The sequence below is a fragment of the Tasmannia lanceolata genome, unplaced genomic scaffold, assembly GCF_043159265.1.
Source record: "Tasmannia lanceolata isolate RefF3 unplaced genomic scaffold, GAP_Taslan_0.1 ptg000038l, whole genome shotgun sequence".
In the NCBI taxonomy this organism is placed as follows: Eukaryota; Viridiplantae; Streptophyta; class Magnoliopsida; order Canellales; family Winteraceae; genus Tasmannia; species Tasmannia lanceolata.
The window spans coordinates 1,115,802-1,187,890 of record NW_027518715.1 but is presented as its reverse complement, the minus strand read 5'-3'; the positions used below and the strand labels follow the sequence as shown (position 1 = coordinate 1,187,890).

Genomic DNA, 72,089 nt, shown 5'->3' with positions numbered 1-72,089 from the left:
TTTCGTTCCCTGATGATAGACTCGAGAGAAAAACGACCACTCCCTGGCGACGCGAGACCGAGATAATTTGTCCTCCCTAGGCAAGGAGGAAAGGCGAAGGGGGGGAAGCCCGAGGAAGGACCCGGGCCCCTCCTAGCCTTCTTCCGACGACCCACGAGATCCTCCCCCGGATCGGAGGACAAGTCAGGGTCACTCGACGACTCCTGGAGGAAACGGGCCTTCCCCCTAAATCGTGAAGAAGAACCAGACATGTTGCTAAAGAAGATACGAAAAGAACCCCTACTGAAAAGGAGAGAAGAAGAACGACGAAGAGCCACAAAAAGGCACCAGGATAATTCCCTTCTCTTAAAACTCGGGAAAGAAATCCTGGTGCCTCGAGACAACGCTACCTCCCTAACGACACTGCCGCTTCCCGAGGACAGCCGCCGGATAAAAAGGCACGTCTCCTCGTACCCCGGAGCCCTCGTAAATATCCTCATCATGACTTCGCTCGAGCAAAACATTACTCCCTTGGCCCATTCAATTGACCAAAGGAGTAAGGGGGAGTTATGATGGGGCACAAATACAGCTACGCTCCCAGATATCGCCACGTGTCATCCATGCACGAACAGAGCCCAACCATCATGACGAATGGCGTTGGAAAATGGCAAAGACCACACATTCATGACACGTGTCGCCCTCTCGCCACCCAGGCCTCATCATCACAAATTATGGAAGGAAACGGCCACGCGCGCCGGCAAAACAGAGGGACGGCCCAATCCTGTAAAGGAAGGTTTTCCCTCCATAATGATGAAAAGAGCCGCACACCTCCCTTTAAAAGGAGAGGGAGGTTAGCCCAAAAGGAAGGAAAAAAGAAAAACCGATTCCCCACTCCGCAACACCGAAAAAAGAGGCGAGGCAACAACAGAGGAGGCTAGGAGCTCGATCCTATTCCCCCTGCTAGTCCCCTCCGACCCACTCACTCACACATCTAGAAAAGAGCCCGCGCGCTGCCCCTGGTAACCCTGATCGAAACTCCCTTCCCCCTCTCACTGTTATTTTTTTATCTGTTTGTCATAAATTGTCTTTGTTGCGGGGGACTGTGACGTCTCATGCGCCGTGGGCTCATGCCGGGGTCCTAGGCCGAGGCACGAGTTTTTCCTCTGGCGCAGTCGAGGTCGGACCCCTCTGCTTGGCTTCCTGCTTCCGGGCCCCTCCCCCTTTATTTTTTGGTGAGGGGTCAGAAGTGATTTGTGATCGCGAAGTTTGGGCCTGCCGTTTCCCATCGCCTTCAATGGAGATTAGGTTGTATGGGTGCATGGGTGACGCGTGGCGAGAGCAGCGCCGTTTTTTACGTCCCATCATGCCTCCGTCCGTTGGGCGGATCGAGGTAGCAGGTTTGCTTGCCTGGTCAAAGAATATCGGGATGAAGGCATTTATGAGGGCCTTGGAATGCGAGAAGGCGCGCTGCTTTGCCCGGTGGTTCCTTCCCGAGGAACCGTGGTGCCATTTGGCAAGTTGCTTCGTTTTCCTACCCACTCGCTTCATAAGGTTTATAAGGAGCGAGTCCTTCTGTCTTGTGTGCAGATTGCCTTTTCGTTTCTTTTCCCTTCTTTTGCTTTCTCTTGGTCTATTTTCGGGCCCGTCGTAGATGTCGTCGTCTTTCCAGGGTCTCTCTATTAGTGGTGGGGGAGAGTTTCTATCAAGGGGAGTCCTCCCAGCAGTCCCGAGAGTAATCCCAACGGGTTGGGGGCCCGGCCAACGATTCCTGAGAGGAACCCGCCTCCCGGGTTTTCCCCGCGTTCTCCCCTTCCTCCGTTTTACGAGAGGGAGTCCCATGAAGCTTTTGTCCATCGCCACCGGTCGTTCTTCTCCCATGTCCATCGTAGGGAAATGGCGGTTTGCAGCCGGATGATTGACATGGATCGGGAGATTGCGGCCTTGCGGGCGGAGAATGATTTGTTGAGGAATCGGGTGCGCTGGCTAAATGACCAGGCCCGATTTGCTGAGAATCGCCGCTGGGGGAGCTCTTCGGAGGAGGAGCAGAGTGATAAGGAGCTCTCCGATGCGGAGAACTCTTTTAGCGGCCAGTCGCTCTGAGCTGGAGGTGGTGGGAAGAGCAGGGTTTTGGAGGGGGTCTCTTTTTGTCGGGGTCTTGGGGGCCCGGGCCTGCGTGCCTTTTCGTTTTTACTCCCCCCTTTTGTAGGCCTGCGGGCCAGAAGGAAGTAGTTTATGAATGGCCCCTTTTTTTTTCTTTGGTTCATGGCTTGTATCTTGTGTTTGCTTTCCTTTGGCTGTGCTTGACATATTTTTTGTTTGGTGGTATTGCCGTATGCTGTATTTTCCATCTTGTGGATTTGTATGTCGGGCCCTTGCGACGGGTTCCGAGCCTTTCCTCATGCACTTGGGTTTTTCCATCTAGTGGATTTGTATGCCGGACCCTTGCGACAGGTTCTAAGCCTTTCCTCATGCACTTGGGTTTTTCCATCTAGTGGATTTGTATGCCGGACCCTTGCGACGGGTTCCGAGCCTTTCCTCATGCACTTGGGTTTTTCCATCTAGTGGATTTGTATGCCGGACCCTTGCGACGGATAGATGGCTTGCTAGGGAAGCCATTCAGCGGTGGGGGTAGTGACGTCCTTTCAACCAGGGGAGAGTGGCATTTCAGTTTTGACGGTTCCCTCGAACTTCCCAATCGGCGCCACGTGTCCGCGTCCCATCGGATTAGACAGGGAGGGGGACTAATCGACGCGTGTCGAAACCCTAACTCCTTTAAAGACCTCTTTTGGGGGATTTCATTCTTGCTTTTTCTTTGTTTCTCTTGGGTGAGGCGGGCTCCCTTCTCCGCTGGTTCCTCTAGGCGTTGTTCTTCACCAACTCCTCTGGCCTTTTGTCCTTTCCTGCGTATCTGCCTCGGTGAGTTTCGTGTATTTTACTTCGTCCGTCGTTTTGGTCATTTTTCAATGTCTTCCGAGTCAGTAGAAGTAGTGGAGAGGGTTTCGCCAAGGAAAAGGAGGCGGTTGGTAAAGGGTGGGGAGGGTGGCTCCCGAGATGAGCAGCAGCCTAGGGAGTTGGAGGATAGCTCCGGGGCTTCTGGGTCGTCATTGGGGGCCGCTCCCCTTGAATCTCCCTTTCGTGCTTCTTCCGCTCGTGAGGCGGAGATTAGGGACATTCGGTCTGGTTCCGTCATTCGCCCTAGTCCGGTGGCTGGTTATAAGAGCACTTTGGGAGAGGGAGCGGCGGAGAAGATTAGAAGGGAGTTTCACATTCCCGATGAATACGGGATTAGGGTTCCTTCTTCTAGGGAGGGGGTGTGCGAGGGTGCCACGGAGGAAGAGGTGGCCTTTTATGTCGAGGCTTTTCGGGCGGGGGTCAGGTTCCCGCTCTTGGGTATCATAGTGGAGGCCCTCGAGTTCTACCGGGTGGCTCCCTCCCAGCTGGCGCCTAATAGTTGGAGTACTCTTTTGGCCTTTGTGGCCAAGGCGGGCCTTCACAAGGTTCGGCCTACCCTTCCTTTGCTTCGGAGTTGCGTGGCCCTCAGCCCATTAGTGAAGGGAGAAAACGGCTGGTTGTACCTGACCCAGCGTCCCCAGGTGAAGATCGCGGCGAACTTGCCTTCCTCCATCAAGAAGTGGAAGGAGGAGTTCGTATTCATCATCCCTCCGTCGAACGCGGATTGGGGCTTTCCCCGCTCTTGGAGGCGTTCTGTCGAGTGGCGGAGGAAAGCCCTTCCTGACGAGTCTGACTGTTGCAGGTTTGATTTGGATAAGGTTGTTTCTGGGGAGCCCTTCGACGTTTCGGAGTTTAAGTGGGAGAGAGGCCTGAGGAGGCTTGGTTTGGCGGGCACTGTAGAGCGGGAGGCCCGCTGTACGGGGGAGAGTTCTGCCAGCCGTTGTGGTGAGCCTTTTTCCCCTGGTTGGTCTCCCCCCCCCCCTTGCTTCCCTCCCTTCTTTTTCTTTTTTTGTTTTTTTTTCTTTTTTTTGACTCGCCATTTGCTTCCTTTTGAGTTATTGTTATGCTTATGTTTTGGGCAGTGGGCATGTCTTCTCCTGGCGGCGTTGATAGGGGAAAGCGGGTCGCGGTGGCGGAGACCGAGGGTCCGGTTGCCCGTAAGAGGATTCTTTCAGACTTTATGGCCGCGGCCAGGGTCGAACGGACGCAAACAAGGCTTCCCTCATCCGCGCTGTCGAGTTCCTCTGGCCGGTCAGCCGGGGCGAAGCGTGTGGTCAGGCCCCCTCCCAGGAAGTCGGAGCCCCCTGCCAAGAGGGTGGCTTCTTTTGGTGCTGGTAAGGAAAAAACCGGCCGGGGGGCCTGTCCTTCCTCATCGTTCGTGGAGGATATGCCGAGTCGGCTGGAAGGGTCGATTATGACCAAGGTGCTTCTGGAGCGGATGGAGCTTTCTCCGGAATTTTATCGGTCGAGGGGGGAACCTTTTAAGCCCGAGTGGAAGGTCGGTGTAGAGGACAACATCCTTGCGAATCCCCGGGTTGGGGTGGAGTTCGGGTTGATGGCTAGCCTTCCTGGTGACGAGGCTGAGTTGGAGAGCTTTGACCGTAGGGTCGTGGGGGCTCGGTACCTTCATTCGCTGTCCTGCGTAAGTACTGGATGGTAGACCCTTTTGTTTTTGCTTTCGTTCCCTCCCCTTTTTGTTGTTTTTGCGGCAACTTTTCTGACGTTTTATGCTTGTGGTGGAGGCTCTTGTAGGCCCAAGTTTTTGGCAGGAAGATGCTGCAGTATATGATTGAGGATGAGTCCGAGATTGGCGCTTTTGAGGACCGAGTCCGTAAGTTGAGTGGGGACCGAGAGAGGGGCCAGGCCAAAAAGGCGGCGCTGGAGGACACTGTTGCCCAACTCAAGGCGGAACTCGGGGTTTCCGAGGACGTGAGGAATCGCACGGCGAATCAATTAGTTGTGGCCCAAGAGACCTTCGGTGCAGAGCTGGCAAAGGCGCGGGAGGAGTGGCGCGACTCCGAGGAGTTTTTCAGGGCCGCTGCCGCCTTCAGCGTTGATATTGAGATAGACGCCTTTGCTGAATGCCGGCGGCGTGTCCGCGAGGTCAATCCTTCCTTCCCCCTTGACATGCTGATGCATGAGGCTGAGGGAGGTGCTCCGGAGGGTCATCCGACGGTACCGGCGGAAGTGCCGGGGTCGGCTGAGGAGGGGGTTGCTGCCCTGGCAGATCCCGTAGTGGCCGAGACTTCCGAGGGGACTCAGTAATGTTCGGATGCCTCGGGAAGTTTGCTCTCTCCCCCTTTTTTTGGCGTTATTGACGCGTTTGGTCTGTAATAACATTTGAACTATTTTTCTTTCCTTTATACATGTTGTGCCGTGAGCTCTTCGAGCTTTCGGTATTGCTCTTTGGGCTATTTGAGTTGTGGCCTTTGCTGGTGAGGGTACTCCTAGTGCCCCCCGTAGGGTGTCTTTTTTATGGAAGGACTAACTTCCCCTCGAGTGATCAGTTCGGGGTTAATGGGTCCCGCCTGCCCTTAGAGGGGAGGTCTTTTTTTTCATGGGGAGCGTTTTAGGGTATTCTCAGGGGGATCGGCACCGATGCTACCTCTGTCTCACTCCCTGTTTTTCATGGGGAGCGTTTTTAGGGTATCTTTGGGGGGCGGCCCCGGTGATACCTCTGTCTCACTCCCTGTCTTCTTTCGGGTCCCTTATTTATTACGGGCCGGAAAGTGGAGATGCGTATGGGTCGGGTAGAAACGCTATTCCATTGATTTGCTTAAGGAGGAAAATACATCTTTGCTTCTAGAAACACAAAAAGGAAACAAAAACACTTGTCATAGTTTTAAAGGAAAACACAGAACTTACCCTATCTTTTTACTGGTAAAACTCTCGGAGGTTGTCCATGCTCCAACTTCGAGGGACTGGGGTCCCGTTGAGGCGTTCTAGTTGGTAGGCCCCGGGGCAGAGTGCTCGAACGACCCTGTACGGTCCTTCCCATTTAGGTGCGAGTTTTCCGGTGTTGCGGGGGTCGGATACCTCCGCACGCCGTAGTACAAGGTCTCCGGGTTTTACCGAGCGCTTTTTTACCCGGGCGTTGTAGTACCGTGCCACCTTTTGCTGGTAGGAGGCGGTTCGGAGGAGGACTTGCTCTCTTTTTTCGAGCACGAGATCGAGGGTGTTCCGGAGGAGCTCGGAATTTCCCTGTTCGTCATAATTCGCGGTGCGGAAGCTGGGGAGGCCAATTTCTAGCGGAATGACCGCTTCGGCCCCGAAGGTTAAGCTGAAAGGGAATTCTCCAGTCGCGGTCCTCGGCGTCGTTCGATAGGCCCAGAGGACACTAGGCAGCGCTTCCACTCAGTTTTTCCCAGCTTCTCCCAATCGCTTCTTGAGGCTCTGAAGCAAGATCTTATTAGTTACCTCTACCTGCCCGTTGGCCTGTGGGTGTGCTACGGAGGCGAAACGGTGTTCGATGGTTAGGTTATCGCAGAATCTGCTGAACTCGGCACTTGCAAACTGGGGACCGTTGTCTGTAACAAGTGTCTTTGGAATGCCGAAGCGGCAAACCACGTCGTGATAGAAGAACTTCTCCGTTGCTTTCGAATTAGGTTTTGCCACGGCCTTGACCTCGACCCATTTGGTGAAGTAGTCGATGGCGACGTACAGCATTGTATGCCCCCCGGTGTATGGTGTGGCCGGTTGGCGGGGGGTGGTCGCGTACCTTTGGCATGAGCTGCATTTTTTGATGAACTCCTTGGTGTCCCTGAGGGTCGTAGGCCAGAAGTAGCCGTACCTCACGATTTTCTGAGCCAGAGTCCTGCCGCCTCTGTGGTCTCCGCAGATCCCTTCATGTACTTCTCGTAGTGCGTAGTCTGACTCGGAGGGCACCAGGCATCGGAGATACGGCCACGTGTATGACCGTTTGTAGAGCCTGGGCCCGTGGACGACGTAGTGGGCGGCTCTTGCGGTTAGGCGTCGGGCTTCCAGCTTATCTGTGGGCAATATACCGTCTTTTAGGTATCTCATGATGGGGTCCATCCAGTTTGGTCCAGGTGGAATCTCCAAAACTTGCACCTCGTCGATGCTGGGGTGGGGCAGTATTTCTGTGAGCACGGTGCCAAAGTCATGGGTCTCTTCGGCGGCCATTTTTTATAATGCATCCGCTCGATTGTTCATGTCTCCGGTACCTGGAGGATCTCTACCTCTCCCATTCCCTGCAGTTTTTCTTTTACCTTCTGAAGGTATCTCTTCATTCTGTGGCCTTTGGCTTCGTATATTCCGTTCACTTGGTTGACGACGAGTTGGGAGTCGCTATGGACTTTTAACTTTCCCGCGCCGAACTCTGCGGCTAGACTCAGTCCTGCCAGTAAGGCTTCGTATTCAGCCTCGTTGTTGGAGGCTTTGAAATCTAACCTGAGGGCGTATTCCAGTGTAAATCCTTCTGGGCCGTGGAGGACCACTCCCACCCCGTGCCCTTTTTGGCCCGCTGAGCCGTCAATGTGCAGGGTCCAACGAATCTCGTTGCTTTGTTCTGCTGAGTCCGGCGCCACGTTACTCCGAGCCGTCTGTTCGGTGGGGCTCTCGCCGCTTTCCATTGTCGCTGGTTCTGCGGCCAGGGCCGTGGATTCTACTATAAAGTCAGCGAGGGCTTGGTATTTGATAGCTGGCCTCGGGCGGACTTGTATGTCGAACTCTCCCAACTCGACGGCCCAACTTACCATCCTACCCGAGGTCTCTGGTTTTTGGAGAATCTTCCTCAGGGGTTGGTCGGTCAGAATGACAATGGGGTGGGCCTGGAGGTAGGGGCAGAGCTTTCGGGCGGCGCTGACGACTGCGAGGGCGAACTTCTCTATGTTTAGGTACCAGATTTCTGCACCGTGGAGAGTCTTGCTCACGTAGTACACCGGGTGTTCCTTCTTGTCGCTTTGCTTGGCCAACACCGCACTCACCGCCGTGGGGCTGACGGCCAGGTATAAAAATAGCTCTTCCCCCGGCTCGGGTTTGGCGAGTATGGTGGTGTCTGAAGGTATTGCTTCAGGGAGTTGAAGGCCTCTTGGCAGGCCGGGGTCCATTCGAATTCCCGTATGTTTTTTAACTGTTTGAAGAAGGGTTGGCACTTTTCTGCCGATTTGGGCATGAATCGACCGAGGGCCGTGATTCGACCCGCGTGCATCTGTACTTCTACCGCTGTTGTCAGGGGTTCCATGTCTAGGATGGCCTGGATCTTCTCGGGGTTGGCCTCGGTCCCTCTCTGGCTGACCATGAACCCCAAGAACTTTCCGGAAGTTACCCCGAAGGCGCATTTTGCGGGGTTTAGCTTCATTCGGGCTCGTCGTAGGGTGTTGAAAGCTTCCTGAAGGTCGGAGATGTGCTTGGAGGCTTTGAGACTTTTTACCAGCATATCGTCGACATACACCTCTACGTTCCTGCCGATTTGTGCCTGGAATAGCTTATTTACGAGCCGCTGGTAGGTGGCGCCCGCATTTTTTAAACCGAAAGGCATAACAGTGTAACAGTAGATGCCCTGATCGGTGATAAATGTTGTTTTCGAGATGTCTGGCTCGTGCATTTTGACTTGATTGTAGCCTGAGAACGCATCCAAGAAGGTGAGAAGTTCGTGCCCGGATGTGGCGTCGATGAGTTGGTCTATGCGCGGGAGGGGGTAGGGGTCCTTTGGGCAGGCCCGGTTTAGGTCTATGAAGTCTATACAAGCCCGCCATCCTCCGCTAGCTTTCTTGACCATGACGACGTTTGACAGCCACTCAGGATATCGGATTTCTCTGATGAACCCGGCTTGTAGTAGTTTTCCCACTTCGGCCTTTATGTGAGTTTGACACTCTATCGCAAAGTTCCTTTTTTTCTACCGGACGGGTTTAAGGGCTGGGTTCACGTTTAACTTGTGAACGGCCAGTTCCTTGGGTATCCCGGGCATGTCCTTAGCGGACCATGCGAACATGTCTTTGTTCGTTCTGAGGAAGTTGATCATCTGGTCTCGCAGGGGGCCTTTTAGTAGGGAACTGATCCGGACTTGTCTCTCCGGCTGATCTTGGGCTATGGGGATGGAGTCTAGCTCCTCGGCGGGCTCTCCTCTGATTGTGTGGACCCGCTGCCGGGGGTCTTCGCTATCGATCGTGAAATTTTCGGCCGGGGCATTGGTTCCTCTCAGGCTTGCTGCGTAGCACTGGCACGCTACCATTTGCTGTCCCCGGACCTCCCCTACTCCGGTTGGGGTGGGGAATTTCATTTTGAGGTGGGGGTGGAGACTACTGCTCCCAAATCTCTGAGAGCGGGTCGCCCAATAATGGCGCTGTAAGTAAAAGGTATATCCACAACCAAGAAGGTGGTCAGGATGGTTTTTTGGAGGGGGTACATCCCAAAGGTCACGGGTAAGTCGCTCTTGCCGTCGACCCGTACGGACGCACCGGAGAACCCGTAGATGGAATACTCCGCGGGTCCCAATCTTTCCCTGCCCAGTTTCATTTCTTCGAAAGTGCCGAGGTGCAGCACGTTGACGGAGCTTCCTGTGTCAACTAGGATTTTTCCTATGTCGAAGTTGGCGACGACTAGCCTAATGACCAGTGCGTCATCATGCGGGGCTTGTAGCCCGTCGAGGTCGTCGTTGGAGAAAGTGATGATCTGGTCCTCACGGGGAGGATCTGTTCAGGCCTTTTTGGAAGGCATGTCCATGGAGAATACTCGTTCCGCATATGCCCGCCGACCGGCGGTTGTTGGCCCTCGCGCTGCCGGCCCGCCCGTGATGATATTGATTTTTCCGATAATGGTGGGCGGCTGTTCGCGGGCCTTCGGCTCCTCGAGGGGCTCCTCTTTCCGGGGGCGCTGGTGGCGGTGCGCGTTGTGTCTGCTGCGGGATCGGCGTCTGCTTCGTGAGCGATGCCTGCTAGGGGATCGGTGTCGGCTTGTGGATCGGCGATGGTTGTTGGACCGGCGTCTATTAGGTGACCGATGCCTACCTCTGGGCTAGTCGGTTGGGTGCTGGACCTAGCGCGAGCTTTTGTCAGGGCTCCAGAGATATTGATTTAGGTGCCCTTCTTCGGCTAGCTTTTCCAGCTGGAGGCGGAGGTGGAAGCAATGGTCAGTTTCGTGGCCGTGGTCCCCGTGGAATTCACAGAATTTTCTGACGGACCTCTTCTTTGGGTCTGTGGCCATTCTCTTGGGGGGGTCAGGAGACCCTGATCTCTGATGGCTAGTAGAACGTGGGAGAGGGGAAACTTTAGTGGGGCGCTTCCCAGTCTCTTGAAGACGGGGACGAGGTTCCGGCCCGCCTGCCTCTCGTCGGCGCGTGGCCTTATGGCCCTTCGGCCGTCGTTTTCTCTCTCATCGGGGCCGGGCTGATTCTGATCTCGGGCGCAGGCTTCTTCTGCTCGTACGAACTTATCAGCCTTGGACTCAAGTTCCTGCAGGTCCCGTGGCGGCTTGAGGTTGAGATGCAGCTTGAGATTTGGGTCGGTGGTGGCGTGCTTTAGCGTGGCGACCGCTATTTGGACGTCCATGTTAGAAAGCTGGGCCAATTCGGCATTGAATTTTAACATGAAGTCTCTTAGGGTCTCGTTTCTTCCCTGCCGGAGGGCTAGGAGGGCGTCTGCTGGATCATGGCGGAGGCGGTTATTGGCGAACCTTGCGCTGAACTTCCTTCCGAACTCGTGGAAGGATGCGATGGAGTCGGGCTCCAATCTCATGTACCAGTCGTTAGCGGTTTTTCTTAGTAGGGAGGCGAAGGCTCTGCACATGAATTCGTCCGTCGCGCCCCAGAGCATCATTACCCTTTTGAAGGTTTGGAGGAACTTGAGGGGGTCCGTGCTTCCATTGTACAGACCGAAGCGGGAGAGGTCTATGCCTGTTTCTGCGGGGGTTTTCAAGACCTCCGAGGTGAATGGGGATGCGGTTTCTCTTTCCCATTCTTCGAGGATGCCATGGGTGTAGGGCTTCTTTATTTCTAGTTTCACCTCTCGAATCTGCCTCTGCAGGTCAGCTATCGGATCCACGTTGAACGGTTGCGCTGAGGTTGCTACCTCTTCTACCCGAGCCAGGGGCGGTTCCTGGAGACGGGCTGCCTGGACAGGTGGGGCGCGGCTTAGCGTAGCCTGCTTCCCGCTGTCTCGCTGGTGTCCCCTGGCTGTGGGGGGCAAAGGGCTGTTTGTTGATGGGGACGGCGTCCGGCGAGTCGGTGCTCGCTTTCGCCGGGGATGACTCTCCCCTGACTGTTCCTCGTTGCCTTCGTCATAGGCTTCTGTCTGGTCCTGTGTTGTCAGGGGCCTCTCCGGGGCCGAAGGAGGCAAGTGTTGGAGTAGTTCTTGTAGACACCCCATTTTGCTTTGCTTTAATCAACAAAGAGGTTAGTGTTCTTGTTATCAGTCTTTTTCAGTGTTTTCCATTTCGGTGTCCATCCCCTATGTTTTCTCGATCTTTTCAGTTATTTCTGTCATGTTTTGCGTCGTCCTGATAATTGTTGAGAGGGGTTGTTCGCAAGAATTAAAGCCGAGAGAGTTTGGACCCGTTTGGGGGGATTGAGCATTTGTTTAGATTTGGATCAAACAAGGGGGTCCGCATATTGTTTTAGTGAAAAATGAGTTTTGAACCTACTTCGATCCAGTGCATAAAGATGCCCATCAAGGGAATAGTCGAGATCTCAGATAAGTCATTTTAGTAACCCTTTTTTTTTTTTGGCAGTTATCAAGTTGAGCTATTCGGGTGACTCTTGAAAACGATTCAAGGAGCGCAGCGAATGTATATTGAGGCCTGTTATTTGAGCGGTTCAGATCACTCAATGGAAATGATTTTGGCGACCCATTCTCGTTGTGGCCCATCAATTGAATAGCTAGGATCATCTTATAGAAGAGGTTAAGGTGAGGTCAATTAATTCATCGAGGCCCAATATTTGAGTAGTTGAGATTGTCGGATGGACCCATCAAATGGACCGTTTAGATCATGCTAGTGGAAACGCATAGTGAGGAAGGATTATTTATTTATAAAAATAAAAAATAAAAAAATAAAAAGAAAGCATGCTTCTCGTATGGGAAACATTCCCAGGCAATTTTCAAAGAAAATATACATAAAAGAAAAAAAGAGTTGAAATAGCAATTGTATTTAAAACTAAAAAAGGAAAGAGAAATTTTGGGAAATATGCTATCTTTCTCATAGGAAGAATATATTGAGCTGTGGATGAATACTGGGATTCTCGGATGAATTCGAAAACTTTCTGTTGTCAAGGGTTGGATAATAAGAAAGTAACTTATTATTCAAAAGGGGAGTTTTTGGCCGAAAGGAGGCGGCTCGAGATCTCTGTTTTTCGCTCCCCCATCACTCTCTCGGGATCTTCTCCATCTTCCCCACACGGTATCTCCCAAACCCTCCATCGCTCTCCTCTCATCTCCAGATTCCATCCCAATCACTCGGTCTCTCACTCTAACTCTTCTCCCTCATCTCCATCACTTCTCATCCCCTCTGCGCTTTCCAAACGATAGCTCTGTAAACAAAGAAAAAATATATATAAATCAGAGTATCGTGATTTTGATAAATACCCAGCCGATTCCCTATCTTTGGAGGTTCTGTTCTCGCTCTGTATTTCTCTCCATTGCACTCTCCCCATCTCTCGGTCTTCATTGCCCTCTCCCCATCACTCTTTTTCTGGATCTCCCTCAAGCTCTCTCCCTGGTTCTCTCGTTTTCTAAAAAAAAGAAAGAAAAAAAACGTGAAAACAGAGCATGGTGTGCTCTCTCTCTCTCTCTCTCTCTCTCTCTCTCTCTCTCTCTCTCTCTCTCTCTCTCTCTCTCTCCATAGCCCCCTATCTCTCTCTTACTCTCACACTCTATATTTCTCTCATTCAATCTCTCTCACACCACAGCCTTGCTCCATCTCACCTCCATCTGTCGTCTCTCTCGTTCTCTCTCTCGTTCCCTCTGTTGTCTCTTTATCTCTCTCGAACCTCTCTGTTCGCTCTCTCTGTCTGTCGTTCTCACTCCCACTCTATCTCTCTCGTTCACTCTCACACCCTTTGTCTCCTTCACTCTCTCGATCCTTCTCCCTATATCTCTCTATCCCCATTAACAGCGAGAGAAGCAAGAAAAAAAGAGAAAAAAGAGAAAGAAAGAAGGCGAGCGGATTGTCCGTCGGCGTGATTTTCAGAGTTTTCGGCATTTGGATGCGGCAAGGATCTCGACTACAGGTACGTACACGATTCTCAGATTTTTCCAAGATTGTTTGGTATTTTTTATGTATTTTGCATGATTTTTAAGTATTTAATTGAATTTAATTCAATATTATATGTGTGAGCTAAAAATCATGATCTGCATGAGTGTTTCAAATCCGTTTCGCACCGAAATTTAATACAATGTTCTACTTAAATAGACTAAAAGAACTGTCGGATCGGATCGGACATTGAATCAAAGGGTTTTGAAAATTTGAGTGAAGAGTGGTATTTTATTTAAAATAATGGCTGAGTAATTACAAAATTCGAAAAAATAGCCATCTCAGGATGATCTATTTTTTGGAATTTTAAATTTTTCTTGTGTTCATCACATCAAAACAAGGTTAGGGGACGTTTTCCAGAGTCATAATTTTCTCGAAAATCGTGTTTTAAAAATAGAAAACTTTTCAAAAATATCTTTTTGACGAAGAAAAATAAAATATATACTAAACGAATTCCAAAGTTAATGAAATTTCGTTTGAAAATAATATGATACTGATACATTCTACCATGAATTTTTGAGAATTTATAGAATTTTTTTGGTATATTATTTTATGCTTTCTTTGAAAATTATCAGATTTTGGGGGAATTTTTACTGACATCAGATCACAACCTAAGAAGCCTCCTCTATCCAAAGAAGTCAATGAAGCCAAGCTACCTCTAGAAATCTCTGAAACTCCATTTCTCTGGCAGCAAAGTAATGCTCCTTTAGGACCTCCTATTGCCAATAGGATACTTCGGGAATTTACTCCCCTACCAGCTACCCCCACCACCATCATAAAATTACTTCTTCAAGCCAAGAAAATATTTCTACTTGCACCTCGTCCACCTCCTAACCCTCTACCCAGAACCTAGAACAACAGAGAATACTGTGAGTACCATCAAGGTAAGGGACACCAAACTGATAGATGTCTCGCTCTGAAACATGCTATCTAGGACCTTCTAGACAAAAAACAGTTCATCCTCCCATCTGGGCCAAATGTCAGCACCAATCCTCTTCCAAACCATAATCCTTCATCTCCCACTACCAGTGCTATTTTCACCGAATCTCCACAAATTGACTTATCATCCCTAATTTGCACTATCGAACCCTATCTGTGGGGAACCGAAAATAATAATTACATACGAGAAATCAGGGAAGAGGAATCATACCCTCTTGCCATTTGTGCAAACTTCGACGAAGAGCCTTATGTCTTGGACCTAGTTTAAGCTGGAATAGATGAAACTCTGTTCTTTCTGTCATTAAAAAATCTCAAAGTCAGTAATCTTGAGACCTCAGAAGTAGGACATCTTACCAGGGGTGGTAGGAGTTATAAACCCCCAGAGCTCAAAACGGACAACCAGATCGACACTGTCAAACGAAAAGTCGTTAGCACAGAGGTTGATCAGGAGGATCTGAACATCATCAGGCATCTCAGTAAGACTCAGGCAGATATCTCATTATGGGGACTATTGATGGTTTCCCTTAAGCACAGAGAGGCCCTCCTCAAAAGCTTGCAAACTTCTCAAGTGTCGAAGGACACTACACCTGAGCAGCTCACTAATCTAGTTGCAGCAGTCTACAGCTCTCTCATTTTCAGATCAAGATCTGACCTTTGAAGGAAAGAACCATTCCAAGCCTCTCCTTGTTACTGTGAACATCTGTCCACTTAGCACGGCCACAGCTATTGGTTTCGGTCCCAGTGACTTCACCCCATCTGACCAAGGTATCATGGCCTATGATAACTCCCGACAAGATGTAGTAGGAACTCTGTCTACTGCCATCTTCATGGCCGGTGAAACCTTTGATGTTGAATCCCAAGTACTTGACATCAAGTCATCCTTCAATTTGTTGTTAGGATGACCTTGGCTTCACACAGTAGGAGCTGTCTCCTCTTCTCTGCATCAGAAACTCAAGTTCATGAAAGGTAGCAGAGCCATTACAGTCCGAGGTGACAAAGACTTAGAAGTTGGTGCTACCTTATCCGATCCCCATGGAAAGTCAGCTGAAGGTAGTGTCTACGTCAATGGATTCCACCTCGATGTCACCCACATCAGCTGGGAACAGGCTAAGAAAGAATTGGTCCCACTCCCTCACGATATCAATCATGTTGTGTCCACTATGCTCAAAATTAACGGATACATCCCCGGAATGGGATTAGGACAATGTCAGCAAGGAGTAGTCCAGTTCGATGATCTGCAGTTTCCTTCCAACATCGGCACGACTGTTTTGGGTTATCACAACACATATCAGGAGGAACAAGATATGTACCGTAGTCTAGCCCGAAGAAGGTCATACAGAAAAGCTGGTGAGCTCATGCCAATGTCAGATATCATGTTAACCCTGAATGGTCAGTTTTGTCGGCCTCCTTTCCATAAGTCAAACGGAAAAGACAGTGCGGAAAGTAAAACCAAGTCAGAGGGATTTACGTCACAAGAACTCTACCGTGCGGAACAAGGCTTGTGACATCTCAACCTCGTACCTTACTTGTGCAGAAAGCAGTAAATTGCAGAAAGTAAAAGAAAGATAGAGGGATTTATATTATAGATTCTGGGGGCAATTTGAGCGCGGCCAGTCTTTATGATGTCACCACCTCGTTCCTTACTTTGTAAGAGAAATTACATTGAATAAAACGTAATCTTTACCAGTGGAAAATTAGGCAACGTAACTGCGCTTGTTTGGAAGAGGAGGCTTCGGTTTTATAGAGATTTCGGCAGCGTAACGGCGCTATATAGCCAAAAAGCCTCCGAGTTTGTCGAGATTTCGGCAGAACAAAGGCGCTGCTATTGAAAAGCAACACGTAGTTCTGCGAAGTTCGGCAGAACAACGGCGCAAAAAGAAGGTGTCGCTCCAAACCTTCAAAATTTCGGTGGAGTGTCGATGCCCAGTGTGAGCTACCTAGTGTGTCTCTACTTTCTCTCTTCTAAAAAGCAAGCTAACTAGGGTTTTTCTGAATTTCTGCAAGGGTTCGGTGCAGGAAAATACACTGAAGAGAGGGTGTATACACCCCAAAACAAAGGGGGGGAGAGAGGAGAGAAGAGTTATTCAAAACCCTTACCCTAGGGGAGGGGTAAAAAAATATATGGTCGACACCAAATTCGTCTCAGACGAATTTGGAATTCGTCAGCACCCCCATAAAGTGGGGTGATGTCATCCCCGGCCTGCGCGGTAATTCGTCTCTTCTCTGTTTTGTTTTGTAGTGGTTTCGTCTTTTATCGGTAACTTCGATCGTCCATATCTCTTTCGATTGGAGTCCGATTTGCACGCGTCAGGTCCGTTGGATTCTTTATTTTTGGGGCTTTCCAATGAATGAGATATCGGGTGCTTTTGGGAAACAGAGTGTCCCTTAGGTGCCAAAAGAGAGCGGGTGCTGTGTAAAAACAAGCATTTTGGTTGCCGAAAAAGGCAGGTGCTATAAAAACAAGCTTTCTGGTTGTTTCTCCAGGATAACAAGGTTTCTGAAAATCATTCCCTTTTGTAAATACCCTAAAGAGAGATTAAGAAAAATACAACTGGTGCTCTGAGACTCGTCATAAGGTTCTTTCTCTTCACACCTATCATTAATACTGCCTTGACAAAATTGGGTGTCTACATAGGGGCAGACCAAAAACAACTTGGGTAGAAACAGTGACGAAAGACTTGATAGCTAGGAATATAACAGAGAACATGACCTTGGATAGGATAGAATGGAAGAAAATGATCCCGTAGAAGAACCCAACTAGAGCTGGGATTAGAACTGGGTAGATTCCTTTCACCTTCTTCATGAATATTTTCTAAAGGATTCATTTTAGCTGACCCCAACTAGTTTGGGACAAAGGCTTTGTTGAGTTGAGTTGAGTTGAGTTGAGTTGAGAGAGAGTCATGTGGATGTTATGGAATCCTATTGGGTTCTTTTGTAAAGAAGATTTGTAAAGACTTTTGGAATCATGCAACAAGTTTTCAAAAATGTCCCGACACGATCTAAGGCTCAAAACTTGAGGTTTGATGCAATTGAATATGAACTATGGGATAGCAATCTTCAATCACATGAGGAAGGTAATCAGCCCAACCGAAGATTTTCTGCCCTATGTGAATATATGGTTTGATTGCAGGTTTGTCAGTTTCAAATATGGAACTCAATTGTTATGGTTTGGATGGTATCTTCTCTTATGTGACCTCATGAGGATGTTCTATGATGATTATCATGATGTAATCTCTCTCTTAAAGAAATGAATTATTTAAAATTACATTTGAATGATCCCCACTTGAACATGGAAGTAATTGGCCCAATGGAAAATCATTGTCCCATTTGATTGGGTGAAATGAGAAGGTTGGAAATTGAATGACCAGGCTTGGGATTCTTTTTTGCCCAACGGTGATAAAATCCCTAGTGCTAAGTTGTTGAATTTTTGCATGTCTCATGTTAAGAGCCTACTGTGTGGGTCATGGCTCGGCCCAACGAAAGGGCCATGATGACACGAAGGGTGTCTTGAAGTATCACATTAAGGAATTGCTTTTGATATTGATAAATCTCACAAACTAGTAATAGTTAGATTAATTTGATGAATGCTAAATGAACTCGATTGTGGATCAAGGTGTTGTATTTAGTGAGCGAGATGATAACAATGTTCTAATTATAGCTATTTCACCTGGAGCTATTACTGGATATTTATCGTGTATTGAGCATTTGACTGGGACAAACTATGAAAAATGGAAAGAACACTTGAATATTGCCCTTGTGTATTGAGCTTTTGATCGACGGACCACCTAAGGATCGGCTACAAGTACACCCGAGGCTAAGGCACTACGTGCCAAGTGGGAGCAATCAAATCGTATGTGTCTTATGATAATGAAAAGTACCATAAGTACGTCCATTAGGGGTGCAATTCCTGACACTAAAGACAAAAAAAGGAATTGACCGCCAAAGAATACTTGGCAACAATTGAGGAGTAATTCAAGGGGACTTCCAAGGCACTTGCAAGCACCCTTATGATGCGGATGTTGACCCTCAGGTATGACGGACAGAGCAGTGTGCGTAAGCACATAATGAAAATGAGTGACATGGCCTCTCAGCTTAAAAGGATGGAAATGAAAATTTCTGAAGGATTCTTCATTATGACTTATGTTCCTGCGCAATTTGGACCTTTCAAAATTAATTATAATATGCAGAAAGAGAAGTGGACCATGGGCAAATTAATCGCCATGTGTGTCCAAGAAGAGGAAAGGTTGAAAGCAGAAAGGCCAGATAGTGCTCACTACATCACATTTGGTCCCACAAGGACAAATTTTAAGAAGAAAGGCAAGAAGGGTGGAAATAAAGGCAAGAAAGGCAAACCTGTAAATAGCACTACCCCTCAGCGCAAATCGGGTATCAAATGCCATTTTTGAAGGAAAAAATGACACAAAGATTGAATGTACCAAGTACAAGGCATGGCTAAGGTAATAATTTAGTTTTTAAATATTTTGAATCCAATTTAATTGACGCACCTAAAGACATGTAGTGGGTTGATATTGGAGCATCTATTCATATTACAAATTCTATGCAGGACTACATGCAAAGTCCGAAATTGAGCAAATGACAACAGATCATTAAAGTAAGGAAAATAATAGAGATTGAAGCGGAAGCCATAGGGACATTTCGTCTCATTTTGGATACGGGCTTCTACTTATATTTAGTAGATACTCTTTATGTTCTGTGTATCACTAGAAACTTAATTTCAGTTGCAAGACTTGATTCTTATGGTTTTGAATTTAAGTTTAGTAGTGGACAATTTAGTCTAGTCCGTAGACCCCATATGGTTGGTTCTGGTATTTTGATGGAGAATCTATATAAGATTAAATTAGATTCCTCCCATGCTCAAAATCTATTTTCTCTGCATATGAATGATAAAATTGGAAATGTTTGTAATAAACAAAGTCGAATGGACAACAACTCCTCACTTCTATGGCATAAACGGTTGGTCATATATCAAAAGATAATATGAAACGACTTGTGAAGGAAGGAGTTCTTGAACCACTTGACTTTTTCGATTTTGGTGTATGTACGGATTGCATAAAAGGAAAATACACTAAAACTAGTAAGAAAGGGGCCACTAGGAGTACTAGTCTACTAGAGATCATTCATACTGATATCTATGGACCTTTTCCAACTCCGACAGTTGGTGGGCAAAGATACTTTATTACCTTTATTGATGATTTTTCTCGCTATGGCTATGTATATCTTATCAATGAAAAATCAGGCGCCCTGGATATGTTTAAGATTTATAAAACCGAAGTTGAAAATCAACTTGATTTAAAAATAAAAGTTGTGAAGTGCGATAGAGGCGGAGAATACTATGGTAAATACTCTGAAACGGGCCGTAATCCAGGGGCTTTTGTTATGTATCTACAAGAGAACGGTATCGTTGCTCATTACACAATGCCAAGAACACCTGAGCAGAATGGCGTGGCTGAGAGGTGAAACCGTACTCTTATGGATATGGTAAGAAGCATGTTGTGTAATTCTTCTTTGCCTCAGTTTCTTTGGGGAGAAGCCTTAAAGACTATGCACATATTAAATCGGGTTCCTACAAAGGCAATTCAAAAAACTCCTTATGAACTATGGGTTGGTAGGAAACCGAGTTTAGGATACTTGCACATATGGGGATGCTTGGCCGAGGCTAAAATTGACAATTCCCTAATAAGAAAATTGGACCCTAAAACTATTACTTGCTATGTCATTGGTTATCCTGATAGGTCTAAGGATTTTAGATTTTACTGTCCTAGTTATAGTACCCGTATTATAGAGACTAGACACGCCAAGTTTTTGGAAGACGGCGACTCCAATGGTAGTATTGTGCCTTTTTTTTTTTTTTTTTTTTTTGATCGGTAAAGAGGGGTTAGGCAAGACCCCGACCAGAATTCATTAAAGAACTAAAGAAAATACAAGGAGCTATGGAGGCTAAAAAGCCTAGTACAGAAGGACCAAGGACCAAACAAGGAAAAATCAGTAGTACAGAGCATAAATATAGAGGCCCAAGAAGGCACTAACAAGATCCAAGAGATGAGGAAACGAGCCAGAGGAACGAAGGCAATCAAAGTCTTCCAGGTGATAAACATAAAGAATCCTTATAATCTCGGGTAGGAGGTCCCTGAAGCATCGAGGGAGGTAATGTCTTTAAGATCTTGGGGGATGAGATGGATGGGAATGTCATCACCTTCACAGCAGCAGTAAGGTTTGGAGAGAAAATCCGCCCCCGCATTTGCTTCCCTCCAGTTATGGGAGATATGCCATTCCTTAAAGGTGGAGAGGATTTGTCTGATATTGTGAATGATTGGGATAGCCTTCCAGGGGGTTTGCCAAAGATGAAGAATGACATTTACAGATATCAGCGAGTCAGATTCGATCCACAAATTGTGGCAGCCCTTGGCAGCAGCCAACTTGATACCATAATAAATTGCCTTCATTTCAAGAAGGTGAATGTCCTCAACATCAGCTCTGATAGAGTACAGAGCTAGAGTATCCCCATGCCAGTTTCGGATAATCCCACCAAGCCCAGCTTTGTCATTGACCAGGGCGGCATCAGAGTTAAGTTTGGACCAATTAGCTTTAGGACATTCCAAGAACAGAACTGGGCAATCTGATCCTTTTGGATACAAGCAAGGCCAAAACTTTCAACAGTTTTTATATTTCTTGGGTTCCTTATGTCATTTAGGTGGAGATGAAGCATTCTACCTCGAATAGCACTAAGGATGGTCTGGAGGATGAGTTGTTTATGTCTTGGAGGTTTGCCATGAATTCTGTTATTCCTTTCGCACCAGATCATATAGATGGCAGTACAGAAACCCACCTTAATGAGGGTTGAAGCCTGACCATCACCCTTGAAATTGCAGCGGATCCATTCCTCTTCTTTCAAAAGAGTCTTGTGAGGTCTTCGTCTATATCCACATTTCCAGGTGATAGTACGCCAGATCCACGAAGAGAAAGAACAATTAAAGAACATGTGATCGACGGATTCAGGAACAGCTTTGCATAAAGGGCATTTGAGGTCACTATTTCGGCCCAAGAAGTATAGTCTATCGCGAGTACTAAGTCTGTTCAGTAAGGCTTGCCAGGCAATGAAGCTATACCTCGGAATGTGGCCTTTATTCCAAATAACTTTCCACCAGGGAGATGGAGGGTGGTGGTTTCTAAGACAGTCCCAAGCAGAATTTGTAGTAAATAAGCCACTAGGAGAGGGTTTCCAAATAGCCTTGTCAGTAGGGCCAAACAGGCCGGATTGAATGATGCCTCTGAGATCACTGAGATGGGATTGATTTAAGATATGGGACTAGCTTCCGTCTTTCTTCATGTCTGCAATGGAAGCAGAATTGATAAGGTTGAAAGTTATGCCTTCAGATGTTTGGGAACAGACAGGCCCATTGGGATGCCAAGGCTGGGACCAAAAATCAACGTTCTTACCTTCACCAACACTATAGCAAATCTGAGAGATAGCCAAGGATCTGCAATGGAAGATACTCCTAACCCCCCAAGGAGGATTAGCAGGCATGGGCCTGGACCAGAAATTTTTCTTCCTTAGATATTTCAATTTAAACCATTTAACCCACAAAGAATTTCTGTCAGCAATGATTTGCCATAGGAGCTTGATTTGAGCAGCTCTATTCATATCAGAGAGATTTCGGATACCAGTTCCCCCTTCTTGCTTTGGCCTACAAAGAGTGTCCCAAGAGACAGGATGGTAGCTTTTCTTCCCAGACCAGAGGAATTCCCTGAAAAGTTTTTCAATCGAATTAAGAACCCCAGTAGGAATGTTGAACGTAGCAGACCAGTAAATTTGAAAGGACGATAGCACAGTCTTGATCAATTCGACTCTACCCGCTCTCGAGAGGTGCTTGTTACTCCACAGAGCTAACTTATTACGGATTTTGCTGAGAAGAGGTTGGCAATCCCTTGCAGTTAGACGGGTGGTAACCAAAGGGAGACCCAGGTATCGAATGGGGAGAGTACCTTGTTTGATATCTAGGAGGGAACTCAAATCCCTTTTAGTTTGATCATTAACTCCAGTGATGAACAATTCACTTTTCTGAGGATTAGCTTCCAAACCTGAAATTGCTTTGAATTTATCAAGACATTCTTGAATACCTGCACTAGAATTAGAAGTCGGGGAGGAAAAAATCATAACATCATCAGCATACAATACATGAGTGATCTGAAGATGACCTTTCCGGAAGGGAGTAGAGATTCTCCCAGCTAAAAGGGCATTATTTAGAATGACAGATAGCATTTCCATGATAAGGCAGAAGAGGATGGGAGAGAGAGGATCTCCTTGTCTAAGCCCATTTGTAGCTTTGAAAAATCCTCTTGAGGATCCATTTATAAGGATCGAGAAAGAGGCGGCGGAGATACAATTGTGTACCCAATTGCACCAGACCTGAGGGAACCCAATTTTGAGCATGAATTTGATAAGGGCTGCATGAAGAACATTATCATAAGCCTTCCTGAGGTCAAGTTTAATACACATTGCCTTCTTATTAGTATCCCGGTGGAAGTTGTGACAGAGATCATGAGTGAGAAGCACATTATCTTGAATCAGTCTGTCCTTAATGAAAGCAGGTTGATTTGGACTAATAATTTTACACATTACTCTGCTCATTCGGGATGCCATCAGCGTTGTAATGGCCTTGTAAATGAAGTTGCAAAGGGCAATGGGTCTGAAATGTTCAGGCATGGAAGCATTGTTGCATTTAGGGATTAAAGCAATGAAGGTGGAGTTCAGGGCAGGGGGGAGGTTTACTGGTTAGGAAAAAGAATTGAATTGCAGCCACTACCTCATCACCCACAATGTACCAGAATCTTTTAAAGAAATTTCCATTGAATCCGTCCGGACCCGGGGCTCTATTACCATCGACTCTGAATATGGAGTCTTTAATCTCTTCAGGAGTGAAGGGACGAATTAGGTGATTAGCTTCTTCAGCAGTTAAGGGAAAAAGGGTTCAGGAACATCATTCATGAGACTTTGGTTATGATTCAGCAGGTCCTTGAAGTGGTTTACAATCGTTTCTTCCACAACACCTTGATCTGTAGAAATTTCACCATTTGGGAGCTGAATTCCATGAATCGAATTTTGGTTTCTTCTCATTGCCATTGCAGCATGGAAGAAGGCAGTGTTTGAATCACCCAAATTAAGCCAGTCAATTCTAGACTTTTGATGGTAGAGCTGTTCTTCTTGGTTAGCAATGGATCGATATTCCTCGCGAGCGATGAGTTCCTCCTGACGAAGGGCAAGATTAGCAGGGTCCCCAGCAAGCTGGCTCTGGATGTTATCAAGATTCTGCTTAAGGAGAGGAGCCTTAATGTCAACTCTTCCAAAAACATTTTTATTCCACTCTTTGATAGCATGCTTAACGTTTTGGAGTTTTTTGGAGAGTCTGAACAGGGGGTTCCCCTTTATTTTGCAGTACCAAGCTTGTTCAACAATAGGGTAAAGAGAGTGGTCAGATAACCACATGTTGTGAAACTTGAAAGGTTTACCTCCACTAGATTCTTTAGGACAGAGGGTAATTATTATAGGAGCATGGTCGGATAAACCGGGGTTCTTGTATAGAAGGACAGATTTTGGGTGAGAGGTCAGCCACTCCACGTTTACTAAGGCTCTGTCCAATCTCCGGAGCTTCAGGTTACCAGTCCGAGAGCTATTGTTCCATGACAGCGATTGCCCAACAGCCCTTAGATCGGTTAGAGAACAGTTGTCAATGCACATATTGAAATCATCCATATCATGTTGAACCGGATCAGCTCCTCCCCAGTTCTCCTCAGAGAATCGGATAGCATTGAAATCCCCCAACGAGATCCACGGATTTTGAATAACATTTGCAATCCCACCCATAGTACCCCAGAGGATACATCTTTCAGCTGGGTTATTGGAAGCATAAACAGCAGTAAACTCAAATTTCTGGTTAGAGACAGGGATGAAGCACTCACCATGAATATGTTGAAAAGAAACTGAACTTATTTGGATTTGAATGACTTGGGGGTTCCATAGAACCCAAATGCAACCCTTGCGAGTATAATCATAATTGGCATGGACAGACCAGTTATCACAGATATCAGAGATGAGGCCTTGCATATCTTCTTTGGAGGCTTTAGTTTCCAGGAGGCAGATAAGAGATAACTTGTTTTCTATTATAAGTCTTCAGATATCTGCCCGCTTTGTTTCGGAGCGAATGCCCCTAATATTCCAAGCTGCTAGACTGATCATTGGATACAAGTTTTTGAGTAGCATTGGGTCTTGGAGACGTAGGCTCTTGTACCAGAATCATGGACATCAGGTTTTCCTTCTCGAGCAATATGTGAGAAGAGGGAACATCATGCCCAGTACTATTACGGAGGGGTTGCTGATCAAGGCCCAATTTAGGATCTTCAGCAGGAGTTTCAACATTACCAGTAATCTGCCCTTCTGTATTTAGGGGATCAGGCTCAAGAGCAAGGGAAGGAGAATAACACTGAACTTCATTGGGGATCGTCATGGATTCGTCAGTACTAGGAGTAACAGTAGTTTCATCTAAATCGTTGTCCCCCAATAGAGCAAAAATGTTCTGGGTTTGAGTATTCTGCTGAGAATGTTGGTAAGTTGGTGGGCTCTTAGAGGTAGCCATTACACTCACAGTTACTGACTTATCTGAATTTCCATCCTGAGTAGTAACAGTAGAGGATACAACCTTGTCAACTTGCGGTTGAACAGAGACAGGTCGCCATTCCATTTTGCTTTTGGGGTAGGTTTGCTGAACTTTTTTGGGACATGCCTCTGAGGGATGGCTGAAGTTATTACAGTTTGTACATGTTGTTGGCTTCCATTCATATTCAACAAACTGGTTGTGGACACCATATGGCGAATGAATGGGAATGACCTCCGGATATTCAGCCCCTGCTTCAACTTCAACACACAACCTAGCATAGCTTAGCCTGGATTGTTCAGTTGTTCGAGTATCCATGTACAAAGGATTTCCAATAAAGCTACCAATTTTGCTAAGCCCGTTAGCAGACCAGAACTCTAGAGGAAGCCCGGGCAATCGAATCCAAATAGGAATTGATGTGAGCTTGAGCTTTTCAAATGGCATCCCTGGTCTCCATTTCCGCAAAATCAGTGGTCTTCCACTATACGAGTGGTCCCCAGACTCTAGGACAGCCTCACAGTCATCAGGGTATGTGAACTGGAAAAGATAGAACCCATTGTTTAAAGAAACAAGATGTAATTCTCCTCTGAGCTTTCACTTCTTTGAGAGATTTTCTCTCATATTTAAGAAATAAGGTCTGCGACCTATGAAATATCCCACCAGAGTATTTCTCCATTTATTCCCAGCCTCAGTAACTTCATCAGCCAAGAATGTTATCTTCTTTGTTCTGCCATCTTCCATAGCTGGATTTACAAACTGAAGGGTTGACGGTTCTTTTGCTTTTTTCCTTTCAAACAGAGAACTCCAAGGAGACTCTGTATTTGGGGGTTCCCTATTACCTGTTTTACATAAGCTAGGGAAAGGATCAAAGGAGAACCCCCTTTGATGTTCAAAATTTGAATTTCCCTCCTCTTTTTCACCTTGTTGTTTTGACTGACCAGTGCCTAACTCAATAGCCACTACCTTGTTTTCTTGTTGCTGACGAGGGTCCTGAGTGGGGACAACTCCCAAGAAAAGTCCTGCTTGGTCCAGAAACTGGGTTTGCGCACCCTGTACAAACCTAGACAGCAGTTCAATTTTCCCTGCCGCAACAAGCTTTTGGTTTATGGGTGGGCCCGTACTTGGTGGGCTTTGTGTTGACTCAGTGGATAAAAGAGTATCATGGGTAATATCCACATAGGATTCCATACCTAACTTTGCTTTTCCAGCCTGTCCCATATTGACCACAGGGTTGTCAATATTTCCAGAAGTAGGAGTCATCTTCAACCTTTGGCTTTCCTTAAGAGGAAAGATTTCATTGGAGCTTAAGGAAGCAGATAATAAGAACTCATTTACTGTTGGAGCTGGGGGGAGCAATTTTACTTGATCTAAACCAGAAGGGGATAGAAAGGCCGGTGGGCTTTTCTTGATCTGAGTTTTCTTCTTCTTGTTGGTGGAGCGATTAGGGGCCTGGGAAACGGGATTAAGGGCAGAAGATACCTGAATATTATCAACATCTTGGTTGGATAGGAGGCGACTACCTCTAGGCGGCTGGGAAGAAACCTGCAAGTTGAACAGATTTGGACGAGAGGAACCAGAACCCAGCTTGTCTTCCTTACAGAGTTGAGGTGGATTCCTTGGAGGAGTTGATTGGCAACAACTCTTGTTAAAAGCATCAGCTGAATTGAAATCAATGAAATGACCAGGATTTCCAGGGTCAGGAGGCTTAGTTTCCATCGAGGAAACAAAGGCCAGAACTTTGCAGAAGGAAAGAGGAGAACGAGAAACGCTTGGGCCCTAGCTGCTGCGCCAGCCTCAGCCGGCTTCGCCGACGCAAGGGGGAGACAGAAGGAGGTTACTTGTAGTATTGTGCCTAGGAAGATCACTTTTGAGGAAAACCGTGTTACAATTCTATTATCAGTTTTCAAAGAAAAAGTGGTGCACGTCCCCATTCATGAAGACATAGTCTAACCTGAAGGCATTCCATACATAACACCCACCACGGATGAGGGCCCAGTAGAAGTTCCTACTGAGCAGCCTTTGTGCAGGCTGCAGAGAGAAAGGAGATCGGCCATTCCAAATGATTATAAGGTCTATCCTAATGAGTGCGAATATGAAGGAGAGATGGATGATGATCCCGTCTCTTTCCATCAAGCTATGGAAAGTGATCAATCAGCTCAATGGCTTCAAGTCATGAAGGAAGAGCTACTCTCAATGGAGAAGAACCAAGTTTGGAAACTCACTGAGTTACCAAATGGAGTGAAGGCATTTGGCTGCAAATGGGTCTTTAAGACCAAACTTGACTCCAATGGTAGCATTGAGAGACATAAAGCACGACTGGTTGCAAAAGGTTACACTAAAAAAGAAGGAATAGACTACAAAGAGACTTTCTCTCCTGTTTTCAAGAAAGACTCTTTGATAGTAGCTCATTATGATTTAGAGTTACATCAGATGGATGTCAAGATTGCTTTCCTATATGGAGATTTGCATGAGATTGTCTATTTGACACAACCTGAAGGTTTTCAGGTTGAAGGCAAGGAACATCTAGTGTGCAAGCTTGAACGATCCATCTATGGTTTGAAACAAGCCTCTCGGCAGTGGTACTTAAAGTTTCACACAATTATCATAGAATTCGGGTTCAAGAAAAATGATGTGGACCAATGTATATATCTCAAGGTTAGTGGGAGCAAGTTCATCATTTTAGTATTGTATGTTGATGACATTTTGCTTGCCAGTAGCAATTTGGGCATGTTGATGGAAATCAAGAAATTCCTTTTTAGGAATTTTGACATGAAGGATCTCGATGAAGCTTCCTATGTTATAGGAATAGAGATTTACTGAGACAGGACTCAGGGATTGCTGAGATTATCTCAAAAGGCTTATGTTGAGAAAGTCCTGAAGAGGTTCAACATGGATAAGTGCACAATTGGTATTGCTTGTGTGATTAAGGGAGATATGGTTAGTGGTTCACAGAGTCCGAGGAACAATTTTGAAGGGGAAGAAATGAGGAGAATTCCTTATTCTTCAGCATGAATGCTCAAGTTTGTACCCGTCCAGATATGACCTACGTGGTGGGCATGCTGGGAAGATATCAAAGTGATCCTGGTATAGATCATTGGAAAGTCGTTAAAGAAAGTTATGCGTTATCTGCAAAGAATACAAGATTATATGCTCACATTTAGAAAAACAAATAGCCTTGAGGTGATTGACCATTATGACTCCGACGTTGCTGGTTGTCGGGACACCATGAGATCCACAGTAGGTTATATCTTTATGCTTTCAGTAGAACCAACATTCTGGAGAAGCATAAAGCAGAGAATGAGAGCTTCATCTACGATGGAAGAAGAGTTTATAGCATACTAGGAAACTTCGGCACAGGCCTTATGGCTGCAGAACTTTCTCTCCGGTCTTCAGGTTGTTGATACCATTTGGAAGTCGTTGAAGATGTATTGTGACAGTTCCGTTGTGGTTTTCTTTTCCAAAAACAACAAGTTACCAGACGGTTCGAAGCATATTAGATTAAAGTATCATGTTGTTAGAGAAAGGATTCAGGATCAATTAGTGTCTATTGAGTACATAAGTACCGCACTTATGTTGGCAGATCCGGTGATGAAAGGCTTACCACCTAAGGTCTTTAATGACCATGTAGCGCGTGGGGATGGTGTGTAAGTCCGGTTGTGTTGATTAGTGGGAGTCTGCATAAAGTTTATAGACATAGTATTGTGATCATTTTTGAGATTTTGATCCTGATAAAATAAAGTTTTCTGCTTTTCCATTATTTGTATTGTGCACATTGAATGGATATTTTCGAAGCATAATGTCGGTAATGACATAAAGTGGACCTTATTCATGTTGATAAGTTTGCTAACTTTGTGACCATGAGGAGGTCATTGGATAATTAAAATTTCCAATGATTACATGATCCGTTGTTCGTATAATTTATTAAATGGAATATAAAGTTGTTGATATAAAAGGTATAAAGCCCATGCAGGCCAAGTGGGAGACTGTTGGAAAGTTTCCAAAAGTTTAAGAGTTTCTAAACTTAATGGAATCCCTAAAAGACAAGGATTCTATGTTTGGGCTTACTCATTTGAGTGTGGCTTTGCATGTTTAGTAACCTTTTATATTAATAGGGTATTCTCTTGAATTTGGAAACATTTGGGAAAGGAAAGATGACTCTAATTACACCTTGTAATTAGGTTTAATGGCCAAACGAATTGGGCACTAGAATAGAAACTCTGTGGGAGCTTTAGCCTATGAAAGAAGACCCTTTGTCCCTCTTACAACACACCTTGAACTTGAGAACTCATTGAGTGACAAAGAGTTCTTCTTTGAGAGGTTTCCCATAGACCGATTGGTGTGAAGGTAAGAGAAGAATCAAGAGGCTTTTCTAAGCCTCTTGCCGTGCTTGGAAAAGCTACAAGGATCGACGAATTACACAAGATCAAAGACAAGCCATGGCAAAAGGTACTACAAACCCATCTCATTTAATGTCGAATTTTTCTTTGTTTTCAATGCCAAAGATCCAAAGGGATCATTAAAGTGATGTTAGAAAATAACATTCTCCTCTTTACTTTTTGCCTAGGAGATTATTTCCACTCTATTGTAAGCAATAACACGGTTTGCACTCCTTTACGATTCCTCAAAGATCCGTCTATTCGTTCTTTCCAGATATTCCATACAATGGCGTACGGAATGGTATTCCATAGTAATCACCCTAATTCCCCAAAAGGGCCATTGTTCTAATTGAGCAATACTCTTCGGATAGATTTAGGACAAACCCATGACATTCCAAAAATTCTAAACGCCTTAGCCCAAAGTTTAAATGAAAAAGGGCAATGTAGCATTAGATGATCACAAGATGCATCTACTTGCTAGATGGAAACTCCTTTTAAGCCGGTCACAACTGTTAATTCGCTTGTGAACCATTGTCCATGAAAAAGCCATTACTCTTGGTGGACCCATGGAATTCCATACTCTACAGCTAGGAGAGGCCCGACCACTTTTAATAGAGGCAAAAAAAGACTTGGCCGAGAATTCCCCATTCGGTTCTGGTGTCCATATTCTCTCATCATCTTTGAAGGTCGACCAGTACATGGAGTTTAATTGAGTTAGGAGCAACTGGATCCCTTCTCAGTCTCACATCCAAGAAACCTTTGCCCATGTCATTCTCTCTTTCTAGGTAATCCGCCACAGACGCCTCAGGATTCATTGCAACTCTGAAAAGCCTCGAATAGGACTCACGGAGCACTTTGTCGTCATCTTTGAAGTTCGAGCAATACATGGACTTTAATTCAGCCAGGAGCAACTGGAGATCCGAGATTTCCTCATCTTTAAGGTCCTTTCTCAGCGTCACATCCCAGAAACCCCTGCCCATGTCATTCTCTCTTACCAGGTAATCCGCGACAGATGCCTCAGGATTCACTGCAACCTTGACAAGTCGCGAATAAGACTCACAGAGTACTTTGTCGCCACACCATAAGTTGCGCCAAAATCTATCTTCAAGTCCTTTCCCAGCCTTATAGCGAATGACAGATTCAAACTCTATCTTCACATAACAGATGGACCTCTAGGAGCCATACCCCATGCCACGGCCCGGGGTTTTAGCGTTCCATTCACCCCACTTCGTTCCATATTTTCTTCCAATTACTTTGTGCCAAAGCACAAATTTTTCATTTCCATACCGCCACAACCATTTTCCTAGTAAAGACGTATTACGATCTTTAATTTTGCCTAATTCAGGGCCTTTATACTTCTTCAATTTAGATAACTTCTCTCAATTCATTAGATGTTTTATCTTCTTGGTGGTGCCATCCCCTTCCCATAAAAAAATCCCTCTAAAGCTTTTCAATTCCCAGAGCCACTTTCAGTATTTAAAATAAAGACACGAAGTATACAAGCATGTTCGCGATGGCTGCTTTCATCAATGTTATTCTCTCATCCGACGGGATGTATCTTCTCTTCCAAGTCGCCAACTTCCGTTCTATTCTTTCAATGATTGGATCCCATTGTTTAAATATTATTATAATGCAAAGATTATTTTAGTTTTACTTATATCCATTCCATGTTTTTTGTTTCAATTCCAAATCTAATGTCTTCAAATATCTTGTTTGGATGAACTTTGGTTTGGATTTGATTTCAAGGAGATGGATGTCAACACCGTCAAATAAAAAAAATATGGGCACACTGTACTTTTTCCGTGCCTGTACTGCTGTTGACATATCAATGGTTTAGATCATCTAAAGAGATGGGTCCCAAAGGGATTGAGCCACTAGCTCAATGGTCAAGGCTTTGTTCTTCAACCTTGAGATTGGAGGTTCAATCCCAACTCACCTACCGAAAACAGAGATGGATCCCAGTGCACTTTTTTCTGTGCATGTATTGCTACCATATAATTTCTCAACATTATAGAGATCTACCTAAAATTTGCTCCTTGCAGCATATATCAGGTCTACTGCTACAAAGCTGAATCTGTGGCTCATGCAGAGAAGGCTTCCTTAAACTATATAACTCCAGTTATAACTATGCAAGGAAATAAAACAATAATACAAACTTGAGACACCTAGGGACGATATTGCATCAAAAAAGACAATAAGACAACATTAATTTGCTTATAAATCAACAGCTAAAGTAACTAATAAAACGGTAGTTTCCAAGGAATACAAGGAAGAAAACCTATTCCAAAATGCCAAAAAATTGGAATTCTAAGCCCTCAAAATGCCTGCCAAGTGCCCTTCTCACAATATTCATCTGCTATTCTCAGTAATCAAAATGCAGCTATAGTAAACATAAAATACAAAACCCAGTTCTATCAAATAGCAGATAAGTGAAGACCCGTGGAAGAAAGATCTGCACCAATCACCTGCAAAAGCAGTTTGAAACAATTAAATGAAAGAGAAAAAAAAGGGTTTAAATTAGATGCAGCTGCAGGCTGACTATTGTATCAAGATATAATCCTCCCGAAGCCCTGTAACACGTTCAGAGTTTTGATGTTTTGACATCAAAAGACAATGACCCAATTTGGCGCTTTTTGGAATAATAAATGTCAATTTAAAAAAAAAATGACAATGACCCAATGAATGAGATGAGAGGAAGCTCTAAAGTACAAATTAATGTAGATCCAAAAGGAAAAATTCGCATAATAAAAATTAAACTATGTGAAGCATGATATAAAACAGAAACCAATCGTCATATATGAAAATGGAACATTCAAACAAAGGAAGAAACAAACACTTCTCCCCTCCCATGTTTACAAGAAACACCTATGGCGATTTTCAAGGACATGTTTGGCAACCGTGAAATTTTTTCCCATGTAATATTAGTTTACCAAGTGTTGAGAGAGGGGTAGGAGGAGCAGGAGTGGTAATGAACTGAGAGGGGTTGAGTGAGGAGATAATAAGCTCAATATTTTCCCCCCTATGGGAACCTCCGCCGGAAGGATGGCTCAAGTTAAATTTTGATGGTAGTTCCTTGGAAATCCGGGTCCGATTGGCTTTGGTGGGGTAATTCAAGATCATAATCGGAAAATCATTGTCATATTCAGGTCCAGCTGGGATATGCGATGTGAACGAAGCTGAGACAATGGCACTGTTGTTCAGTTTAAAATGGTATGAAGATCACAATTTGGGGCCGCTGATAGTGGAAGGTGATTCCTCCAATGTTATCGCTTGGGCGGAGATTAGCATGTAAGATTGATGAAATCAGGGACTTGGTTCGTTGCATTCGTCCCCAGCTGTGCCACCGTAGGAGATCCTCTAATTCCATGGCTGATCATTTGGCTAAGGCTGGGGTGAATCGCTCAATTACCATTATCGGGAATGGGGTCTTGGTGGGGGTCAATTCTATGTAATTTTATCAGGGCCCTTGTTTGGCTCCTGTATCTTCGCGGTGTTTTTGGGGACATCTTGTCCCTAGCACTTGCATGTTTTTTCTATCCAATAAAATTTTCATTACCTTTTCAAACAAAAATAATAAGAAGTGGGTGAAAAATAAGGAAGCAAAAACTCCATTCACTCATGCCCTCTCAATTCTCTGCATCTGTCACCCTCCTGACCCCTATATCCCCCCACTTAATAAATTAATCTTCCATGGCAAAAAATTTCATGGCAGCCAAAAAAGGCCTAAACAAGAAAAATCTATGGCGATTTCAAGTAGACAACAAATAGACAGTATTCTAGCAATAACAGAATATATCAGCCAGCTTGCATCAAATCAAAACAAAATGATATAAGCTCCACACTAGAGTTCCTACTTCAACAGCCTCATTCCTCGAAGAACTGACTTACAAAGTACAAAAAAGAAATGTACAGAATGACCCCTACGTCTAGATAAACTCCTTGACAAGCTGAGACAACCCAAACTCCGACCAACCTGATATCTCAAATTCTGAATACATACCCTAAAGAAAGCAGAGATTAACAATTAATAAAGACCACTCAGAAACTTCAATTTCATTGCAGAAACTTCAATAATTGGGCAAAATAAACAAATATCATTCAATGTATAACCCATACATATCATTTCTCATTGTAGAAACTTCAATAATCAAGCAAAATAAAGACCATTCAGAAAAAAAAACAGCCAGCAGTAAGGACTGAGTGAAGGTGACCAATTTCATTGTCTAGAAAGTAGCTTACGGCAAGGTTTGATCAATGATGTTGTTTCACCTCCATCGCGAGAAGTGTGTCACCTGAAATCAGTCCATTCACTTTCCCATGAATGGCATAGATTACTCTTAACTGAAAAAAGATTTTTTAATCTCAGCCATTCATGGGAAAGTGAATGTGCTGATTTTGGGCCTGGCACTTCGATGTAGATCTGAACCAGATCTACAGAGATCTTTCAAAAAACTATCAAATCCGATTACAAACAACAAACAAAACAGGAATTCAGCTGGAAAATCAAATCAGTTTGTAAATGGGACTAAAAACGGAAGAAAACTGCCAATAAGTATCCTCAAAACAATGAAGAATGACTGTAAAAATGGAATTGTTATTGAAATCCATGAAAGAGTACAGCAAAGACGCTACTTAGCTCAGCTGAAATCTCATGCTGAGAGTAAGAAGAGATGGAAGGCCATAGACACTCAAGATTTCCTTCTCCAACATCACTCAAAGTGCTTCTTGCAAGTGCCAATGCCTCTTCTCAAAGCTGAAGTACAAGTTACTCTCTAATTCAATTCAAAGATGCTCAAAAAAGAAACAACAGACCTATTTATAGGTGACCTCCAGCCCTTACAAGACTGGTCTTCAACTCAACTCAACTCAACTAAGCCTTTGTCCCAAACTAGTTGGGGTCAGCTAATGAATCCTTTAGAAAATTTTCATGAAGAAGGTGAAAGGATTTACTCGGCTCAAATTGACTAAGTCTAATCCTGACACTAGAGTTAGGTTCGTCTACATGGAGAAGATGAGAGACCACCGCCTAAGATGGTTTGGGCATATCCAACGTAGGCCTTTGGATGCTCCGGTGAGAAGTGACTCGTGCCAAGTTGATGGAGTACAAGACAGATCTTATTACATTAAAAGTTACAAAAGCGCCACTCCATATACTACCATCTCTTACACCCTATGGAATTGAAAAAGTACACTGATGCCATCACTTCACTTGGTTGTCATGTCCTTAGCTGCCCTTTCTTTAATCCGATTTGACCTTCTTAAAGCCTTAGAGTGCTCAAGTTCATGAGGAACCTTCTCAAGTTGGTTGGTTAACTCCATGGAAGGGTGGTCCTCATCATCCTCCCCCTCTTGTTTGGAGCTTGGCCTCAAGCTCAAATCTTCCCCATGATATGGTGTGATTGTTGGGTATATAATATAACCCATGTATGTTCTAATATAAGCCCAATAAGATAATGGACCGGTGTAGTGGGCCTATTTGGGCTAGAGCCCACTAACCTATTAAAACCCTAGTGTATCAAATATATATAGGGGCTGGAGGCAACAAACTTGGTATTCCAAATTAGATACCTTAGGGTTTTAATAGGTTAGTGGGCTCTAGCCCAAATAGGCCCACTACACCGGTCCATTATCTTATTGGGCTTATATTAGAACATACATGGGTTATATTATATACCCAACAGTGATGTGGTGGACATTAAAGATGTTGATGCTCAAGCCATCGGGGAGCTCCACAGCATAAGCATTTTCTCCCATTTTTTTCTAAAATTTGACAAGGGCCCACTTTTCTTGGCTTAAGCTTATGACAAGAGTTCAATGGGTATCTTTCGTTAGATAAATGGACCCAAACCAGATTCCCCCCACGTCAAAATGCAGTTCTTTCTTATGTCGATCCACCCATTCTTTGGCCTTTTGGTAAGCTTTCGCCAACTTTTCTTTGACCTTGAGGTGAATGCTTTTAAGGTCTTCAATTCTATCCGTTGTTTTCTTCAAACATTTCTCCTCATTAGGCAAAGGAAGAAGATCTAAAGGCCCCAATGAGTTGCTGCCATATACAATCTGAAATGGAGAGTAGCCGGTAGAGCGGTTCAACATCCTCAATTTTTGGGAGGACAACATCCCAACTTCTGAAGCTCTTAACATTGCTCCTTAGCATGTTCCCAAGAGTCCTATTGACAACCTCTGTTTGGCCATCTGTTTGTGGATGATACGGTGAGCTGAATTTTAGGTTTGTTCCAAGTCGTCTTCAAAGGCTGTGCCAAAAATGACTGATAAACTTTGAGTCTCTATCTGAAGTGATTGTACGAGGTATCCTATGATGTCGTACAACCTCTGCAAAATATAAATCAGCAACTCAAGTGGCATCCATAGTCGTTTTGCATGGCACAAAGCAAGCCATTTTGCTGATTCGGCCGACTACCACCATAATGTTGTCATACCCTTCTGCAGTCCTTGGTAGCCCAAGTATGAAATCCATGGAGACTTTTGTCCAAGGAGCATCTGGAATGGGAAGCCGAGTATATAACCCTGCATTGGTTGTGTTTCCCATGGCAGTTTGACAGTTGCGACATCGTTGCACAAATCGACGGACATCTTTTTCGATACCGGGCCAATAAAATTTTTCTTTCACCAGCCATGCTGTTTTACTTATGCCAAAGTGCACTTGATCATGCAATTCTTTAACAATCAGTAGTCTTAAAGAGGAATCTGGAAGGCATAAACAGTTCCCCTTGAAAAGATAGCCTTCTTGTAAGTGATACTAGTCAGATTTACCCTCTTCGACTAGTTTTATGATTGGTCCAAAGAATTCATCACCAAGTAACTGTTCTTTGACCGTATCAAACCCAAGTACCTCTATGCTCATAGAACTAATGAGTGAATGACGTCTGCTAAGTGCTGTGGGACCCGATCCCGCGAGAGGGGTGGGGCGCGTGCCGCCACGCTCTCTCTTGGTCTCTCGTACCCACGCGATTGGCGTGTGCATTTTAATATTGATTTTAATTCATCTTTTATGTGAATTTGGGATCACTAAGGCAATCCGAATTCCACACAAAAGAGACTGACAGAGTCGCCACCTAGATGTGAGATCTAGGACTCGTAATTAACCAGAAATCTAGACTCGCTACCTGGTTACAAGAATGGAAGGTATGGGGATTTATCCACCACATGCACCATTCCTGCCCGATAATCGATCTTCGATTCCAAAAGCTAACTCTTTTAAATTTATTTTAAATGGCTCATTCAACTCTCTGTTAATGTGCTAACTACGGGACATGCATCCTATGATCTAATTTTAATGTGAATCCTAAATGTGTATCTTGATTTCTTAATTTGTCTGGATTCAATCTGAGTGAAAGTTCTCCTAGAATTCTAATTTCAGGGAAAATCATAAGTGATATGCCATCAGACATCCAAGCTGCCTACGTACCCAAGCCTCACTGGGATCAGAGTCGACGTAGTTCGGTGCACCTAAGCTAAGCTACTTATGCCTAACTTAACTAAGACACCGACCTAGACGGGATTGACTGTTTCAACAGTTTTAGGAGAAGTTATTTAATTCAAGTTGAGGATCTTATTATCCTAAGATTTCATCTAAGATGCTATATGATTCTTATCTAAATGCAAGTTCTTCCTTAGACTAATGCAGGTTAGCCTACATCCTAGTTCACTAGGCTTGTCCTAGGGAAAGATTGGGTGACTAGTGTAACTAGACCTATGGCACGGTTGCTATCCATAGCAAGCGTACGTGATGAGGCTGGACTCCTAACTCTAGGACTCCCTAAAACCTAAGACTCCCTAAAACCTAGGACACGACCTGACACCAGTGTTCCTAAATTGGGCTCTAATGGTTCTTACGACGGAAACCATAATCCAATGATTCCGAGAGACACGAGATGAATCGATTTCAGTTCTTGAAGTTAATGAATTTCAGATTTCAAGGATTTTCAGTTTTTTGGACATTTCAAGGATTACCAATGGTTCTAGGGTTCACCAATTTCGGCCCAGAATAGTATCAAAGGAAGGGAATCGTGCGCTCTTTCCTTGTGCAATTTAATACTTAGGTTATAGCATCTTATTGTCTGGCATACCTCAGGATTTCCGTGGACAGTAACCTCGGAGCCAACAACATGCTATAGCTTAAATATTCAAATTGTCAAAGATCGGTTGCAATTGGGATACGATTATGGATGCACTGGCCATTTTTCCAGGGAAATCTAAAGATCCTAAAATTTCTATGTCAATGGATTAAGGAGTGAATATGTGACAAAAATGTAAGGTTCTATAAAAATTTTGATAATGATTTTTTATTAATTTCGAATTTTCAATGGAATTTATCAATTTTAAACATGTGAGTGATTTTACAAGTGAAATTGTTGCAAACGAATTCGAAATGAATCGAAATTTCTATAGCAGCAAGATGGGAATGCATGTAGCTTACTGGATGAATTTCGCAGATTTTTACATTAAGCTCATATTTAATTTTGATTTAACAACAATAAGACAAGATTGAAAAAATAACACAGAAACTACTAAAAATAGAAATCTAAATTCAATGAAATTTCTACAGTAGTAAGATATAAGTAAAAATTCGCATGCTGTGAGATTTTCATGAATTTTGGAAACTATTTACTATCCGTTTCGAATTTTTCAATTTTTAGACCAGATTATGAATTAACACTACATCCCATATGAAATAAGATCTAAATCACTTGAAAATTTTACAGCAACTAGACATATGGAATATAAGACTACTGTAAAAATTTTGGAAATTTTATCGGTGATCTGATGTCTGTAAAAATTCTCCCAAAATCTGATAATATTCAAAGAAAACATAAAATAATATACCAAACCAAACCCAAAAATTCTCAAAAATTCATGGTAGAATGTATCAGCATTATATTACTTTCCCACGAAATTTCATTAATTTTGGAATTCGTTTAGTATATATTGTATTTTTCTTCGTCGAAAAGATATTTTTGAAGAGTTATCTATTTTTAAAACACGATTTTCGAGAAAATTACGATTCCGGAAAACATCCTCCAACCTTGTTCTGATGTGGTGAACACAAGAAAAATTTTAAATTCCAAAAAATAGATCATCCCGAGATGTCTATTTTTTCGAATTTCGTAATTTCTCAGCCAATATTTTAAATAAAATTCTACTCTTCACTCAAATTCTAAAAAATCGTTGATCCAATGTCCGATCCGATCCGATAGTTATTTTACTCTATTTAAGTAGAACATCGTATTAAATTTTGGGACGAAACGGATTTGAAACACCCATGCAGATCATGATTTTTAGCTCACACATTTAATATTGAATTAAATTTAATTAAATGCTAAAAACCATGCAAAATTCATAAAAAATGCCAAATCATCCGGAAAAAATCTGAGAATAGTGTACTAACCTGTAGTCGAGATCTCTGCCGAGTCCAAGAGCCGAAAAATCCGGAAATCCCGCCGATGTTCGATCCGAAGTCCGCTTATCTTCTTCTCTTCTTTTTTTGTTTTTCTTACTGCCGTGAGAGAAATGGAGAGAGAGAGAGAGAAAATCCAAGAGACAGAGTGTGAGCGAGAGTGATTGAGAGTGAGAGTGAGCGAGAGAGACACAGAGAGGGAGTGATAGAGATATGGAGAATGAGAGAGATGGAGAGTGAGAGAGAATTGAGAGATCGAGAGTGGGAGAGGCAGAGAGATGGTGAGTGAACGCGAGAGGCAGAGAGAGAGTGAGAGAGAGGCCGAGAGAGAGATTGACAGAGGGTGTGAGAGTTTGAGGGAGATGTAGAGAGAGTTAGATGAAGAATGCTCTGTTTTTTTTTTTATAAAAACCGAGAGTTGGATAATGAGAGGTGTACGGAGACAGGGAGGGAGAGATAGAGAGATAGAGAGGGATACAGAGGGAGATAGAGGGATTAAGGGAAGAACAGAGTGAGGGAGACGGAGAGAACAGAGAGAGAGAGAGAGAGAGAAACAAAAACAGAGTATAAGATACTCTGTTTTGTTTCTTTCACGTTCTCTCCTTCTTTCTTTTGGTTTTTTATTTAGCTTCAGCTTTTTTCTTTTTTTTTTGGGTTGTATAGGATGAGATGGATAATGAGATGAGAAAGAGAGGGTGATGGGGAGATGGGGAGATACGGAGTGATGACCAAGGGAGGGTTGAGAGGGGTGGAGAGTGAGAGTGGGCGGTGAGAGATCGTGGAAACAGAAGTCGGGAGATGGAGCGATGAAGGGGATAAAAACACAAAGACAGAGAGCCGTTCCTCCCTTCTTTCTATCAAAACTGATGTTCTTGAGAGAAAAAGAAACCGAGCTTGCTCCTCCCGCCTACAGACAAGAGCTTTTCCTCCTTTTTTTTCTTTTTTTAGAGCTGCTCTTATTCTTCTCCAAAAACAGAGCCACCCTCCAGCTACTCCTCACCGTTCTTTTCTTTTCTTTTTTCTTTTTTTTTCTTCTTCTTTTCCTCCTAAAACAGAGCCACCTTCCTTTTTTTCTTTTTTAGAATCTGCCCTCTTTTGGCTCCACCTTTCCCAAACATAAATGGCTTCTTTTTTTCTTTTTTAGAATCCCTCCCCACAATTAGCTTGCTTTCCTTTTAGAAAAAGATGGTTTCCACATTTTCCTTTTTAATAGAATGACTGCTTTGGACCTTTTCTCTTTGAAATGACAAAATTACTCCCCTTTCCGCATTCGTCCAAAGCTCTCCTGATTGATTTCCATAGGACCATCCGAGCAATCCAATTAGCTACACTTTGCAACTGACCACCATGAGACAATCCGAAATGTCCATTAACGGGCCATGGTGCTGTGGACCCCGATCCGAGATAGGCGGCGGTGAGGGAACTGATCCCTACACTACCTCTCTGGATCATCCACGTGTGAAGGAGAGCTCTACCAAGGAACTCTCAAAACGGATGCCACCCTCATAGCATAGCACGAGTGGCGATATAAAAGAAAGAGATATGTCTCGATCCGGAACCGAGGTTCGAAACCGAAACATACCTGAAATAAACTCAGAGTCGCCATCCATGGATATGCCATGGAACCCTAAAATCAAATCCTCTGTACAATGGATAACCAGAAATATATATGGGTTCGTGCCTGGTTACGAATGGGGAAGGTCTGAGAGCACCCCCGATTCGTCCGAGTGCAAGCACTTGGTCTCTTATGCCATTTATTATTAACTCCAAAGAAGTTTGGGTAAAAATCATCTGAAATGGGAACAATCCTCAAGAATCGTCTACCTAAGCATGCATTTCCTGAGGATAAAGATAATAAACACATATAAAATAAAATGAAAGATGTGCCACCTAAGCATAGCTAGGTTATGAGTGACAAACCTAATGGGTGTCTAAGTTCTGATGTGCAAACACATGCAAGCTACAGCAAAAGGTATAGGATCAGTACGAGAAAGTAAGAAAACACATCAAAACATATAATAACAACATAATAAATCCTAAGACTCTAAATTATTAGCCCGAGTCCTCGGATGGTCTGGTATTCATCCAAAGAAGCCTACGTATCCCCGCCTCCACGAGAATCAAGGCAACGTAGTTCTTCGCGCCTATTCTAAGCTATGATGCCTAAGACACCTAGCCCTCTATCCTAAACTCGATCTAAAAGACCGGACCAATTATTAAAGTTTATTGTACGATTATTTAAATTCCAGTGAATTGTGAATTTTAGGACACCCTATATGCCCTAACTAAATGCAGATTAGCCCTAGGCTAATGCAGGTAGTTCCTACAACTTTTGTGTAACTAGGCTGTATTTCCTAAAGAAAACTAAAGGTAGACTAGCGAATCCTATTCTAGTCATCACTCGGCGATGTGGATTGCCGACTGACCGGACGGAGGCGCTCCTATAACTCTAGGACAAACCCCTAACTCTAAAACAATCACAAACAAGCACACAACAAAACAAAGGTCAAATCCTAACTCTAAACTCTCTATCTAGGACAAAGTCCTAACTCTAAAGGAAGAGCTTTTTGAAATCAAATGCTTATTCAAAAAGGTTTAAAACCTTATTTACAAAAGTTTGGCTGGACTTGGGATGTAAATCCCAAGCTGCACTACGTACCTCGGAAGAGGATCAAGCCAACGTAGTTCGAAACGAACTCTCTACCTATCAAACATTTACAGCAAATCAACCATTTTTTATGTTTTAAGTTTCTAATGTTTTTGAGATTTTTAATGATTTCAATGTTTATGGATTTTAAAATTTCTGATGTTTTCACCCTTTTGGCCAAAGACCGGAGGGAATATACAAAATAACACCCTAGGGACAAACCCTAGGGTGAATAAGGGAAACTATGCTCTAATAATACCGTTATAAGAGCAAATGAGTCAAAGACTCTCTAATAACAGCACAAAGGAAGCAACCGAGTCAAAGACTCTCTAATAAAAGCAACTAGAGGATAAATGAGTAAAAGACTCTTCAAAAGAGAGCAAATGAGGGATATAAGAGTCAAAGACTCTTCAAAGAGAGCAACTGAGGGATACGAGAGTCAAAGACTCTTCAAAAGGAGCAACAGAGAGATACAAGAGTCAAAGACTCTTCAAAAGGAGCAACTGAGAGATACAAGAGTCAAAGACTCTTCAAAAGAGATGGAAACCCGAGTCAAAGACTCCACTGACAACAACACAAGGATAGACTCCACTGATATCAACATCACACAAACCAATGAGTCAAATACTCTCTTAAAGAAATGGAAACACGAGTCAAAGACTCCAAAAACACCGACTAAAGGATAAATGAGTCAAAGACTCTCTAAGAGACGGAACACGAGTCAAAGACTCCAAAAATACCGACTAAAGGATAAACGAATCAAAGGCTCTCTAAAAGAGAAAGAAACACGAGTCAAAGACTCCACTAATGCTAATTAAAGGATAAATGAGTCAAAGACTCTCTAATAACACTATATTAAAGACAAATGAGTCAAAAACTCTCCTATAACACCACCTAAAAGGCAAATGAGTCAAAGATTCTCTAATAACACCATATAAAGGATGAATGAGTCAAAGACTCTCTAATCAAGGGCTAACTCCTATGCGAATGAACTATCGAATAAGGAGAAGCTCACAAGTAAAAAGGAATAAGAATTTGTGCACATTTGGCAGAGGTAAAACACCCAGCCGGGCCGGACAGCTACCTAGCCCTAGGGTGCAACAAATGTGCAACCCAATACCCATAAGGGTAAGGGTATGAAGCCAAGCCGAGTAGGGTGTTCTTCCAAAACCAAACGAAGCACAAAGAGGAGAATTAGCAAGAGAATGAGACCGGGTGGGTCTAAAAAGGAATAAGAGACCTTGTGCCTATTTGGCAAAGGTAAAAACACCCAGCCAGGCCGGACAGCTACCTAGCCCCAGGGTGCAACAAATGTGCAACCCAATACCCATAAGGGTAGGGGTATGAAGCCAAGCCGAGTAGGGTGTTCTCCCAAAATCAAAAAGCACACAAAGAGGATTAACGAGAGAATGAGACCAGGCGGGTCTCCCAAACACACACAAAGATGGGCTCTAAACAACCTTATCATTGCCCCCAAGGGGTAAGCAAGGCTAAGACAACTAATTGACCAAATTGGTCTCTAATTAACAGAGGAACAAACTGAGGTGCAATATCAGAGAGGATTCTACAAATGAGGCTTGCCTCCAAAGGAGGATTGCCTAACAAGACAGAGTATGTCTCCTAGTACAGGTTCTATTATCTAAAGAAGTCTAGAAGACTGCGCTAGTCTATCCAAAGAGAGGAAAAAGGATACCAGATAATCTCAAATTTTCAATCAATTATTATAAAAACAAATCAAATATCAGAAAAATGTGATCTACAACTAAAGAGTGCACAACCCGTAGCAATCATAAAATGATAAACAACATTAATTAGTCCAGACCAGCCGCTGGATAGCCTAATAAAGCAAGAAACAACATTAAACACTTCTATGCCCAACCACAAGTACCACTGCCCCAATATGGGGGTGAAATCAGATGATGCTAAAGTAACCATCTGATATCACAAATACACAGGATAATATTTCTAAGCCCGCCTTGAGATCAGACAGTACTCATGTCGATAATATCGAATAGAGTAGTCATCTGATCTCCTTCTTTCCTAAAACAATTTATTTAAATAAAAGACAAGTTTATGAACCTCAAGAGAGTCTCACCTGAACACCATTTATTACTGTCTTCAAACCCTAACTCAAAGCTTAGTACAAGAGAAAAAATATTAAAAATTTTTAACAGATTATACAAATGCATGCAATGATATTTCTGATTTTCATAAATTTTGATGCATAACAGGGGGCATATCTGAAAGGTTGAGTAGGCCTACTAAACAAGAGAGGGGAGCGCTACTTAGATTGAGCGAGTCCCCTAAAGATGGGCTTGGGCTATCGCCTTCATCGCCCTTGCAATGAATAATTAGGGGCGAGGCAGCTAATAGACCAAGTTGGTCTCCAACTAGCTGGGGGACAAGTTAGGATACAACTTGGAAAGGGTTCTATAAATGAGGCATTGTATGCCCCCTATGAGAGAAGACGGGCTCTAAGCAACGAGGCTTGCTCCCCAGAGGGGAGTTGCCTAACAAGACAACCATATCTCTAAAAAGGAAATCACTAATGAGACCACTATGGTCTTCTAAAAGAGGGAAACTACCACTTAAAGGCTCCTTAAAGACTAGAGAAGTCTCTAAATAAAAGAGGGGAAGCTCCTAAGACTTTGAACACCAGCGCATTTTTCTGCATCAGACTCTCCATTAGCTTTGACTCGGGGCGATAGCCGACCTCCATGTGAATTACCTTTTCTCGAGTCAGCAGCGCACTGCAATTCCTTAGAGACCTCATCATCATTCACGAATTTTGCACTTCCAATACTCGCAGTCATTCGAGAACCCTGATCATGACAACAGGAACCCTCCGCTCGCTGCCATTAGAAACAGTATCAGCTTCCCTAGAAGCTTCTGCAATGGCCAAACCATCGGGTGAGATGATGATAGGTGTATCCTTGGCTTCTGGTGTACCGGTGAGAGCTTCTTGGGGCTTAGATATCCTTAGCTTCAGAGGATCAGATTTAATCTTCTCATCGGTGGACGGTTCAGCATCCACCACAGGTTGTATTGGAACTCTTGGAACACCATAAAGTGTTGGAGGCCTCCCCGCAAGGATTCCATTCTGAACCAAACTGTTTATCTTAAACAGAAATGTATATGGCAATTGAATTGTCTGCCGAGGTTCAACAATGGGGACTAGATCCAAACTGCGAGAAAAGAATCAACAAACTCCAAGAAGAACCGACCCTTTTTCTTTTCTTTTTTTTTATAAAAAAAAAAAAAAAAAGTTTCATGGATGCCTGCAAGGCTGCATACATTTGGAAGCTCCAAACACAATGCAGCAGATTATCCAATAGAACAAAATGGAGTGAAATCTGTTGCTCTGACCCACTGATCATCTGAAGGTTCCATAAAGTAGTTCAAATCGAGTTCTTCAAACTCTTGCTCCAAACTGCTGTGTTGAGGCTTCTTATAAATCCGAGGAGCAGCTTGCACCTGTATCATAAGAAACTTTTCGTTGAGTCCATTCGGGCAACGTAGCTGGATTTGCCAAATGTTCTCATAGAAAAGTTCAAGCTTATAGCAAAAACCGCGATAGGACAACAAGAAGTATAATTTTCTTAGATCAAATCCAAAATCAAATTTAACATCAGGGCACTCCAGAGAACAGAGAACTTGTCCTCCGAATCCTGACACCCAAAATGCAGAATTGCATGCACCATAGTAAACATCGAGGTCATTGGACCTGGCAGAATATCATGCTCCATTCTTCGAGTTGTTAGATAAGAAGTACCATATCAAAGCCTCCGACTCTGAGCCTTAAGGGCAATATTTTCAGCAATCTCACTCGTCGTAAATTGAACAACTGCAAATGCTCTTGCTCCTCGCCTCTTGGGCAGCTTGACATTAATTGCAGAAACAGTTCCCTCTCCTGTTTCTGCTTCCAGAAAAAGCCTTAATCCTTTCATTAGTTGCATTAACACGGGGGAAACCAGACAACTGAATTGTCCTGCTTCCCATATTCTCCAAATAAATTTAACTTAAACAAGGGATAATGCCACGGTTCTTTTCTCAGACAGATTTAATCTCACCGGGAGACCACTGGCGTTCTAAATTTTAGTCTCTGCAAGACTTGATTAAAGAGAAATCCATTACAATACAAGAGACAACACAAAAGAATCAAAGAGAATATCTTAGAAGTTCCATTAGATTTATTACCAACTCATAACTAGGCAAGATCATATAATCTAATAATATTGAACAGGCATTTCCGTCTTTAAAAAAATCATCATATCAACCAAAATTTTAATATTTGTGCAAGCATATAGCCACAAGTCATAGATCTAAAGTATTACTCACATAAATCTGACGAATATTCTCAACAGAGCACAGAAGTACTGAAATGGATTTTTAGACATATGGCTTAAGCAAATCAAATTGATAAAATGGAATGAGCAAAAATTTAGCCACATCCACATCCACAGAAAATCATCATAATATATATATATATATATATATATATATATATATATATATATATATTTAATGTCAAAATGAAAAGATTAAGTAACAGACAAATCCCGCCTATTAAAATTAGTTTGAAAATTAAGTATAATTGTTATTATTACAATATAATTTTCACATTTTAACAAGACTAAAATATATATAGAAAAGGAGAGATAGAAAGATCTCATGTCCTAATACAAATATTCACACTAAAATAGGAAACAATATTCAAATTTCACATTTATGCTCTTCTTAATATTCTATAAGCCTCAAAAGATTAATTACAAGAGAAGGACTGAGCTAAGTCACGCGATCAATTAACTCCAGGTTCGTAACACAATCAGCGCAGATCGGACGGGAATTACACATCAAACTAAAATTTTAAGATAAAAAAAAATAAAAATCTAAAAAATCTGGAAGTAAATCGCTAGATAAGAGAATCATTTGAAAGGATCAAATACATGAAAAATTTATGATCATCTAATTTCAGCAATGCGAACAAAAAGTAACAAACGAAATCATAACTGAAAATTTAAATCAAAGTAGCGAAATACCTTGAATCTGCTCTGATCTCTCTTTTCTGCTTCTATATTATGCTCTCCTCCCTCAGTAGTGAGATTTATAGACACAGATCTGATGAAATCTGTCAGATCTGAAATAATTCCACCAGATCTGCGACAACTCCACTGAGCCCGACTGATATGAAAATGAAAATCCTCTTTCTTAATCACAACCGATTCAAGAATAAACTCCTAGCCGGATTCCAGCCAGATTCTAGTGGAAACCTACCGGAAAAAATGAGGTCCAAGGGTTATGGTTTCAATTTAGGGATTTTGAATGATAAAAATCAAGTTATGGTGTAGATCCAGAGGAAATTGCAGATCTAGCACTAAATGGAGATGGATAATATGATTAAGATCGACACAGATCTAAAGATTAATGAAGACAAAGTTTCAGATCTGAGATTTAAGGCACAGATACGGAGCTAGGGTCGAGAGATTAGAGTAGAAGAAGAGGTAATTTGATCGGTGATGAAGGAAGAATGCATAGGTGGATGAGCTCTTTGAAAATTAGTAGTCGGAGCCTCGGGTATTCGCCGGAGAAGAAGAAAAGTGATCGGAGAAGACGATCAACGAGGAAAAGGAATGAAAAAAAAAGAAAAAACCCAAATCTCGCTTTCTCTCTCTGCGATTTTTCTTTTTTTTTCTTTGCTACAGTAACTCCGAATTTTTATATATATTAAAAAGTTGCTGATAATGGCACTCCAAATACAGATAAAGCGCGCGGTTCGCTAAGCGCACTCCCGCCGCTTTGTCCTATTATCGGGAAAACAAAAATCAAAATTTTGCACCTCAAAGGAGCACCCCCTCTGCAGATAATTCACCCCCCTTACAGATTTGCACTACGCTCACTACTTCGATCCGTTCACTGATCAAACGTGCTCGGATCTCGATGAAATTTTACGGAGACCTGAGGGGGACCCTAACCTGGCTTAGGGTGCAATTTGGGACCCTAACTCACTGGTTTGATGAGATTGCGCACAACTAATTGCGAACCTGGGTCTGGTCAAAATGGGGTGTCTACAGGTGCAAGCAGGTTGTGTCTCCGAACATCTTCTATAGGATGATTCAAACAGTCCAAATGGTGGGGCTGATCCGAGCCATCCAACTCATGATCTATCGAGTGAGTGACTCGGATCATCATAATACGGGCCTCATTCCATGCTAGGTGAGCTTATTTTTCTTAAAATTTGACCTCTGAAATCCATAGCGACCTTTATGGATGACCCGAATACTTTAGTTGGGCCAACTTACTCGGCCCAAAGCTTAAAAAAAAAATGCACAGCGCGACCCCACCAAATGGGTCCAAACTCTCTCTGGTTTGGATTTTCCTGAATAACTCTTCCCGACACCTGACGGAAAAATGCGAAACACGGTAGAAATAATTGAAAAGATTGAGAAAACATAGGGAGTGGACAACACTGAAAAAACCGATAGCAAAACACCAACTTCTTTGTTGATTAAAGCGAAGCAAAATGGGGTGTCTACAAGTGCGTCAGTGACTTTATTTTGCACACCAGATTTATGTTTAATGGTGAATGTATATTCCTGCAAGTAGGCAACCCATTTGGCGCGTCTAGCACTGAGTTTTTGTTGTCTCTGCAAAAACTTGAGAGCTTGGTGATCAGAAAACAGAACAAATTCCCTCTGTATCAGATAGTGTCGCCAATAAATTAGTGCTTTAACAATCGCATAAAGTTCTAGATCAGAGGTGGAATACTGCAATGCTGCCCCACCTAGTTTCTCACTGTAATAGCTGATTGGATGACCAGATTGACTGAGAACAGTCCCTACTCCTATCTTGGATGCATCACAATCAACCTCGAATAGTAAGGAAAAATCTGGAAGAGTTAACACTGGGGCGTTGGTAAGGCAAGCTTTAATCTCCTCAAAGCCACGTTGAGTTGCTGGGTTCTAAGCAAAGTCTCCATGTCTCAAAGATCAGTAATAGGAGCCATAATCATGCTAAACCGATTAATGAAGCATCTGTAGAAGCTTGCCAATCCATGGACTGATCTGCAATCATGAATACTTTGGGGTATTGGCCATTCAACAACTGCTGCAACCTTAGACTCATCCGGTCTAATCCCAACGGCAGACACTTGATATCCCAAAAATAGTAACTGTGGCGCCATCCAAGTACATTTTTTGAAGTTAGCAAATAATTTCTCAGTCCTCAAAGTACTAAGAACAGCCGTCATATGGTCTATATGTGTTGGGTATATAATATAACCCATGTATGTTCTAATATAAGCCCAATAAGATAATGGACCGGTGTAGTGGGCCTATTTGGGCTAGAGCCCACTAACCTATTAAAACCCTAGTGTATCTAATATATATAGGGGCTGGAGGCAACAAACTTGGTATTCCAAATTAGATACCTTGGGTGTAATGCTTCAAGCAACCTCTTGCTTGACCTAATTACTCTAACAATCTTGAAGCATCAATGAAACCCTAATTTTGGATCTTCTTGATAATCATCCCTCTCGGTTTATCTTTGTTGGATTCTCGTAATCCATCGTTTTGAACGTGGGTTTTTCTCCTTGGTGCAAGTTTCAACGAACCAGTTGTTGGGATTTTCTTTCTGACTCGGCTCGAATCCTCGCTACCGATTTTATCAACACAAATTGGTGGAGGCCGAAACCTATTCTTGTTGAAATCGACTTCTCGCCAACATTCGAAGTGCTTCCATGGGCAGATCGAGGGCTCGAACGGCATGATTTGGATCTTGAAATCCTTGAACGGCAACAAATTGTTCCGTCTTCTTTTAGAGTTAGAAGAAGAGGGGTTGCTTCGATTTTGACATTACCTGAAGGTTTCAAAGGATTTTACCATTGGTAGCAAGCTTTGCCGAATTGTTATTGTCATCCCTTGTAGTGGATTCTCCAAAAGAGGCGTGTCTCTCTCTGTGTCTCTTGGAGGGTTTCTCATCGCCTAAAATCCACCGACTTGTGCATTGAAGCAGATAACGATGGACTTTTGGCTATAATTTCTGAAATTCTCTTGGATTTGGAAAGCCTCAAAACTCGTTTTTCGGTGGTGGGTTTCCTCTCCCACAGATTTTGTTTGGGATTAAGAAAGCCTAGTTGGGCAACCTGCAATTATATACCCAAGCAGCCCTCTCCATGCTTTGTTTGTACTGGAAAGTGAAAAAAGGAGGGCTGATCTCCCTATTCTAAGAAACCCAAAATCCCTTTGTTGTTGGTCTTTTGCTGCGGTGAATTGGATTCGATTCTTGGAGCTCGGCTTTGAATTGGTTCTTGGATTCAGCTTGGATACGGTTCTCCTATCCAGGATATCTATGAGCTATATCAGTTGTGTGCGATATCACCTTTTGGGATATTCTGTGCCTAGGAGGGTTTAATGCGATATTTGGAGCACAAGAGCAAGAAATCAGTTTGTGTAACTGTTTTTGCGATTTGGAAACTGGTTTATGCTAGAAACCTGTAACCGTTGATTGATTCACTCATCTCGCAAGAGTAATTACCGCCAGTTCCAAGTGGTCTTGTAAGCTGGTTCTTGTGGATCTTCTCAGACATAATTGGTTTGAGACAGTAGGACGAGAAATATGGTTTTTCAGACATTGCTGTCAACTGATGCAAGCCGCCGGCTTCTAACTGGTTACCTTCACGGCATTTGTGGCCTGTTTTTTGGAACTAGTTTTCTCAAACTTTACAACTGGTTCAGTTTGTGAAACTGGATACAACCAGTTTTGTTGACAGTTTGGGTTCTTTTGAATCTGTTTGGTTCGCCACCAGTTCTTGCATGAGCCTAAATGCCTCGGGTTTGGCCTTGGCTGTTTCTTTATTTTCTGGTTCACCCCCTATAAATCCCAATAGTTGTCAGTTGGGTTTGGGTTATTACCTTGGTGGTTATCTGCTGCTGAAGGGTTTCACCTTGGCTGTTGGATTTGGATTTGGTACGCGAATTGGTTCACCCATTTGGCTTCGGCTTTCGCGATACACAAATCAGGTGCACTCTTTCCATATTTACTTTTGTAATTAGTCTAAAAATGGAAAAGACTACTATTCCCTTTGAGATAGTCCAACTTCAATCCTTTGGTGGATCTTTTAGTTCATGGAAGTGAAAGACTCAATTCGGCCTAAAATATATGAATTATTTTTTACACCGTTTTGAGTATCTTTGCTGACATGAATGAAGAAGTTGATGAATCTCAATGGCATTATTTTAAAAATAAAATGTATAGGAAAAAGGTGCATGCGGGACTGGATGATCTCAAACGATTCATTCGAATCGAAGATGAGAATCGAGCCAGGTATAACTTGGAGATGGTTAGACAGCAACAGTCTGCTACTAACGCGGTAACAAATCCCAAGAAATTTCCTCGGAAATCCAAGTCACCTAAAAGTGAACATCCTAAGTTGGAGGCCAAAAAGCCTATCTTTCAGAAAAAGAAGGGCAAGTGCCACAACTGTGGAAAATGTGATCACTTTGCGGCAGATTGTAGGCTACCTAACAAGTCTAAATCTGACACACCACAAAAGGAAGCTCATATGATGGTGGGTAAGACTGAGCCTAAGAGTTTTGTTGCTATGTTGGGTAACAGTAAGGCCAGTACTTCTTCAGATTGGTGGTTAGATATAGGAGCCACTTGTCATGTTTGCAACTCCAAGAAAATACTAGTTGATGTTGTTGCTGCGAAAGAGACCGTTACAGTGGCCAGTGGAGCAGAGGTAGAGGTGCCTCACGCTGGTACTGCGAACTTGGCCTTTTTTCAGGACAAATACTAACTTTAAAAATTGTTAAAGTAGTTCTTGCTCTACAAAAGAATTTAATTTCTATTAGTCTTTTAGACTATGCTTTTAGACTATGCTGGCATGTGTACTTCATTTATGTGTGGCAGAGTAACTTTGATTGTTAACTCATACTATTTTGATTGTGCATATTTGATAGATGGTATGTTTGATTTGAATTTAGATAATGAGACTCTTAGTTAGGATAGTTCACCGCTAATTGCTCCTAAGTTGTTACACAACCGATTGGGACATGTGCACTATCAGAAAATGGTCTAACTTACTAATACTCATAAGATACCATTATATATGTCAATTGCATTTGACAAGTGTGAGAGTTAGGGGTGATAGAAAAGGAGAAGATACACATTGACAGGGTTCACGGAATTCTGTGCCTCTCAGGGTGTAATCCTTGAAACCACTGCTCCTCTCTCGCCTTAATCAATTGGCATAGCTGAGTGTAAGAACAGGACATTAACTTCAGTGTTAAACTCCATGTTAATGTCAGCTGGCATGCCTAGTTGCATTTGGGGAGAAGCAGCTTTGACTGCAAATCACATCCTAAATCTCTATATGCTCCTCCATGTGATAGAGTACCCAAGAATTTGGTGAGGACTTTGTGACCTACCAATTGGAGAATGATCCATCATCCTATCAGGACGTGATGAGATCTAGGGACTCTATATTGTGGGCAGAAGCCATTCATGAGGAAATGAGCTCTCTGTTAGAAAATCTAACTTGGCAGCTAGTCAATTTGCCAAAGGGGCTTAAGACTATAAGCTGTAAGTAGATATTTGTATGTGATTATACAAAGTTTATTATGGTCTTAATCAAGCACCTAAATTGTGACATCAGAAATTTGACAAAGTAGTAAAGAGCTTTGGGTTTCTGACAAATTACTAGAATAAATGCCTTTCTTATCGTTTTGTGTCGAATAAGGTCATAATTATTTACTTGTATGTAGATGTTGATTCTTGTTTCCAATCTCTCTCTGTGATGAGTACTGTGAAACTAACCTTGGGTACAGAATTCGACATGAAAAGACCTGGGTGTTGTTAATACCATTCTTGGTATGCAAGTAAGTTTTTGAAATGCAAGGAATCACCATTGGCTTAGCCCATTGTATGAAAAACTACTTTCCTTTTGAGGATGCAGTGAGTGCAAACCGATTGAGACACCATTTTAATTATACCAAAAAGCTTATCTCTAAGGAAGAGCCAGTGTGAGTCAGTTAGAATATTCTAAACTGATTGGTAGTCTCATGTATGATTTATGTTGCACTAGGCCAGACATAGCCTTTATAGTTGGCATGCTGAGTCGTTTTACTAGCAATCCTGGCCATGAGCATAGAAATGCCCTTATGAGGCTGATGAGATACCTTTCGTGTACTCAAGAGTATGCTCATAACTATGGTGGCCATCCATTTATCGTGGAAGAATATTCTGATGCATCATGGGGATCAGAATTCGGGGACAACAACTCTACTGATGTTGTGTGGAAGTCGAATTTGAACTTTATGCTCTAGCTTCAGTTGCAAATGAAAGCAGAGGAGATAAAGATTCTGATTATGGTTATGGACATTCCACTGACCCAGTTAAGGATTAGTTCCTTATGTGTCTTCTGTGGTAATCAAGCTACAACAATGGTTGTGACGGTAAGAGTAGACATCTTACGTTGAAACATGCCATATGCTGAATTATCTCAAGAACACGGGATTATCACTTTGATTGATACGAAATCGAAGGATAATAGGCTGAAGGTCTCGCACAGGGACTGAACAAAGATCGAATATTCAAAACTGTGGGGGAGATGGGGTTAAAGTCTGTATAGACAGAACTTAGCCTACATCCATGTTATTTTGAATCTTCAAATCTCCCTTTTTGGCCAAGATAGGCACTTGATATGTTTCGATGATTACAGTTGTTGTGTGTCATTCCACATTTGATGACATGTCCTTTTTGGGAACGGTTGTACATTCCAAACTTGATGATACAGCTTAACTCAAATATGGATAAGATGACTGTAACATTCCAAAAAGAAACATGAAATGGTTCTTTGCAAAAGAAACTATTTGGTCTTGTTCTTTATTGAAACTTGACAATTAGGAATGGTTCTTTGCAAAAGAAGCTATTTAGGTCTTGTTCTTTAATGAAACTTGACAATGATGCCTATGGTGAGAGTGATACTGATACTTTTTTAGCCATTTAAGAAATTGTACTATGTTCTTATGATAGAACTAGATAGTTTCGTGAATTATGGGATTGTCCTAAGTTCTTCTTAAGGTAGAACTAGATACTTTCATGTGTAATTCATGTTTTACACAACTGATTGGATTCATTCTCATGAAATCCATATTTTGATAATTCACAGGGATCGGCGAAAAAAGAGGAGCTTGTCTTTATTTGGACTTTGATGAAGACAACTTACTTGATGAGTAAATATTCTAAAGTCATAAAGACTATGCTTTCATTTCAGTATGCATAGAGTTCATTTTTTTTTTTGGAACTTTATTTTGGATCTCGATGAGAATCATACCCCATGAATGAATTCATCTAAGATCAGTGGGGTTGACTTATATGTGAAAGTACCTTTTGGTTGAGTTTAGCTTGTTGTATATCTAAAACTCTTGGTTTGTCATAAAAGGATTCATGTTTTCAGTTGGATTACAGATCTTTTATGATATAGACCATATGGTGATGCAGATGATTCAATATTTTATTTTGAACATTACACTATCTATCTATTAGATTGTGCTATATGTAGAACATAGGAGGAGATTGTTGGGTATATAATATAACCCATGTATGTTCTAATATAAGCCCAATAAGATAATGGACCGGTGTAGTGGGCCTATTTGGGCTAGAGCCCACTAACCTATTAAAACCCTAGTGTATCTAATATATATAGGGGCTGGAGGCAACAAACTTGGTATTCCAAATTAGATACCTTGAGTGTAATGCTTCAAGCAACCTCTTGCTTGACCTAATTACTCTAACAATATGTTCCGCCTCATCCTGGTTGTATATAAGAATGTCTTCAAAATAAACGACAACAAAACTGCCACTCTGCCAATGTAGGGCCTAAGCACCTGATTTATGACCCTCATGAATGTACTAGGGGCGTTAGACAACCCATATGGCATAACCAGCCATTCAAACAAACCCTCCCGCGTTTTAAATGCAGTTTTCCACTCGTCTCCTTGCCGAATACATATTTGGTGAGAACCACTTTTCAGTTCAACCTTTGTGAAAATTGTAGCCCCACTCAGCTGATCTAACATATCATCCAATCGAGGGATAGTAAATCTGTATTTTATTGTAATACGGTTGATGGCACGACTATCAATACACATCTGCCACGCACCATCTTTCTTTGGCACTAATAAAGCAAGGACGGCGCATGGATTCACACTCTCCCTGATAAATCCCATTTGTAATAGCTCTTCCACTTGCCGACAGAGTTCCTCATGCTCCTTTAGGGACATCCTATAATGAGCTTTGTTTGGTAATGTGGACTCTAGCAATAGATCAATTTGATGCCGAATTTCTCGCATAGGAGGCAACTCCCTCAGTAGTTCGGGTGGGAACAAATCATCAAATTCCTTAAGAACCTATACCACACTGGGATGGAGTGAAACACGTCTCTCATCTACACTTTGCAAAAGTGGTAGAAACTAAAGCAAACACGATTTCCTACTCGCCCAATGCCTTTTCAGACTCGGCCCGTGATAGGCAAGTGACCTTTTCTGTGGCAGTTTTTTCAAGCTTCTCTGCCGAAGGTAAAAGTTCCAATTTCTTATTGTTCCTCATAAGGGTGTAAGTGTTTTTGCGGCCATGGTATAAAACATTTCTATCATACTACCATGGTCGTCCTAGCAGAACGTGGCATGCATCCATGGAAACTATGTCAAACCATATCTGATCTATATACTTGTCACCTATAGAGAATGTGACAAAGCATCTATGAGTGACCCAAACTTCATTCTCTTTATTTAGCCACACTAATTTATCTGGCTTGGGATGAAGTTCCAACTTCAAATTCAACTTATGGGCTGCTTCTTTGGAGATTAAATTTTCACAACTTCCAAAATCTATAATCAATAAACTGACCTTGCCACTAATGGTACTGTTAGAAATGAGATTAGGGTTAGAAGAGAGGAAGAAGAAGAGGAGTGAAGGATGGAGAGTCTCCACTTGGGAGCTCCTCATGAATATGATGTATATATAGGCCCAAACTAGGGCAACAACATACAATGACTACAATACCCCTAAGTAATACAAGTAATGTCTAAACTAACCTAATACATTATTCAACACTCCCCCTCAAGCTGGAGTGTATATACTATGAAGCTCCAGCTTGCTACAACGAACTACGTCAACAACTAAAAAAGTACAAGAAGCTCATGCACATCCAACTTGGTATGTCACTCATCCTCAAGCTGGTGTTGTACATACATAATGAAAAACATAAACAAAAAAACAAAGGCCACCATGAACAGCATCGAGATCAATGTCCATCAAAAGAATAGCTCCCCTGAAGTAGCACAACAACGAGAGCGATCAAATAGGGCCTCTCCCTGAATGAGAGCATGGCAACTGATGGGGAAACCATCGAAGACAAGGTCGACGGAGAAACTGTTGCCTGGAGAGAAGGGATAGAGAGAAAGAGGGTAACCAACCAACGATGGGGAAACCATCATCGGAAACTAGGTCGACGGCATGAACATCGTCACCTGAAAAGATAAGAAGAGTAAGATAACCAAGCAATGATGGGGACATCATCGCCTGGAGACAAGGTCGACGGCATGAACATCGTTGCCTAAAAAGAGCCGACCAACGATGGAAAAACCATCGCCCGGAAAGGAGAGGTCGACGGGAAAAGACAGTCGCCTGTAAGAGAACCAACCAACGATGGATATGGAAGCCATCGTCACCTGAAGATAAGAAGAAGATAACCAACCAACGATGGGGACATCATCGCCTGGAGACAAGGTCGAAGGCAATATCATCGTCGCCTGAAAAGAGCCGGCCAACGATGGGGAAACCATTGCCCGGGAAGGAGAGGGCGACGGGAAAAGACAGTCGCCTGTAAGATAGCCGACCAACGATGGATATGGAAGCCATCGCCCGGAAAATGAGGAAGAAGATAACATGAAGGGATAAGGCATAAAGCCGAACAACACGAAGAGACATGAAAAACAAGACATGAAAACAAGACAACACTCCCTTAAGAAGACAAAGTGAATACTAACAACACTCCCCCTCAAGAAAAGACAACAAAGTGGACAACACTCCTAAGAAAAGATACAAAGAACTACATGAAAACACTCCCCCTCAAGTTGAAGGTCAAATACCTTCAACTTGCAATGAAAAGAATACAAACAAGGCACTACACCGCTTTCGGACATTTGATCAAACACTTGGTGTGCGCCGTAGAGAAGAAGACAAAGGAAAGATGACAAACAAGGCACCACACCTCTCTTAGACATTTTATCAAATACTTGGTGCGCCCCTTGAAGAACTACATAAAAGACATACAAGGTAATAGAAAGAAAGAGATGATATGAAGACGACAACAAGACAAGCACAAGAGAACAAGAAACAATACAAGACAACACTCCCCCTCAAGTTTTGAAACAAAAAGAACACTTTCAAGGCACAAACCCCCTTCGAGACATTTCATCAAACACTTGGGGTGCACCTTGAAGATGAGATGAGAAAGACAAAGGCCATAGGTCAAAAAAGCTATAGAGAAGAGAAAATAAAGAGAGCTTTGGAGTGGAGGAGAACCCAAAATGGGTTTACACAAGTAATACAAACATGATTTTTGTTTTGTTTTGAGATATACGATAGAGGGAAAATGGGTTAAAAACGAAATGCGTTTAACGAAATGAAAGGGAAGAGTGAGATTTCTAGGGTATATAAATGATTTTTTTTTTATTTGGGTATTGTGGCGGGTTACTGTTGCAGGTACTGTAGCGGTACTGTAGCAGGGAATGGAGGGGTTAGGGGAAAGGGAAGAGGGGCAGTGGGAGGAGGAGGAGCAGAAGGGAAGGACACGAGCGAGGAGAAGAAGTGAGTCTTTTTTTTTTGAGATTTTGTGGTCTTGGCAAAAAGGACACGAGCAAGAGAGATTTTCGTCAAAAAAAAATGGGTTTTAAAGACAAGGAAAGAGAGACACTACGAGAGATATTTGAGGGATTTGAGATTTGAGGGAGCAACTATAGAGAGATAAAGAGAGGAAAACGAGATAGGAGAGAAAGGGATTATGGCATGGAGGGAGATACTCTTCTTCTTTCCTTCTTGAAGGATCAGCCCATTGGCTCTGATACCATGTTAGAAATGAGATTAGGGTTAGAAGAGAGGAAGATGAAGAGTAGTGAAGGATGGAGAGTCTCCACTTGGGAGCTCCTCATGAATATGATGTATATATAGGCCCAAACTAGGGCAACAACATACAATGACTACAATACCCCTAACTAATACAAGTAATGTCTAAACTAACCAAATACATTATTCAACAGGTACATTTTGTAGTGAAAATGTTATGTCGCAGCCATTTTTCTCCCGGTTTAGGTGTAAGACATAATCGTCGTGTCACCAAACAATTACCCATATTTTCTTCAGCTGCCAAATTCTCAACCTCTTCTTCTGCCTCCCCATCTTCTTTAGGAACCTCAGGCTCCTCCTAATACTCATTTTCAACTTCTTCATAAGCATAAATTTGTTGCCCGGCCTTGGGACACTATCGAATAGTCTCGTATTTTGACATTTGAAGCACTTAACAAAGGCTTTATGTGACTGATGTTTAGGATGTGTCTGCCCCACTGTTTGCGAATGTGTAATGGGTCGATTTGTCACTACGGAAGGTATAGATACTGCTGGTGCATGAGTGGGAACAACGTTAGTTGCTTTAACAGGCCGTTGAAAACTGCTAGTGCTACCAAAAGCAAACCTATTATTTGATCCCCTTTGTCGTAATTCCTCATGGCTTTAGCCTTACTAGCTGCTTCGGACACATTCTGCAACGTGTCCCGCCAAATCATCATAAATGTACTGCCGTAAACCGCTGATGTATCGTGATAAGAGCTGATCCTGTGATTCCCTCAGGTTGTTCCTTGCTACCAAACAATAGAACTCCAAAGTGTATTCGGAGACCGATTGGGATCCCTACACCAATTTATGAAGGCACTGATAAAATGTGTGTCTGAAATTGAAGGGTAGAAACTCCCTTGTCATTTCTCTTTTCATCTCTTCCCAAGTAGAGATGAAAGGCTCTTCAAGCTACCTCCTTTGATATTTTAAAGCCTGCCACCAAGCCATTGCTCGGCCTCTCAATCAGGTGGCTATCAATGGAACTACCTTATCAGCGGGATTTTCCTTGCATTCAAGAGTCTCCTCTATGGTCGCCTCCCAATCCAGAAAGTCCTCTGGATCAACCCCACCTGTGAATTCTGGAATTTCCAGCTTAATGCTGGAATCCCAGAGGACATCTCTATGGGCTGGAGGTATTATAGGGGCTGGTGCTGGTCGTCGATATGGGATGGGAGCAGATCTCCTGCGTCTCACAGGGATCTGATCCTCATACATATCTTCTCAATCATCTGCATAAAGATCTGAAGGTGGTGGAGTTGGCATCCGTCGTTGTGCATTTAACTGATTAACCTTTTCAGTCAGTGCTAACAACTGAGCTTCAAATCGAGTTCTATTCTCAGCCATTTGCTCTTGCGTCATGGTTATTTGTTCCTGGTTAAAAGCAAACTGCCGCATGATATCAACTAAAGTATACTCGGTAGGATTTGAAATCCCATCCTCATGCTCAGCCATAGTATTTCTTATAGGAGGCATCACAAATGTAATTACTCTGTTTGGAAACCTAATTTTGTGACAGAAGTACTGATATTTTATTTGAGGTCGGGCTGCAACTCTCTCCGAAACAAAATCTGTTTGGAGGCGGCTACAGGTGGCTAAATTCTAGTTCCAGACTCGATCTGGTGTTGGCAGTTTTTGAAAATCACTATGTCTACTAAGTTTACACTGTTCAATCTGTATGTAATTGATCTGCAATGCTCAAACTAGCAGTCCAACAGTTGTAATATGACCAAATCAAGGTTTCAACACAATTCCGTAGCTTCGGCTCCTAATACGGACAAGAATAAAGCTCACAGAAAGATAGGAAACAATGCAATTTATGACTTGAATATGGAGAAACTCAGTGGAAGCGGCAACACATGTAGATCAAATGAGAAATAGAACAACAGTGGTGAAATATGCGAAAATTTCAATGAACAAGAGAAACAATCGCTGGAAAATGGAAAAGATTCGTTCAATTATCGAAAACTGTCAACCTCCAACATATGAGATCCAGTTTTATAACTTGAATTTTGTTCAAATCTCTCCCACGAATTACAATATTGACAAATCAAAAGTGAATGAACTGGAATTTCAAAGATCAAAGTGAATGAACTTGAATTTCAAATGACGATTTTAATCTTTTGGAGCATTAAATTGTTGAATCTACTAGGATTAGTAGAATTGGAGACAAATGATAAGAATCTCTACGAAATTTCCCCACATTTACGAATTCTGATGAAGAATTTCAGAAAAGGAAAAAAATCGTGGAATTTGGGGAAATTTTTGGATGGAAAAATGTTGCAACCTGAAACTCTGCAATCTAAGCCATTTTTTGTAATTTCTCTACAGTAATCACCTCCAAAATACAGATCTGAAACAAAGCACATGATCAAAGAAGAATTGATCGAAATCCCCAATTTTGGAACCTGGAGGAATGAGAATTCTCCCGGATCTGGCTCTGATACAAAAAATGTAGATCTACAGAGATCCTTCCAAAAACTATCCAATCCAAATACAAACAACAAACAAAACAGGAATTAAAAAATCAAATCAGTTTGTAAATGGACTAAAAAGGAAGAAAACTGCAAATAAAGATGCTCAAAACAATCAAGAATGAGTGGAAAAATGGAATTGTTATTGAAATCCTTGAAAGAGTAATGCTGAGAGGAAGAAGAGATGGAAGGCCACAGAAACTCCGGATTTCCTTCTCCACATCACTCAAAAGTGCTTCTTGCAAGTGCCAACGTCTCTTCTCGAAGCTGGAGTAGAAGTTCGTCTCTAATTCAATTCAAAAGTGCTCAAAAAAACAAGAGACCTATTTATAGGGCACGTTCACCCCTTACAAGACTGGTCTTATCACATTCAAAATTACAAAAGTGCCACGTCTTATAATAACATCACTTAGACCCTGTGGAATTGAAAAATTACTACTGATGTCAGCACTTCACTTGGTTGTCATGTCCTTACCTGACCTTTCTCTAATCCGATTTAACCTTCTTAAAGCCTTAGGGTGCTGAAGTTCATGAGGAACCTTCTCAAGTAGGTCGGTTAACTCCGTGGAAAGGTGGTCCTCATCACACTTAGTCATGACGGAGGTGAAATCGAATCTTGAACAAAGAGTCAATTTTCAGATTATCATGATCCTTGTTTTCCCTTGGTCATAGGCGGAGAAGTAAAATCATAATAAGTTCCAATCCATCTTACCTATCCAAAAAAAAAGTGTTCCAATCCATCTATGATATAAAATACAAACGACCGATCCAAGTAACACACCTGAGCCTTCTTGCTTATGTCAACAGTAAAATCATAAATCCATCAATACAAAGCTTTCAAGCTACAATGATTTGGATCAGAAGTTCAAAGAAGACCCAGTAGGGATTTAAGCCATCTGAATGGTTAAAAGTTCCAATTCTATTTTCATGTATGTGCAGGAAGCCCATCAATTGAAGTATGAGCATCACATCCTCATGAAATTCCATGCTTCTCTTGTTGGATTTTCATGTACTGAAAGTGAGTAAATATTCATTTTCTACAATAATGGCTACCCCTCTTGGTACTTCTAATTAAGGAGTACAGATATCACTTATTGTAGAAAACCAATGCACAAAATCTGATTAAAGCCATGATAGAAGACAAAAAAAAAACCACATAACGGCAACACACACACACACACACACACACACAAAAAAGCACACACAATTTACATGATTAAGCACAAAGGCTCATTTTTACGAGCGATATTATGATATTCCACTTCAAGAATGCCATAATATATTAATTACAACAGAATTAAGCCAAAATTCACCAATCAACCCCAAACTCACAGCCATAAACCTTTTTCCATTTTCTTGAGTTCGTACAATTCTCTCTACATGGGAACAAAATCACACTCACCCCTCTCAACAAGAGTACAAAGAGAAAGCTAAACAAAGAGAAAACAACTTTATGTTTGGTTTTTCACCTCATGTTACTCTCTTTTCCCAAAAACGGAAATTTCATTATGCCTCCTTTTGGTGCCATATGTTCCTCTCTTCATTATTTACTCTCTTTTCCCAAGAGAAGAAATCTCCTTATGTCTTCTTCCGGTCATAGGTCATTATATACTTTAGGGTTTTCATTCTAAGAGACCTATAAAGGTATTATTCTAGTCAAACTAGGGCACATAAAAGACCCCCACCTACATAAGAGATACCCGATTAATTAGGCATCGAATATGTTCAATTGGAAGGGGTATTTTCATACAAATCAGAATGCATAAAAACTACTTATTGTAGCCGTTGAATATTAGGCTTGACATTCAAATTCCATAGTCTTGGATTCCCGAACTAATTTGAACGAACTAATAGTTAGAACTACTAAGCTAGCACTCGAATTCAGGGCTTCTTCAAATTGAAGCATCTTTAACTCCGATTAATATTCAACTACTGGCTTGGTTTACGGGACTGTTTTATAGCGTAAACTGGCCATGCTCAAGGAGAAGGTCTGGAACCGATTTGGATCAAATTGCCTGCACAATTAACATTCTTGCAAGACCAAGGACATCCAAGGTTGCTGCATTAAAATGGCTTGGACACTGTCTATTAGTAATCATATGATCGAGTCATAATGGACAGAGAACTCAAAAGTGCCTAAAAGTAGATGCTAAGGAGAAAATGAGCACTCTGATAAGCTCATCAACTCTCTCAATGGACCTAATTGATTTGAACACCATTCAAAGTAACTTCTTCGAAATTAAAATCTGCTGCAATTGAAGTTATTGGACATTTTGAGGAAGGCTTTGGAGTTCTCAGAAACATAATCTCCAATTAACATGGAAGTCAACAAACAACAATGCTCATATGATGAGGCTGTCCTTATTTGGTGGAAATGTTCACAATCAAGAGTGGCCAAAATGGAACAACCTTTATGCTCTAATGTGGCTCTTGGTTAGTCCACAATATGGTGCCAACTGAATTGCAATTCCACTATGTATGTAAACTCAACAAGAAATAAGCCACATGATCAACCCACAGACACACAATTCGGAAAACTTCTTGCTTGTGGTTTCTAGTTTTCTCCATACAATGGCCTTAGCTGATTTCCACAATACAAACAGATGGTGTACACATGAAAGAGCAAAAGACAGCTTTGAAGTAATGCACTGTTTCAGTCAAACATGCAAAGATTATTCCTGGAGCTCGAAGATTTTAAAAGAATTTTCTCTTCAAATCATCACTGTTATTACACATTAGCCATTTGGATTTTGGACTGTATGAAGGCATTCACAGTGTTCCACCAGAGCAAGTGCAAAATCATAGCATTTTTATGCCTTTCAAGAAATTCAGCCCAATGTGTTTCCAATGTTCAAAGTCTCCATTACAAACTGTGGCTTGAACGTATAGAGCTTGCTTCAGCAACAATCCAGCAATAGGATTTATTTCCTTTTTCAACTTCAGAAATCTTTATGGCAGAATTCTAGGCCCGAGTTCCTTGTCAATTTCAAAATTCTGCTGAGATTCAATGACCCAAGCTAATAATGAGCGGAAAATCTTAAAATAAATGCTTTGAAACTTCTACACTTCCATGAAGATCGGATTGGACAAGAAATTACCATGATCTTGCAAGCATATAAGATCTGATTCACAATTTTAACAGGATTCACAGAGTCCAAATGATTCCTTCAGTTTGAGGCTTTTTCTTACAATTTTTGCTCATGTTTCATAATATTTTGAAAGCTTTGCAGCTTTAGAAAGGGTTAAGATCAAATCACGAAGGAACTCAACCAATTTCCACCGAGACAAATTGCCAGAGCTCGATTATCTTCCACTTGCAATCAATTTTTCCAATTTTAGTAAAGGCATGTAAAAGCAATAAAATTAACTTCATGTGATTCTCATTTCCAGCATATGCAACTCATGAGCAGATCAAAGATGAGCTTTCATGGGAAGAGGGGCGTTCAGCATAAGGATTCATGATATTGAGGAACTTCCAAACTTTGAACAATTAACTCGATTCTTGATTCAGGCTTGGATTGGATCTTGAGTAGATTCAAGGTTGTTTTCAGCGCTCTGAACCTATTCTAATGATGAAAAATGTGCAGATATGGAGAACTTTCAGATTTACAAACTTGGAATGTAGGATAAAACGCTAGATCAGAAAAGAAAATTTCAGACCTGTGATAGGAATTTCAAAACTATGAGTAAGCGAAACCAAAACATGATTTGATTCGACACAGATCTAAAATGGAATTCGAGGACAGCAAATATATATATATATAGACACACGTGCGCGCACTAGTAATCCGGGCCCATGCTATGCATGGGTGTAAAATGACGGGCCAAACCGTAGTAATATGAAGCAAATTACAATACAATGACGGCCCATAATCGCAGAAGAAAAGCAAATAGTTGTATGATTCATGTCATACAATAAACACAAATTGAATAGTCATAAAAGGTTAATTATAAACAACCGACATAAAGTATCTCCAGTCACAATAATCCACAACAAATCAATGAATTCACAAAGTTAATTATAAACAACTTATATAGAATATCTTTAGTCACATTAACCCAGCTATATTGGACAATGAATTCAGTAGTTGGGAAGTTGGATAAACAATTAGGGAGTGCCCCGAAGTAGGCGTTGCTTCCTAGCATGTCTCTATAGATTATGAGCATCCATTCTCGCAGCCTAATAGTATACCAGCTCATCCATCATGGACCCAGATATTGATCCCATTGCTCAGCATAAAAGGTGTTTTATTTGTACCATGTCCAATCTTTCCCATTAAATTGCTTACTTCTTCAACATATGATAACCAAAAGCAAAATTTATGTGAGCTAAATCATAGAAAACTGATTCATGTTACAAACATCAGAAGCATAAATTCAAACATCATCAAATAGAAATGACCAGTGAAATGCTCCACCCACAAAAAAATGTTGGGAATATAATATAACCCATGTATGTTGTAATATAAGCCCAATAAGATAATGGACCGGTGTAGTGGGCCTATTTGGGCTAGAGCCCACTAACCTATTAAGACCCTAGTGTATCTCTATATATAGGGGCTGGAGGCAACAAACTTGGAATTCCAAACTAGATACCTTGGGTGTAATGCTTTAAGCATCCTTGCTTAAACCCTAATTACTCTAACAAAAATGTACTACAAAATACTCCACCCACAAAAAACCAACATTTAAAATAACCAAATCAGCCTAGTCTTCGAACCATTACCTCATAGAAACTTACAACGACGAACGGAGCGCATCAAAGATTGCATCCATCTGCTCTTTAATTAAAATGAAACGCCGCCTGTAAATGTCCATTTCAATCAATTGCAGTTTCTTCCATCTCTCCTCTAAGCTTCTTCCCTTTGCACTCTCAACTAAATTCAAACCCTTCTTTAACATACTCCCGTCATAATAGTTCATATTCAAATTCTGTACGAGATTGGAGTGAAGAAAGTCATAATCCACTGTTTCATTCCCGACCTTTGAATTTCTACTTTTTGAACCAGCCCCCATATCTACGAGTGTAGAATCAACCCCATAAGCTTCTGACCAAGCAACCATATTACCGCCCCATATCTTTTCAGAGAGATGGTAGGAATTCTTCTGGTGGCTATCACTGAAATTTAGTACTTTCCCCTTGGCCGCTCTACTTGAATTTCGCTCATACTTCTTCTTCAACTTACATATCTTGTCATTCATCTGCTTTTTGCGGAATTCGATACTTATTGAATCCTTAATGAAGCTCTTGAAACCTTTCTTGTCAGTTATCGGGTTGCACCCTTTCTTGATGAATTCAACCATGCCCTTCAAAATCACAATCTCATCATCCTCACTCCACAGCCTTTCGAAGAGATTCTTCTTGGCAGGCTCGCCCTCATTGTTGACTGTCTCATTTGAAGCCTTCCGCTTTCTCTTTGAAACTTTCTCATTATTGCTGGGCTCAATAGAACTCTTATCATTTGAAGCCTTCCGCTTTCTCTTTGAACCTTTCTCATTATTGCTGGGCTCAATAGAACTCTTAAGCGGATTCGGTGTTGCTTCGGGCTTCTTGGGCTTCGAGTTGATTGGCTTTTGTGGAGATGAGTCGGACTCGGACTCACCAGAATCAGATGTAGAATGTTCATTGGGTTGGGTATTATTGCTGGGCTCAATAGAACTCTTATCATTTGAAGCCTTCCGCTTTCTCTTTGAACCTTTCTCATTATTGCTGGGCTCAATAGAACTCTTAAGCGGATTCGGTGTTGCTTCGGGCTTCTTGGGCTTCGAGTTGATTGGCTTTTGTGGAGATGAGTCGGACTCGGACTCACCAGAATCAGATGTAGAATGTTCATTGGGTTGGGTAAGTTTGGTGTTCAAAAGGTGGGTTTCTTCTTCGTCTTCATCAGAGGGTTCTCCGGTGGATTTCTGGGCTGTTTGAGGTGTTTTCAAGTCACAGTGTTTTCTGGGCTTTTGTGGAGAAGATTTCTCACAGGGCGGAGGATGAGGGGGAGGAGCGCCGATTTCCTCATGTTCTTCGGAACAAGACATCAAAGAGGAGGGAGCAGGAGGTTTTGGCATGGTGGTAGAGCGTGTAAGGGCCATTTTGTTGTTGAACAGTAGAAGAAGAACGAGAGAGAAGAAACAGGTACTGAAAGGTCACTTTTACATTGCATATAAAAAGAAATCTGAAAAAGGAAATGATTTTTTCTCCCCATTTAAGAATAATACAACCCACTATTTAAGTTGATTTGACGTCAAAAAAGCTTGTCTATCCACATTCACGTTAAAAAGAGGGGTCTATTATCCTACTGGGGGCTAAAAAATCATCCCCCTTTTAAAAAGCAAGCATTATCTTGCACGTACCGAGACAAAGGGCGGGGATTCAAAAAGCCATCATACCTTCTTTTTTTTTGATACACTACATCACGCAGGCAGAGGGAAAGGTCGGCGTGATGTTACATTTGATGTTGAGTGGAATTAAAATCGTGTTTAGGCCGGATTGGATCGGGTTTATTTCAACCCTGGCCCACCCCCAAATCCTCAGGTCAAGAGTGTCAACACTAACCCAACCAGCCTCAAAATATCTCAACCCAACTAACACCATCTTCCAAATCGGATCCGGATTGGTTTTCCCTACCCAACTCGAGAATCCCACCGAAGCCTCAATCAAGTTGAAAGGAATGCAGAAAACTGGAGAAAGAAAAATTATGAAGTTTATTTTCAATTTTAGATTGGTCAAACCGTATAAATAACTTTTCTGAAGAGATTTAATTAGGGTTGTCAATGGATCCAGACGGTCCTATGGACAATCCAAATCCAAACTTAAGTGGGCACATTACCATGATCAATGGACACATCTTGGGACCCTATCATAGGATCCGAAATTATTACCGGATCCAAACAACCAACAAAAGCCTGCAGGACAGTCTTAAATCCGATTTTATGGTGCTGTTTTACGAAAAATACCTTCTATTTTTTTACAACTTTAAGTATTATTTTAGGGGTATTTAGTAGAAATAAGTCAATCCATAGCCCAGTGTGTTGCCGCTGTTGTGGCTCATCCTCACAGCTATCGATCATGTCTGCACTCGCTCTCTTCTGTGAATTTTAACTACGTAAAATGTAAGTAGGACCTAGTAGGACACTCCAATGGGCGGTCCGATTTGAAATGGATCGTGACCAAGACGTAGGAAGTAGGATCCGAAGAACACTCAAAATCCGATCTAACTGATAAGAGATTTCAATGGATTGTGACTAAGACAGGTGGATCCAATCCAAAGTGGATCCATTGACATGAGATTTTATATGGTGGATGGTAGCATGGTTTTAAAATTCGTATTCAATTGAGACTGAAATCGAAACGTATCAAAACCGAAACTTCCGAAATGTACAAAATTTTCGTCAAAATTTTGGAAATTTCAACTAAACTTTTGAAAAAATAATTTTTTTTTTATTGTTTTACAAAATTTCGGCCCAAAATACCAACATTTGAAGACTTTTTACGGAATTTCATTCTAAATTTCAGGATTTCAATGGAAATTTTGGTTTCGGCAAGGTCCGAAATTTAGTCCGAAACCGAAATTCAAAACCTTGGATGGTAGTGCATGAACATGCTGCCTAAAGATATAGTGGGGCCTACATTGTCTGGGTGATCCAAACCAAAATTTTGTTGGGCCTTGATATAGATAGGGGGTGCCATAAAATCTTCTCCATAGGATGATCTTTTAATCCTTCGATCCGTGGAGGGTTCTATACTGTGCCCTCTATTTTAAACCTCCACAAGTCAGAGGGTTAGGATCAGATATGGAGAAGATTTTATGGGCACCCCTAAGTCAGGACCCAGACAATGTGGGCCCCATTGTAGTTTCAGTCTGCAAGTGCATGCTCACTGTATCAAAATACCCATATCTCATAAAAACTAACAAAATGTCCATATCTCATGGAAAATGACCAAAATACTCATATCTCATAAAAATGTCAAAATACCCATATAGGATGAAAACAGACCAAAATATTCATATTTTTTTTGGCTACTGATGTTATAAAAGAGAGCTTCTCTCTTGTATGTTTTTTTCGGCAAGAAGGCAAGAGGAGTGTCGGCTACCTCTTAGAGGAGAGTGAACAGAAGAATAAGAGAGAAAGAGAGAAAAAGAAGAAGAAAGAGGACGTGGGTTTCTTCTTAGGGTTCCCTCTCGGGGTTTTCTGTGGTTTTTTTGGATTTGCTCTCGAGTTACTCTTGTACAGTCTTGGTTTGAGTGAAGCGGAAAGGATTGTGGTTTGTAGGTTTTGGTTTAATCCATTGTAACCCTTGTATATTGTTTTCTCATAGTGGAAGATCGTGTTTCTCACCCGTAGAGTAGGCTTGGCCAAACCATGTAAAATCTTGGTGTTCTTCTTGTGGCGTGTTTGTGTATTACTTTTTCGTTTAATTTGTGCACGATCGGATTGTTTTGCCCGGCGGATTTTCTCAACAGCTATTTTACTCTTCTAGGCTTGTAGGATGTAGAATGCTTTCATTCTTTCTTCGCCAATTCCTTCTAGCGAGAGTAGCATTTACTTTGATAAACTCTTCTAGCATCAACCTCCCTTAGAATGTGATGAGGACATGGATGCAGTTGAAATAATGGAGGATGATGTTTTTAAAATTTGGAAGCATCCTAAAGCCCTGAGAAGGGAGGTTAAAATCTCAAGCATAACTTCATCTTGCATCACGTCAGCCGGGGAATTAGATTGCTTATGTCAGCTGCTCTATCAACCATTATATGCGCTGGATATATAAGTTGGCATTTGAGGTGGATATGGCCTGGAGTTTCTACCAAATCAGCTATCATATGAGCCACATATGAGCTAAAAAATTCTGCAAATTAGCCATCATGAGTTGGAAATAAGCTGGATGGAAGTTGCTTATGTCAGGAAACTAATAAGGACACGAAAATGACTTTCTGCAGTGTTCTTTTTCACCCTACTGTTCGGATTTTTCTAAAACATCACCTATGTACGACTCAAAATAGGCTTTAAAGTGGCCTTTAGATCATATGAAAAGCTTCCTCGATTGCCACCCTCACCTGGGTACTATGCCTTTACATAGTATGGAAAGCTTCCTCGATTGCCACCCTTACCTGCGTATTAACTGTACTTGTTAAACCGATGGATGGTCTAGATATACTTGTTAAACACAATCATACCGATGGAGAATTTATACGATGAGTGGCCGTGAAAACACGTGAAGTCTTGGAAAACAGGTACGGCCCATTTTTTTGATGATCCAAACCGTTCATCTGTTTGGGCACAATGTAAATAGGTTGTGCTCCGATATGAATATATGATGGGTGGCCGTGAAAACACGTGAAGGCTTGGAAAACAGGTAACTCCCACTTTTTATTTTATTTTTTATGATCATATAAATTCTCCATGCCGATGTTCGTTGTCATCTGCATATTTCCAAAACAATGGAAATGATTTTATCTTGGGCGCTGATACTTTCGCTCCCCTACGCCGTCAATTTGTACCCTTTGACGTGAAGAAAGAAGCAAAACCATAAAGTTGCGTACGGATCAGGTAAGCCTGTATTTTTATTTTTTATTGTTTTTACCCGCAGGAGTTGTAAGTTGTAACCTACGTTTTTTTTAATTGTCTTTTTGGATTTTTGAAGATAAAGGGCACGAAAAAGTAGACCTCGGAAACTGATGGGTGGGCCGGGTACCAATACGGGTCCGGGATTTACGGGCCGGATCATAAATGACCCGGAATTTTTTGGGTCACAATTTGGTGAACCCGGACCCCACCCGTTGGGGCCGGGTAGATCCGCAGGTCACCCGGTTATTTTCTTTGCTGTTTGTATTCCCACACTAAAATAGGATGATCCAAACCGTCCATGTGATGGGCCATAACGTAAATAGGTTGTGCCCAAAAAATCATTTCCATAGGATGATCCTAGCCCTCTGATATGTTGACGAATTGCACATTATTATTTATGAAAACCTCTATAGATCTGAGGGCTAGGATCATCCTATGGAAATGATTTTTTGGGCACACCCTATTTAAGTTGTGTTCCATCACATGGAAGGTTTAGATCATCCTATGATGTGGTCCGTACAGTACTTTCTGACAAATATGGAACTATAAGGGCTTACACCATATAAAATCTAAATCATTTGACTTTTTATGGGCACCCCGCGGCCCTCCATGCCCGGCCCAGTTTTGACTTCATACGGATCGGGTCAAATTTCAAACGGGTCACTAACTAGTGACCCGAACCGGACCCCATAAATTAGAGTGGGGGGGCAGGTGGACCCGCAGGTCCAGGTCACTGTTAACCTTTTATACATCAGACAATACGCAAGAGATGTAAAGCATTATTTAAATTTACATATATCAGGCAATTCACATAAGGTGTAAAGTCTTAGTTCAATTTACATAACATCTTCACTTGTAATATTTACATAACATCTTCACTTGTAATAACTTTTTACATGTAAGGTGTATACAAAATTTGACAAAAAACAGAACCAAAATTACTTTTGTATGATCATATGGCCCTTTATGTAAATCCAGATTGAGTATAAAGTCGTTCTTTATATACATCAAGAGTGAGTACAAAAGTAGGTTTGAGTTTTGACCTTTTTGTTTCATTTCTTTCTTCTCCTACAGAAAGCAAAGTGGAAGAAGTAAATTTAATCTACAATATTTAATTATTTAGATGTAAAATTAATTTTCATTATATGATGCAACTCCCTATACAAATATGAAATACTATTCAATTTTACAATCGCAAAGTCAATTCTTCCCACATTTAAATATTAAAAGTTGCCCAGATATTTCTCTTATGGAAAAAGTAAATGAAGTATAGAAGCATAGGGAAAAAAGAAATCATATCTTATGGCTTTACCTCTTTACGGTCGGGTAGAGTTTTGTGGACTAATCATGCAACCAAATAAAACCACCAACCAAGATTAGTTCATATCTTTAGATGCAGCCTAACAAAACCACAACAACTAAAATTAGCTCATATTTTTTTATTAAAAAAAATTAGGCCATATCTTAGAGAAGAAACATACACCATAATTTAGATCAGTCTTCATGAGAATCAAGTGTACCGGGCAAATATTATTTTTTTTGATCGAAAAACAACTCTATTCACATTTTCTTTGGTAGGACGTCTGTTATACCACAAGCGATATGAAACTTTCTATTTATTTTTCAGACTTTCATAAATAACAGTGAGTTGCTCCTCCAAGAATTGTTGCATACAATCAATTTAGCAACAAAAAAAAACTTAATAAAATTACTAAAAATACATTAGGAAATCTGGATTATAGGTTAAAGGGGAGACAAAATACAAATTTAACACTTATAGATTAATAATTATAACAATTTTCCTCATAACTGTTAAATATTAAACGTTGCCTAGATATTTCTCTTAGGTAAAAGTAAACGGAGTAAGGAAGCATAGGGAAAAATGAAATCATATCTTATGGTTTTACCCTATTCAATTTTTATATAGAGGGACTTTAAATTTATGATGACAACCCTCTAAATTAATCGTAATTATATTGTTTCTCTGTAAATTGGGAAAAGAAAAAAATTTCCTGATTATTTTTTTTCTTCAAAAATGTTTTTCCTCCAATTTCTCTGGAACCAAGCCTATTCATAATTTATTTGGAGAGAGTTTCAATTTATGATACGATCTGTTCAAGTTAACCATAATCATATCGGTTGTGGTTCATGTTAACCATAATGACTGGTCCAGGTTAATCATATCAAGTTAACAATAATGAGTCATTGATTCCGAGGTGACAGATGGCGAGGGTGAAAAAGATGTTTACATGAGAGGGAAAGTGAGGAGATAGAAGGACAAAGAGAAAATATAGAAAGAGAAGCAGAGAGAAAGTGGATTGAAGAAATGACCGAAGTGGAAGAATATTGTAGAGTTTTGTGGATGCGCAGTGGGAAGGGAAAGAGAGCAGTTGTAGTATGATCCAAACCGTCCATGTGATAGGCATACCGTAGGATGATCCAAACTGTTCATTCGATGGGAGACAATATCATTGGTAATTAATTAATTGTGGATTTTTGGTGGTTTCTTCAGAGGAAATGAAGACATGAGGAAGTGGGAGAAAGAAAGAAGAGTCTTTGCGATTAAAAAAATGGGCATGGGTGTGGCTCTGGCTGTGGTTGTGGTAGCCAAATGGCAATATTTGATTGGATGGGCATACGGTGGAGAGATAAAGAGAGAGGGTGAGAAACATCAAACATTTGTGGGAAGAGGAGATTGGTGCTTGG

The 72,089-nt window shown here is 42.1% G+C and overlaps 2 protein-coding genes across 3 annotated transcripts; both read right to left on the bottom strand.

Annotated features, from left to right (window-relative positions):
• Window positions 1-23,047: 23,047 nt before the first annotated feature.
• LOC143862929 (uncharacterized) lies at window positions 23,048-24,196 on the bottom strand. Its single transcript, XM_077373835.1, has one exon. The coding sequence runs from the start codon at window positions 24,194-24,196 to the stop codon at window positions 23,048-23,050; it is 1,149 nt and encodes a 382-aa protein (XP_077229950.1).
• Window positions 24,197-31,309: 7,113 nt separating this feature from the next.
• On the bottom strand, window positions 31,310-65,983 carry LOC143862965 (uncharacterized). Of its 2 annotated transcripts, XR_013240597.1 has the most exons (3): window positions 64,552-65,983; window positions 33,044-33,120; window positions 31,310-31,584 (listed from the first exon to the last, which is right to left on the bottom strand). XR_013240597.1 is itself a non-coding variant. In XM_077373862.1 (2 exons), exon 1 carries the CDS (start codon window positions 65,907-65,909, stop codon window positions 64,563-64,565), a length of 1,347 nt encoding a protein of 448 aa, XP_077229977.1. In that variant the 5' UTR covers window positions 65,910-65,982; the 3' UTR covers window positions 31,310-31,584; window positions 64,552-64,562. The 2 variants fall into 2 exon arrangements, 1 of the variants encoding a protein (XP_077229977.1); XM_077373862.1 differs by lacking the exon at window positions 33,044-33,120 and having other exon boundaries at window positions 64,552-65,982.
• Window positions 65,984-72,089: the final 6,106 nt, after the last annotated feature.

What these genes read in the sequence shown, in the direction of transcription:
- LOC143862965 (XM_077373862.1), bottom strand. Translation starts at nt 65,909, where the DNA reads ATGGCCCTTACACGCTCTACCACCATGCCAAAACCTCCTGCTCCCTCC.
- LOC143862929 (XM_077373835.1), bottom strand. Translation starts at nt 24,196, where the DNA reads ATGCAAGGCCTCATCTCTGATATCTGTGATAACTGGTCTGTCCATGCC.